At 46.1% G+C, this 54,769-nt stretch overlaps 1 protein-coding gene and 1 long non-coding RNA gene across 2 annotated transcripts; both read left to right on the top strand.

Moving 5' to 3' along the window:
• The first annotated feature begins 11,904 nt into the window (after positions 1–11,904).
• On the top strand, positions 11,905–29,608 carry LOC144137944 (4 kDa defensin). Its single transcript, XM_077669979.1, has 4 exons — positions 11,905–11,981; positions 14,370–14,443; positions 20,737–20,796; positions 29,270–29,608. The coding sequence occupies exons 2-4, from the start codon at positions 14,401–14,403 to the stop codon at positions 29,389–29,391; spliced, it is 225 nt and encodes a 74-aa protein (XP_077526105.1). The 5' UTR covers positions 11,905–11,981; positions 14,370–14,400; the 3' UTR covers positions 29,392–29,608.
• LOC144137952 (uncharacterized) lies at positions 22,745–27,716 on the top strand. Its single transcript, XR_013315770.1, has 2 exons — positions 22,745–24,778; positions 24,845–27,716. It is a non-coding gene; the product is annotated as an uncharacterized LOC144137952 (long non-coding RNA).
• Positions 29,609–54,769: the final 25,161 nt, after the last annotated feature.

Raw genomic sequence — 54,769 nt, 5'->3', positions numbered from 1 at the left:
GCAACCGGAAGCAGCAAGACTACGGTCAAAATGCTCTCATCCTCGTGGTATACCACAATGCAACACCTTGCTTCCACGGGCGTCCACGAGCGGCGCTGCATGTAAAGCAGGCCACGCGCTCGCAGTGTCGCGTTTCAATCCGTGAGCACTGTACATGCATGCTCTTAACTGCACATGCCGACGCACGTCTGTGTCATGTAGCAGTTTCGTTGTTTCCGCGGCAGACGAACCGGAGAATTAATTGCAAGTCGACGCGCTGTTTCCGGGCAATCTCTGAATTACCCATTTCTAAACAAACCATGTAGCATGTTGCAGTTTTGAAGAGAGCCGCCGCCGCCGCCGCCGCCACTCTGACATTGCGCTTCTTCGCGTCGAGTCCGCCCGGCAATTCATGACCCGTCAGCTTTTCATGATCCCACGTACGAGCTCGGACACTGGAGGCGCCCAGGGCGGCACCGCACGGCACTCTCCCCGTGCTTGCTTCTGAGAATTGTGGCTCAAACGGTTCAAACGCCATCCCCGAGAGAAGAGTGGGACGAAGTGGGTCCTAAGGTGCTCCGCACCTAAAAATACCTATTTCGTACTTCAAGCTGCGGGTGCTTGTTGAAGAAATAATACGTCAAAGAGAAGCGTATGCCATAAACCTCGGTGCTCTGGCGCAATCCCCACCGACGCTGCTATGATTATAGCAAGATATCCATACCAAAACAATTCCACTTACCCACAGGGGGTATTGAAAACGCTTTATAAAGAAAACAAATGCCCGCGTATCGGCTCCCATGTGTGCAAATGTCGGCCAAAGACAATGACAATGCCTCTCTTCTTTTTCCCGCCAACCTATTCACATTCCTACCCGGATGAGCACGATGCAGGTTTCTTTAAGTCAATTCCTCATTTCCGCGTTCTACTGCTCACGCTCCTGCCGCGAGAATCTTTCGTTGATGTTGTACTTCTTCGAATGACACCACGATGTGTAGGGTCATGCAGGAGTGTGTTTTTTTATTTGTGGTCACAACATTGTTTTCAACGCGTATTTTTATATGCTATCGCAAAAATCAAGCAGTGATGTTTTTTAATTAAAGGAACACTGTAAATACCACTAGAGTACTCATGCTTTGCCTCAAATATGCCTAATGTTTTCTTTTTTGGAAATACCACTTATGTATTGGTGTTCTGCCCAAATATGGATAGTGATTTCCTTTTGTTGGGTTATGCCGACAGGTGCGAATTGTGTTTTCAAATTTAACCGTTTGAAAAAGTTTTGTCCATTTCTCGTTCGAAAAAAATAGTGAAGTTTTTGGGGGGGGGGGGGGGGGGGGTTGCTGAATTGAGGTGCAGGCAGACAGACAGACAATAGACCAATATTTTTTTTAAGTAGCACGCAAAATAGTACAGCCGTTAATCATGTAACCACAAACGTGTATGGAGTGCGCACGCAGCAAGCAATAAATAAATCAGTTGCTAAATACTAGGATGTAGGACCAGAAGAAATTTATTCTCTAAGACGGAATACTGTATTCGTTCCCCAAAAATTATACGGTTACAAGCACACAGGGAATCACATACCATGAATGGGGCATTTGAAAACGACGAAAAACTCAGGGAAGCTTGTACTCACGTGCAAGACGCGCAAAACACTCATTCGTACGGTTCTTGATTATGCCTCGATCGTTTGGTGTCCGTATAAAAAAGGAGAAATCAAGCAAATTGAATCCGTGCAAAAAAACAAAACAATCCGTTTTATTTGTCGCTGCTATGACCGTAATTTTTTGCCTACATCCGCCCTTACACTTTAAACCTTACCTTACTTCCTACGCGACGCTACATTGATTCTCTAGAATTCTTGCACGGTATTGTTCACTCAGTTTACCGCCTTTCCGATAAAATATATTTGATATGCCAGCCAGAACTCGAAATAATCATGTCCTAAACATCACCCCATCATGCACTCACCGATGCATTCAAATTTAGTTTTATTCCAAGAACGGCAGAACACTGGAACGTACTCCCGGGGGGCAGTAGGACCGCATCGATAAATCAATTTCAGCTGCTTCTTGAAAGTCCTGTTTTATCAATAGGTCTTTGCATGGTTGTGTTAATATTTGCGCCCCGTCCTGCAGTGCTCACTCATTGGCTGTATAACGGTGATTCTACGTAGATTGGCATCTACACGATCGGGCTTTCGTGTTGAATGGAATTGCAATGTGTGTACGGGTGTACATTGTCTTTCTCGTTCCCTGAAGCGATGCACGTCTAATCGCTGCTCTGTATTTCAACCACTCCTGCTGCAGCCCTTAAAGGTTGCCGTATGTACAAACAAGAAAAAAAACGAGCGAGCAAGCAAGCAAACAACCAAACAAACAACAAACAAACAAACAAGGAACCAACAAACCAACCAACGAATGAACTAGCGAGCGAACGAATGAGCAAATGAACAAACGAACGAACAAAAACAAACAAACAAACAAGTAAGAGACAGAGAAATAAATAAATAAATAAATAAATAAATAAATAAATAAATAAATAAATAAATGAATAAATAAATAAATAAATAAATAAATAAATAAATAAATAAATAAATAAATAAATAAACAAATGCACGCAAGAAGACTCAAATGCCCCGATGAAATTTCGCATCGGAAAGACGACAGAATGTTGTAACACCGAGCAGAAATTATATTGAATGCGGCGCGTTTCGTTTACCCACTTTCTTTTTTTTCGGGTCGGCTACAGCCGTGTTATTGCGTAGTCGGGCACGGACAGCAGAATCTGCTCTTAGGACGAAAAATTCCAAACAAAGAGCTCATATTAATGCAAAACAGTGAAATACGGCTTGATAAAATTAATGCGAATAAAGTAAATTAGTTGGATTCACTCGCCCCCTGTAGCCACCAGTGCAACAGTAGAGCGAGAGAACGCACTGAAAATTGGACCATGACCTGGCGACACCTCCTTTGAAGCGTACTGGCCTGGAGCGGTTACATGATCTCAATAATCATAAAATTGCAGGAATCGCATTTTAAAGCATCGCGTGCCTAGAAATATTACCGTAATATAAAGGGCGTGGCGAGATCTCGGTTCATGACGAACTTCTCTCACACCCGGCCCGTCTGGAATAGCACCCCTGAGGAGAATACGAGGGCATCGGTTCACGCCAAGGCCCCGTAACTGTTTGAATCCCACCTGGCGTTTGTCACTAACCTGTCTTTGCATTCTACGGTTTTTTAGTACCTGCACACGTATGTCAAAATGACCCGCTTTGTACGAGCGTCATCGTTAAATGTCAAAACTTTCAGAATTCTTTTTGTACCCGACACCCATCTTGGCAACCGGCCGTCGGTTTCTGCACGCTCATTTTTTGTCTTTTTTTTGCGTCGATTTCTGGGTGCCTGTTGCAGCTCTTTCCCGTATACAGTCCTCCAGAAGCCTTCCGCAACGGGAGGTACTGCGAAAAAAGGATTTATAGGTTCCACCTATTGTCATACTGCAAGCACGAAGAAGGCGGTGCGCAGATGGCAACACATTTCCACGAAGTGATAACGTTTCCACGAAAAGGAATACCTGCCAAACCAGCGTTATAGAATTTAGGAAGGGCGCCGAATAAAAACTGGGGCTTCAATTTCCAGCGCTTTTCAAGCAGTAGAAATTACGAGGGGTCGAGCGGTTACAGAAAAAAGCCGCATATTCATCGTTCTTGTGCTGCTATATATAGTGGGGCGTGAAATGTTCAGTAAGAATGCGAACTTACTTCGCACTTACTACTCTAACAATATGCCGTCCTTTAAAGCTCTAAAGGGATGTTTCTATCATTTTAGCTTGTGAACCTCAACACGATGGGTCGCGGAAGGGTGGATACCACAAAACATTCATAGCACACACGCTCACAAATATGCAACCGGTTGAAACAATAATCTCCCAATTGCGACCACTCTTCTGGGGTTATAAATAATGTTCTTGGCATCTCTTTAACACGTTTCAGAGTTCTCTCTACAGATATTTTCTCGGTTCTCGTTGCAGCATCATCACGCTGTGCCCAAAGTTACTGCGCATAAAGCCCAACGTGGGTGTTATCCTGTCTTTGTCGGGCGGGGACGGAGGGTGGGCGGACGATAACAACAGGACGCAGATCGCCGTGATACTGAACTCTTTATTTTCTTAGCCTGGCCCTGTTATAGCGGAGGCTCAGGGAAAGAAAAAAGCACGTGATGCACTGGCGTCACGATAACAATCTTCGAACTTTGCAATGCCAGGCTACAACAATCCTCTATCCTTAAGGTGAATAACGGTCTATTGGTTTCTTGTTACCGCGACATCGTCGAAGTTGCAGAAGCAGGTTATCTTCACCAGGAAAGGGATGTGCCAGCACCGCTTTTTTTCAGGAGGCACCAACGCTGTTTGTTGCACCGACGCATCTTGTTTCGGAGAAGCCTTCGTCCCTGTCGCTAGGTTCTGACGTGGGCGAACTTGATCCAAATATCGATGCAGCTCACCTTAATTCGTCTGGATTGTGACCATGCGAGAGCCCGTGTTTCCTTTTACAGTTCCTGGAAGCACGTGTTCTCCTTCGCAGAAACTGCGTGCCCAGACACAGTCACGGGGCCAGACGTACTGTCGCTGTCCTCCTGCGTACAGAAAGGAAAAGACACGGGCGGAGGAAAGAAGGGGTCCAGGCGCAACCGAATTTGGTATCCCAAGAGCCACTCGGACGGGGAGTGTCCGTCTTCCTCAGGCGTTCTTCGATATATTTAAAAAAAGCCTCGCCAAACGCGTAGATACCCTCCCCACCTGACGCTTCTTCAACCCACTTTTGATGGTCCGAACGGCCCTTTCTGCTACACCGTTTGATTGCGGGTGGTAAGGTGCCCTACGCAAATGTTTGGCGTTGTTTCCAGCCAGAAACTTGGCAAATGCGTCGCAAGTAAACTGGGTTCCTTCGTCGCTTGCCACCATTCTGGGTATACGTAACCGGCTGAAGGTCTCGCGCAGCGCCGTGATAGCAGCCTCGGCGTGGCGGGGGGCATTGTGATTGCCTCTATCCGGTTAGTGTGCGAGTCCACCCCAACCAAAATCATCACGCCATTCAGTGGCCCTGCAAAATCAATATGCACGCGTGACCAGATCTCCTGAGTCATCGGCGAGTTAACAAGAGGCTTCGCCGGTGGCATAGGCCTAGATTATACGCACTTGGAACAATTACTCGCTATTTATTCGATGTCACCATCCAATCTTGGCCACCAGACACTCGTGCGATCAACCACTTTCATTGCAGACACCCCTTCGTGCGTCTCGTGGAGCAGTTTCAGCATCTCATTACGTTCAGCAGCAGGCACGTCGACTCGATGGCTCCGATAAACAAGACGATGAACAACCGTCAGCTCCAACTTTGACGGATAAGGTTGCAAGCGCGGAAGGGATCCTTTCCGGTCACGTGGCCAGCTGTTGAGTTTATAAAAGTTCGAACTGTCTTGAGTAGCTCGTCCTTTGAAGTCATCTGCCGGAGCACCTGTGACGAAAGATGCGTGTTCCCAAATTGTTGCAACGAATGCACATAGTCTGGAAGCTCCTCGGTGACTGTCTCCATGGTGTTCAATGAAAATCGACTGAGGGCGACCGCGTGTTGGTTGTCAGTCTCGGGCTCGTACTCTATCTTGTACTGATGGGCTCCCAGTAGCAAAGCCCAACGCTGGATATGGGCCACGGCCATGAGTGGCATGGGGCGGTCTTCTCGGAGGAAACCCACGAATGCCTTGTGATCTGTAAGAAGTATAAAAAATAGCACAAGCAGATATTCCCGAAACTTCGTAACCCCAAACACCAACGCCAACGCCCCTCGTTCGAGTTGCGAATAATTGTTTTACACCTTAGACATACTTCGTGAGCGAACCCAATCGGCTTGTCGATGCTTAAAAGCCCATAAGAGAACCCCTCTCCTATGCCACGCGGTGACGCGTCACACTCGAAGCGCGGTGCCTTGGTGGGATAAAAATGCGTGAGCATCTTGGCTTGCTGCAGGGCTAGCTTCAACTTGTCAAACAGGTCTTGCTGTTTCGTGACCCATACCCAGCGGGAATCATTACTTTTCAGGTCGAAGAGCGGATTGACCAGGCTAGCCGTGTTTGGAAGAAACTTATTCTACTAAGGGAGGAGACCAATGTAAGAACGCATTTGGCTTACGTTCTTGGGAGTTGCAGCCTTCATTACAGCTTCCATTTTCTTCTGCAGGGGCTCTAGACCTTCGCTGCTGATCCTGTGACCCAAGTATAAAACCTCAGGCCTGCGGAAGGTGCACTTCCTTTTTCCGGACTTTTCCACCATCCTCACGAAACCGCTGGAGTACAGATTTCAGTGCTTCCCCCATCCAGCTTCCTTTCAGCAACCAGCACGTCATCCAGGTACACTTGTACCCCTGGAATGCCGGTAAGATTGGTCTCCATGGTACGCTGAAAAATAGCCGGAGCCGACGACAATACGACGGCAGGCGGTTATAGCAAAACAGGCCCCGATAGGTGTTGACAGTCAGCTTCTTGGACTCTTCTTCCGATAGTATCTCATTGTACGCGTCGCTCAAGTCAAACGGGCTGTACAAGCCTCCCTCGTTTAGAACAGCGAAGAGGTCATCTATCGAGGGAATTGGGCATTGTTCCGTTTCACAAACTGCATTGATGGTTAACCTGTAATCCACACTGGTCCGGATTTACCCGTCTGCTTTCTCAACAGGATCGATGGGCGTTGCCCACTAAGACTGCGCCAGTACAGCCAGCACACCAGATGTCATAGTATGTCCAACGTGACGTCCACGTTGTCCTTCATATCGTATAGTAGCGGCCCAGCGTTAAAGAACTTTGGCACCCCACCTTTCTTCACGTACAGGTGTGTGGGTGGTACCTTGAAAAGGCCTGATTCCGGCTCAAACACATCGCTGTAGTCTGCCAAAATGGTCTTTGAGTCCAAACTTGCCTCGTGATTGGAAAAGCTGGACAAGCCCAGGACGGGAACCCCCAATTTGTTTAGCTTTTGTACGAGGTCTCCACGCATAAACATGGCGCGGACTGATGAAGCACTGTCAGTGACCATACCCCCTTTAAGAATGTGCTCCGTGTTTATTGTCATTTTTTCCATCAAGAAACTTCCAGCTCCAGATGAAAACACTGGTCTGGAATTACCTATACTAAGAAATTGTCTACAAACCACAGCGTAGCTCATTTTTTAGCCAAACCAACCCGAAGACGCTCCTGACGTCTTTTCTATGTTCGCGCTTTGTTGCAGCGCGCCAGAAAACTGTATGTGTTCGGCTTCACACTCTCGAGATTGCAACATTGAATACTGTTATTTCCTTCAATTATGCTAGCTTCGCATGAGCCAACATATTGAAGTCATTTCCATTAAACCCTGGTCTCAACCACATCAAGTGGGTGAATGAGGTTGACCACAAGCGAAGATACTTTGCGGATAGAGCTGCATGACAGCTGACAAAGGCAAGATAGACGACAGCCTGAAAAGCAAAAAAAAAAAAGACTTCGAAGGCGATTAAGGAGCTCGTGCTTACTAAATAAACGACTCGTGCGGTGTGTGTGGCGAAAAAGTGTTGCTTTTCACGTTTTTCTTATTTTACACGCAATTTTCTCAAATTTGTTTTTTATTACATAGGTACCATTCTTTCCTATGTCTTCCAGAGTAACCAGTTGATTTTTTTCCCGGTCATCTACATAAGTTGGCAGAACTACTGTGCCACAATTGAAAATATGCACTCCACGGTTGTTTTGGTTACACATTTTTTAATATGAAAATAAACCCAAAATTTAGGTACAGCGGAAAAAAGTTAATAAGACTGTTATTTTCGTCGGGTTTTGATAATTCTGTCACAGTTAAAGGGACCCTGCAACACTTACCATCGGCTACTCGGGATGTATTTTGCGGTAAAGTCTATTGTTCCAGCAATCTCCTCCCGCAAGAATTATGAAAATCCGTTCCCTATCACCGAAACTACGCGCGATGAAAATTCCCGCATAAATATTCCCTCTCAACTCAACCGCGGACAACGAGACAAAAGCTGCGCGCTCTCTCCCAGAGAGGGGGGCGGCACGCGGCGTTCTGTTCGGCGGCCTTCGATATGTCACATGCCGGGGAGTTTCGTCCTTTTCCCCGCAACGTGGACGGGTCTATTTCCGGTCTGGTGCCACAAAAAAGCAGGCATGGTGACCTGCTCGCAAGCAAGCACTCAGGCTGGTAGGGCGTTTTTGGAGCAATAAACGTTTGTTGTCGAGTGGGCTCGTTGAAAGTGGAATATTTAGTTCGTCACTCAAACTCCGCGCGCACTCAAACAAAAGAAACACCAAAAGCATGCGGACAGGTTCAGACATAGAAGAGGTTCATACACAGCGCCAACAACGGCTGATCGTCACAGGAAATGCCAGAATTTATCCGCGAAGTTGACCAGCGACAGCCAACAGGAGAGCCAGGACAGCCATGGCCCTATTGACGTCGCAGAGGCCATGCCAGGGGTGCATAATGAGGAGAATTGAAGAGAGCGCGGTTGGTTTTTCCGCGTCTTTCACGGCGATTTGCGCGCTTACCGCTTCACGTGCACGTGTAATATTTGGCTCGAGTGTTCCTGGAAGTCTAATCTAAACGTCGCGCAGGTTTACTTGCACTGCACGAAGAGTGTTGCAGGGTCCCTTTAATTAAAAGACCACAAACTATGAAAGGAAATGGCATATGCATTATGTAAATACCTTTATTAGATGCCTAGGAAATGGCACCTCAAGAATGGTCAAAAATGCATGGGAAGTATCGGGCTTACCCTGCAAACTTAATAGCATTCCCGCAAACAAGGCCCTTGATCGCAGGCGTGCATGTGTTCCAGCCTTCCTATCAGTGGCTTATAAAGGCTGCCTGTAAATCAAAATTGCCAAAGATGCTGAGAAGAATTTGCGACACAAGACGATTTCGCAATGTAATATTTTCCAAATTAATTACCGACAGAAGCCTGACAATATAACTCTTTGGCTTTAGAGGTAAACGCAACGCTAGGATCCTCCAACAAGTGGAAACGCAATGGTAAACTCCGTAACGGGGTCCTAATGTACCGCGAACATTCCTAAGGTATTAAAAGCGACGCGGCAGCTTTCGCGCGGCTTCATTTCACAGACGCGTTGCTGTAATTTGGACATTTTTATAATTATTTAAAATTGTAAATACGAGTGCCACCAGAAATTTGCGCGTTCATGGTACTTAATCGCTACGAGAAACCCTTAACAATTTTTCCAGTTTTGATAAGATAAACGCTATGCATCACCTATTTCTTAATCGGTGGTATTCATAGCACATGGGATTAGAAAAGCCAAAGTTTTGAAGGTAAAGTTCGCTGCTCCCAACGAAAACCAGAATCAGTTTGTTTTATATTTATGTGCGAAATAAAAGAATGACCGCCGATTAAAAGTTGCCTGACCAAACTTCGTCGTATGCTATATAAAGCCACACCACCTACTTGTTCAACCAGGTGCTTCCAAAAGGGTTTTGAATGTAGGAAGGCTGAACCCAATCGCTAATTGTGACGATGACAAAGAAGAAAGAAAAAGAGGTGATTTTAATGACAATGACAATGATAATTATGGTGGTGGTGATTATGAAGGTAATTTCTTTTTAGGTTAAGGACCCCTTCTGCTTCATTCCGATTTTTGTATTGCTTAGAGTTTGTGCAGTCCAACATATCGGGTTTCGTTTTGCACTTTGTGGTTTTATAAAGCAGAGCACGTTTCTTTCCGGCGTCCGAATAATTTTTTCAGACGTACCCAGCTTCTCAAAAGGAACCTACAATATAACAATATTTACTCTGAGTAGCCGATTTTCATCCACTTCAAAAATTCTGCATATGATATAATTAAGGGAATATTTGTCTGTTTAGTGAAGAGCAATCGTACCCTCCACATTGCGCTGAAAATGCACTTGCAAGCGTCCGCAGGCCATATACAACCGACATCGTGAATACGAAATTGGGAAAGAAATCATTTACTTCCCTTACAGGAACCGCATAACTCTATTGATAGTAAAGTGTCAGTAATAAGTTGCAACAAGACAGGAAACTGTGCGAATATGGAATTAATTAACAAATCATCCATTAGCAGACGAGACGTGTGTTCTGAGCAGCTCACTCACATTGAGCCTCGCGCTTTGGGCCACTACAGGTATTTTTTGCGTTTTGCATCAATGGCTCGCCTCATCGTGCCAAAACCAGACAGGCTGTTTGGCCGTTCTATTTAAGAATCTGGGGTTCTCAACCCTTCCTCCTTCTGTGGCCCTTGGGTTACAAGGACAAGGAAATTATCTTGCTGGTAGTCCAAAAGGGTCATGGTTTGGGCCTGTTGGTGATGCATAATGGGAACTGAAAGCGCAATGGAGACACAGACAAAGAAAGCAGACAAGAGGACGAGCGCTAAACTACCAACAAAATATATTTGAAAAAAACCCACAATTTATACATGTCACGCTTTCCACTTGCATTCCACCACACATGCGCAGAGACACTTATAATCGTCTGAGGTAACATAGTTCTTTTTGAGAAAGGGATACGCATTGAGACTGCTACCTATCTATTTTTTCAGCTTCCATAATTTATCTGGCTAACCTATCTTTATTCTTGCCGATTATGATGCATTTGTCAAAGAACAGTTCGCAGCTATACGTGGAACAGTGATGCGCTTACCATCCGCCACTCCTATTCTTGACATTGCCATAGTGCTCGCGAAGCCGGTCATTAATACAACGACCAGTCTGCCCAATGCAACGTTTGCCGCAAGAAAGGGAAATTTCGTATACCACGTTCTCTGTGCATATTGTGGGCTTACATTTATGTTTACCGCAACGGTTAGAACTTTGCCACAGGATTGTTGCAGAGTCCTTGCTAAAAAAGGTGCGAGCCCAAACGCAGCAAGAGCAGCCGGCCTCACTCGAAACTTGTCCAAAGTATGCGGTTATACCTTACCTCCACAATATTTCCCACAACTTGAAGAAAATTTCAGGACGTGCCAATATTAGAGTGGTTTTTTCTGCCGCAAAAAAATTTGGCAAGTTATGCATAGTGAGCAATCCCTGTGGTCAATGTTCTAGCCGCTGCGGTAAAAGAACATAAATTTAAGCCCACAACATGCACAGAAAAGGTGGTATACGAAATTTCCCCTTCTTGCGGCAAACGTTACATTGGGCAGACTGGTCGTTGTAATAATGACCGGCTTCGCGGGCACTCTGGCAATGTCAAGAACGGGAGTGGCGGATGGTTAGCGCATCACTGTTCTACGTGGGGCTGCGAACCACTCTTCGATAAATGCTTCATAATTGGCAAAAATAAAGATAGGTTAACCAGAGAAATAATGGAAGCTAAAAAATAGATAGGTTGCAGTCTCAATGCGTCAGCGCACCATCTGTATCCCTTTCTCAAAAAGGACTATGTTATCTCAGACGATTATAAGTGTCTCTGCGCATGTGAGGTGGAATGCAAGAGGAAAGCGTGACATTATAAGTGTCTCTGCGCATATGTGGTGAAATGCAAGTGGAAAGCGTGACATGTATAAATTGTGGGTTTTTTCCAAATATATTTTGTTGGTAGTTTAGGGCTCGTCCTGTTGTCTCCTTTCTTTGTCTGTGTCGCATGTGCGCTTTCAGTTCCCATCAATTTGCTGGTAGTCCTACTCGCGCCATTACAAACACGTGGAAGACTTTGCCAGAATGCACCGTTGTATTAGCAGTGGCTGAATTGAAGGTCTCCCTCGTACCGGTTGTTTTGAACCCTTTCAGGCGGAAGCCAAGCCCTTCCCGGGATATTTACATAGGAGGATGCTGAGCGTCCCGGAAATGTAGACGACGATATTACGAAGTTTCCGCTCTAAGGACGGTGTGCGGAAATATGACCGGCTATAAATGCTGCTTACCCCACTTCTTCTCGACACAAACTACGCTCGGGGCCTAGAACACCACAATCACTTCAAGTAAGTGTTATAAAAGTGTGAATAAGTTTTTGTGCGTATCTCTCTTACACATATGAGTTTGGTACTAGGCTGTTTACATGTGTGCAAAGACGACAGCGACGCACCTTTTGTCTTGGCCTGGAGAGAAAATATATGCTGTGTATTTCATAGCAGTTAGAACGGTGTAAAATTCTGTACTGCTTCTGATATTGGTGGATTCAGAACAGACTGGCACCAGGCATCTCTTTGCCATCTGGTGTTAACAAAACGCAAAGAGGTACACTCGTCTACCGTATTTTCGGGAGCAATGATTTCCGCACTTAACGTCTTCTCCTTTCATAGGTTAAGGCAGTCTAGGCATAACTTTTGCACTGCCCTGAAGTGAAATGTAGGACTCAAGTCGTCCGCGTTGTTTTGAGCGATTTTACGACAAAATATTGGAGCTATGCCACGCTAAAATAGAATAGATGCTCCATCTAAGCCTGTGGATGACTGTACACGCACCCGTCCCGTGCAATGAGAAATAATTTTAGACGGTTACAGCAAGTTACAATAAATGTCCACATCCGGCTGTTTAATAGCAGTGTGCAATACAACCACAGTAAATGGTGTGTTTAGATGATGCAGTAACGCCAGCCTGAAGGATTTAATTCTTTGTAAGATTGTCCCTTGCCAGTTGTTGCCTTATTCCTTATGCTACGCAAATTGTTTTATCGAATGCTTCATCCAGCCTAATTTTGCTGCTTTCTCATGCTATATTTTTTCTTAGTAAGTTGTAAGAACTAACTCGAGGTCTGTCTTTTTACTATAGCCCCCCTCCCGCCCCCCTTCGAAACTGCTCTGAAGCGTCAGAATAGAAATTGAAGCGGGCACCTAAGTATAATCATTAGATGGTTTGAAAGCGAAATCCCAGGGATTATCGAAGGCCTCTTTAGAGCTACATCGTGTTTGTGTCTCTTATTTCCTTTCAGCAGTTTTATTAGCTTTCGTGTTTTTGCTTTTTGTTCAACAATACTTTGCTTTTGAAAGACAAAGGCGGCACCGAAAAAGTAATGAAAAAAAAAAAAAACAAATGACGTTTCTGCTCCCGCACAGGAGCCTTGTTTAGACTCCCGTGCCATGTCCCGTGCGTGAGCCAAAACATCTTTTAAGTTCTTCTTTTTCATTACTTGGTCGGTGCCCACTTTCACTCCGAAATGTACGCTCCCGACAAGAGGGGCGTCCGTGAAACCCTTGAATTCACCAATACTTTGGTTTGTTTGCTCGTTTTCTGTCAAAGAAATGCAGAAAAAGTCATCCCAGTGGTTAGCGCACTTGCATCCTGCTCTAGTGACTCGAATTGAAATCTCGCACAAACCTAAGTTTTATTCATTTTCTCTCTGTAGCGTAGGCAATTTTCGCACCATTCCTCTTGAAGATATCATTCACTTCTTGTTTTTTATGATGCAGATAAAGCTATCGCCATAATATTCCACATATTATCGGCAAGTTGTAGCAAGTAGTGCAACGGGTAAATGACTGTGGTAAATTCCTTCTGTGCACCGTACGTAATTTTCGGTATATGATATACGCATTTTCTCAAAAACCGGTGACACACATTCACAAAAAAAAAAAAACTGTGTATACTTCTTTGCACAAATAATGCATTTTATGCTTTATGAGCTTCTATATCATGTTAAGATTTTATTGAACCTTCTTAGTGCTGTTTGCATATTATTTCTTTCCTTTTTTTTCTACGCGCTTTTGTACAATTTCCTGCCACGCTCAAGGCTGAATGAAATCCCATTTGAGCAGGAGCGTGTAAGAAAATCACAATCAACCATTCATTAATAAGACATGAGAAAAGCTTTTCAATTGACGAATGCTGATATTGACGAATACTGTACATTATTGGCCGTTACAATTTTGTGAAGACCGAATTTCTTAGAGGACATTCCAATTAAGGCTGGGTTAAAACTATGAAAATGTCGTTGATTTGTTAGGTTTTTTTCTCGCCTCATGCATGCATTCGGTCGAATTCACAATAGACTTCATGTACAATAGACAAAAGTAATGATGCGAGAAACATGAAGACATTTGAAGAAACTTGAAACAAACATAAAACATGAACAAACAAGAAACGTGAACATGAACGATTATTTAGGAAGTAGCTCGAAAAGATGCTTTAAAGTTTATCCATGTCATGATAACATTAATTAATAACGGTGGTTGAAGAATTGCCTTTTGAGGGTGAAAATGCTATTTATGCAAATGTAGGAATTATTTCTAGTTTAAATTTGTATAGAATGGGGCTTTATGTTCGAAACAGCCCCAAAAATACATTTCCTTTCAAGAGATCGTATGTTATATGAAATGCTGTTGTTCAAATTGACTGCTCCTGTATGAAGGAACATTTTTTTTTGGTTCCAGAGAATTTTGAAGCAGCCTAACACTTTGAAGGATGCGGGTGCTTGTGCTTTCCCTCGCTGTCATTCTTCTTTGCGGTAAGTTGAAGAGGGCAAATCTGCAAATAGCGCATGCAGAAACAAAGCCTCCGATAAGAGGTGCTCGGTGGTGTTTTTTTCTGGCTTACCGAGTTGCTGAGAACTCTGCCTGCTTTCGTATACTTCAACTAATGGCATGGTTGCTGCGACGATAATTATTTTTCTTTCTTTCCATTGCTCCTGAACATGAAAACACAAAGGTGACAAGCTCGATTAAACGCTCGCTCCACACATCTTCATTGTGGAGAGTGATGATGTAATAGCTGCAAGCAATAAAAAACTGTTCATTAGTACGCACCTGGGCCAAGTTGTGCCCCTATTCACCGCAACAGCGATGATCTGCAGCATGGTCGCAGATAAATGTTCTGCACGCATCAACGTAATTTCCAAAGGCTAACTGTTGAACATTAGAGTTAGGGTCGGAAGAACAACTGCGACTGCAATTCGTGTAAACTCAAAGGGAGGACGGCGCTTTCAATTTGTTGCGTGTATGTATCTATTATGTATGTATACACACACACACACACACACACACACACACACATATATATATATATATATATATATATATAGTAAGGCAATGAGGGGCTCGTTGAGGAAATACAGAAAGATAGGTCAGCAGTCTACAACGCCAAAGGAGGCATAGGGGTGTGGTTGGGCTCTTTTCTTTATCACTACAGTTAATTAAGTAAAATATTTTTTTATAATGACACAGAAGAAAGAAAGAACGAAAAACACGCGCCCAGAGTGGGGACCGAACCCACGCCTTTCGATTACATGTCGAATGCCTTACCAATTCGGCTATCTGGGCGACTGTGTTCTCCTTCACTTTCTGGGCTATTTATATTTACTAGAAGTGTATCTGACGCTTGAGGGTGGTAGCCAGCGCCACTCTGACTACACGGGGAGAAGGGGACCTTCTTTTCAACCCCCGGGGCGTGACCCGAACGTCTACAGCCTGTCATGAGCGGGTTACTGGCGGGAAGCCCTCTTATGCTACCTAGGCATCAAGGCTGCCGGACACACAGATAGCCGAATAGGGGGCACAAAAGAGCATTTCACAGAAGCTAGCAATTGAACAGGAAATAACCCTACCTATTTCCTGTTCAATTGCTAGCTTCTGTGAAATGCTCTTTTGTGCCCCCTATCTATTCTCTTCATCCGCGGGGGGCACACCCATCTTCGCTTCCCCCCGAACCAGTCTCCCCAGCCACTGATTACCTTACTGTATACTCCTCCCTTTCTTTTCAAACCGCGGTTGTCCAGTTTCCCCCATTGTCTGAACTTGCAGCCCGCGCGGCATACGTTGACCCGTCATGGTGCAACCTTGAACGCTGCAGTGTTAACACGACCCCTTTTTTTCTCTCTCTCGCTCCCCCCCCCTTTTTTTTTTTGTTGCTGTTGTAACACAGGCGTAGCCTGACTGTATGCACGCTCTCCATTTCCGAAACATTTTCCGCTCCTTCTCACAGTTTTATGCAAACCTATTCGCCGCGAGCTCGACATGTAGGTGGCGACAGTGTCGCGCTGCTAGTGTGGATGCTCCGCTGAGCGGCCCGTAAGAATGCACACTGTGGGCGCGTTTCGTGCCTTTTTCCCCCGTATGTGCGCACGAAAGGTGCAAACAAGAGTGGTATAATGTAGTTCGGTTCCTCAACGTTCAATGTATAGCATGGAAGCGGCAGTCAGTTATCATTACTACGCCAAAAAAAGCGACGACTCATCGGGAATCTCAGAATGGCCGTGATTGTGACAATGAACTTGTACGCTGTGGCTCGTAGCAAGCTCGATCTTTCCAGACTATGGATTTGAGCCTTCAATAACAGCATAAAGAAACAAATCAGGAAGCCGCGATCTCTGAAATTCAGTTTACAACGGCAATCTCAATCGCTTTCACTGGTAGCATGACGCATTCTTGCATTTGTGGGATGCCCTGAAACGGTAACACTACTTAACTGCCCCGAAATTCTTTCTACGAGCTTACGATATTTTTTGTGTGTTCAAAAGGCAACATAAAATTACTGAATTTTGATCAGCGCAGAGATATAAATGTAACCGCTCTAACGGGTCTTTTAAATGAAATTTTAACGACTCTGAAGGAAGGTTTGATGAATAACGGTTTCGGATCACTTATTTACGGCTTTCGTCGCAAGTGAACTTGCGAATTGAATTGTCAACGCACGCAGTACAATCAACATCTCATGTTTAGCTAGGTTTTCGCAAAGTGACAAGCAGGTTTACAGTGTGCAAACCAAGCTTCTGGGACCTCACAGTGAGCACAAATTTTCTGTTACGGCTGCTATGTTGACAATTTGCGTTGCTTTTAAAATCTAACAGGTGCCTGCAACAGCGAGATGTGTTTGCATTCTTGCGTATAAGGTTGCTTACGAACCCTAAAGATGGCAATAAATGAAGTTGCGCTGTTGCAGATGTAGTAAACCATTTCCTTTTTTATTTCTCGTTGCGAATCAGCGCAACGGGTTCCCGGTAACTACTTTGTTTTGTAAACTGAATATCGCTTTTGTCATGGCATTTAATTCTTGAGGATTGGTTAAAAAATGAAATTCTGTGCATTTAGTTTTTTTTCGCGAAAGGGGGGGGGCTCCTGCCAACGTTGCAAGAGCAGCGAGAAGAGAAGGCATGTAACGCGAAAAGCCAAACTATGGTTATCAGTATTACTTACAATCGAAACTACACATAGGCGTCATGTTCTGTAGCGGTGAAAAAGCAGTACGTATTTTCAAAACTGATTAACCCCCCTTTGGTCCGGGATTGTCCAGGAATTGTGGCTCGCCTTTTTCAAAATTGTATTGAAAGCAAGCATTGTGGGAAAAAATTAAAAAAAAAACAGCGAGTCATGGCACACACCCCTCACACATGTGGGCAATAACGTGCATTATATTACGCGTTTTCTCCTCTTTCTTTAAACTTACGTCCACCTTAAAAGGTTAAGACGGGACCATATTAGGCATTTGGTTATGCTGAGTGAGACATTTCTGGACAAGGTGATTCATGTCGGATTTGAAAATGATCTATATAGAAAATGACACACGAAATGCCACATAACACTCGCAAACTCACAACTGCTTAATGTTACCGAGAAATCTCCCCTAAATACTCTTGCGCATCCATAGAAACGTATTTTAAATACTACTTAAAATTAGCAACTCGATACAGTTGAATAAATGTTTATTCCTCCTCCTCAGTATAAACGACTGTCCAAAAATGGTATTTATTTTAGGAAAGGTACGGGAAGGACACGATCACACATGGGCGATAGCGCACGGGTCGTGGGCAGCGTAAATATTTTTCTTTGTTTCTTCTTTCTGTAAGGACACAGCGCAATTTTACAAGGGTGTGGAATTTGCACGCGTATGCGTCTTGTCGCTGCTTACCCGTTTCGCGTACTAAACTTTTATCCTTTAAATAATCACCACGTCACCTTCAAAAAGCACCCTTAGACGTTCCCGAAACGGCAGACGACTGCACTCAACAATAAGAAAAGTGCAATGTGTGGAAGCAATGTTTATAACAAGTTTCACACTTAAGCTGTGACCAGGGCGAAGATGTTTCGTGGAATTAAACCAGCGCATTAACCCGCAACGGCCGCTGATTATTGCGTTTCTAGAGAAAATGCGCAAGCAGAGGTAACTAAGTCATTGCTTACTGCCAAACGAGCACACATATTGGCTGTTTTGTCGTGTGCAGCACGCGTCTTGCGCCGCACGCAATGGGAAAAAGCAGACGACGCGAGAGCGCCATCCACACTAGGAGCGGTTCGTCCCGCCGCCGCCAGGGGCCGACTGTGTTCGCGCTCGGGGCGAATATAAGAAACGTGTTCGAAATGTTTGCGACAGCAAAATCATGTAACTTTACTCTGATGAAGGCAAGTCCCGTTGCCGCTACGTAAGTAAACACTGTTTGTTATTGTTCTTGCTGTGTATCCGACTCTTTACTTACACTATATATATATATATATATATATATATATATATATATATATATATATATATATATATATATATATATATATATATATATATATATATATATATATGGAGAGAGAGAGAGAGAGAGAGAGAGAGACAACACGAAAGCTGTTTAAGTCAAAAAAATATCGTATTGTCTGAATGTCGAACTATCCAATAATCGACAAAAGCAGCACATTTGCAATTCCTTTATGTGTATATTTAATTTGCGAAGAGGTCGGTGATGCTAGTTTTTAATTTGGCGAATACTTGTGGCTCAGTGGCTAAGGCGCTGTGCTGCGCAACTGAAAGAACAGGGTTCCATACCCGGCCGTAGTGGCTGCTTTGCTGAGCAAGGGGAAAAGCGAAAACGCCCGTGTGTTTGAGATTTCGGTGCACGTTAAAGAGCCCCAGGTGGTCAAATTTAATCCGGAGCTGTCCACTACGACGCGCACCATCGCCTGTGTAGCGTCGGCGCGTTTACCTACTGCAAAAAATTCTCAGATGATTGGGCGGAAAGAACAAGTTTTCGGACGTCGGACAATCCGTGCAGATTAAGAGTGCTGCATGGAGCATCATAGCAGAATTCTTCCGGAAGAGATAAAGTATCCGAAGCTTCTTTTGCATTGCGACCCGTCGCGGCTGTTTACTGCACGGTTGTTTACTGGTCCCAGTGTACGTTCGCACACTCCATACAGCAAGGGAAACAGAGCTTGTGAGCGAAGGAGCGTACTGCGCATGCGCCACCACCCGGATCTCTGGGGCATGCTCACGTCTGTAGCGTACGACCAACAAAAACTCTGTCATCTACATTCGTCGCCGAAAAGCGTGAATACAGCCCAGGTCAATGCATTTTTTAACGTTTCAAAATCGCGCTGAGAACCCCAGAAAAAAAAAATCAGTGACCCTCCGTCTAAAGACGACCATGGTTGAACGCGAAGCTGTTGCGTAACGGGTCACTGCCGTCTGTACAAGGTTATAAGGTGCAGGATTCGTTCTCTGTAATTTCGCACGCTAATGCACGCCTCTCCACATCCAAACCACTTCGAGCATGTCAAAATGGAAGCCATCGCATAGACGCCTGCTTCATAACGCGATGGACTGTGGTTCACTTCCTGCCGCCGGAAGCATTTTTTTTTTTCGTCCGCTTCACCCGTTCACGCGTTAAAGACGAAATCAGTGAGAACACTAAAGCTTAGGTTTAAAAAGTCTCTCGGAACAATCATGAGTTTGTCTGCGGAAGCAACGCTACGCTCCTGTGTATTCTTGGCGGCTACGTTTGATAAGAATAGCCTGAACGAGCGTCAAACCGCGATGGTCCAAATTAAAAGTCTCCCCCACGAAACGATGGTATTTCCTACAACGGTTGGAGGCGAACTGTGGTAACTTATTCGCACTGCGCAAATGTGGCCGTCACCACGGTGCTCAGAAAGTACTGAAATCGACGTTTCTTGGTATTTGAATGTACTCTGATGGCCTACTTTCCTGTAACGGGTCCGTCGGCCAGAGGCAGTGGTGCGAGCGCACTGCCACCACAGCAAAAGCGGCCAACGGTTAGGGACCAGTAATGTTCCGTGCGGAGAATTTCCCCTTTTTCAGAGAATTTCGTCTGTAATTTTAGCCAAAAGGGAAAAAGAAATCGTTCAAACATGCAGGAAATTTGAGGAGTCGTGAAGCAAACGGGAAAAATAATTTCACTAAAGCGGACCTCGCATGATTTATTACTTTGTTTTCGGTAAAAAGTTCCTTAACGCTTTATCAAAGTTTTGTTTAAATATCCATAGTCCTTTTTCCGCAAGCCACAAACATCAAAGACCGCTAGCAATCCAGTTCATAAACCAGGAGCCCGCATAGATGAAATAGTATTCCATCTGAATGTGCTACTAGAGCGTAAATATGCGCTGGCTGAAGGGCTGAAGCCTGTTCGCATGTCAGCGTGCGCAATGTACAAAAATATTTCGGGAGCGCCTTCGTCTTCGTGCTGGCATCAAGAGATGGCGCTAGCAGTCCCGGCGCTGAAAAATTGTCTTGATTAGCCAACGATTAGCAAACAATGTCTGGTTCTGCTTCATCGAACCAGTTTTACCTTAGTTCTTCAGCATGCTTTTTAAGCACGTTGTTTCGTGCAAAGCGTGACATGCATAGCCGAATGCTGCTGAGCGTTATAGGTTGTGAAACACGCTGTTTGAATTCCTGCAACAGCGAAAGAAGTTGTTTCGGCTAAACCCAACGCATTCTTGTTTTCCCTTATCGTTTATACCGCGCAAACTGTGTGGTTTCCAATTGACTCATTCGTTCCTCGCTGCCGGCGTGCTTCCTTCACAGGGCTCATGGCTGGCTCGGCAACCGCAGAGGAGGAGAGCGAAGTGGCACACCTCAGAGTTCGTGAGTGACGCACAGAAACGCTCTCACGAAACGCTCCAAAGCTCTCACTGTAGATGAAGGTTGCTAATATAAGTCGCATGCTGACCAATATATTTCACAATGCCACACGTTGTAGTCTCCTGCGGGTTTTGTGGTAGTAATTTAAATGTACTTTAAATTGTTTTAGCAACGGTTGTGACTCACCGAGGTACACAGTAGAGCATCCACCGCTACCAAGAAAACGCAGTCGTTTCGGCGTCGGCTTAATAAGCGGGTAAAAAAGACAAGGCCTCTCTTTTCTTTGGACAAACTGAGCCATATACTTTGTAACAGACTTGTCTATTTCTATGGGGCACAAATGGCTATAAGGGAATTCAACCGCACCATAGGTATATACTAGAGCGCCATTTATACAATCATTTCTCATTGCAACGCTCAACGCACCCCGCCCGCTGGAAGACACTGGGGACCTCCGATTACCAGAACCGGACGCACTGGGGACAGTTGGAGACGAAACCGCCTGCTCGCTTTCAGCATGCATTTTACGGCGCGGACCAACCCGGGGGTATCTCTTGATTCTCCGGGGTGGTTGTGTGGCCGAATTTCGATGAGCCTCATTCTTGAATTTATTTTTTTTTTTTCAAACAAATTTTATGTTTCTTCCTTCACCGAAACAAAGTACTAAAGCCCAGCTGGCCATTCTGCAATCCGCCCCGTGTGCGCTAGGAAACCTTCCCCGAAACACTGAAGTTCCGCATTGTGCCGGAACTGGTGCTTTCCTAAATCGCAAACAGATTCGTTTTCACGTTAGCTTGATTTTAATGCCTAAGCGTTCTTAGACCACTTCCCAGAGACTTTTCTCGCCCGTCTAATGCGCTAAACGATGGCATGGGATCTTTAACAAAGACCCCAGGGCCTCCGCATTTCGATGCAAGACTGCATACATTGCCCGTGTGACCATACCGACCATGCATTGCATTTGCTTTGATTGGTGAAGCCGACTGCAGAGGGCCTCCATAGATACATGGAGCTTTAGGAAGGTGTTTGCTTGGTTAAAAGGGCCCATGGGGTTTCATATTTCTTTCCAAAATGTGTGTAGCCAGCAATGAATTATAGCCCACTACAACGTAATGTTTGCTTTCCCACACTGATTTTGTATATGGGAGTGTCGCTCCAGGGCAATTGAGCAACCTAAGCCTAGCAGTGCTCTGCGTAAGATGACGAATACAGGCAGAATGCTGACGCATTATCGCGGAATTATTGGTATGACTTAGGCTTTTCCTTGTTGAGTTTAAATTTATCCGCATTGTCCAGCGAGTGTTAGGTACTCGGCGTTGTAGCGAGATTTTTTTTGTATAGACTCTCCATAAAAAGGCCCCTGGAATGACATTACAAACCATAAAGCTCAGGCGTGAGTGAAGGCGTGTCGCATTAATTGTTAGGTGAGTAACAGGTACAGGCAGCCTGAATATGCAAACATTATCACAAACGCGACCCACCTTTAACGCCTTTAAGGTACCGTCTGCAAAATTTCGTCAAGTTGCATTTGTCGCTCCATTTTTTTTCTAAAACTGCTTCGGTTTGTTTTTGTCAGCGCACGGAATAAAAATAGATAGTGAAAATCGTCAAAGCAGAATGATTCAGCGTAACTCTTGTGTGTGACATCAACGCATACTGTCCGATGATCACAAGATACTGTAGCAGCAGCCACGCCGCGGGAGTGCCACACCGGCAAGTGCCACATTCACCTATATTTTATACTAATAATTTTATAATATTATAATCAATCAATCAATCAATCACTCAATCATGTTTATTTACGTGCCCAGGAACAGCCAGAGGCCTGAGTGCTGGCGCACGGGTAGTTACATGAAAACAAAATACAAGAAACATATAGCAAGAAACAAACAAGCGACAAGACACACACAAATTGAAGTAGTGAAAATGACAGAAATAAAGCACAGGCGGAGCCTGGGTACGGGTAAAAAAATAAAAAAAGAAGATGCCTATGTTGCTCTGCCCGTCGTAAAGGCCACACGACAGGCAGAGCAACAAAGTTTGACAGTAATACAACAAAAACAACGGCAAGAGTGTAGAGACAAATGAAAAAAACGAACAAATGACAGTAAACAGTTTCAAAAATAGGCAACTATCAGTTGGATAGACACAACCGCAGAGAAATCAAATTCCAGAAAAAAAAGAACGACAGACATATCATACGTGTTTAACACACTGTATTCAACAGCGTTGTACGGTAAACTGTAAAGGATTTCTGAAAGATGTCAAGGCGTTCAAAGAAGCGGTTGTAACAATTCTGTATTCTGCGCACAGGAGAATGATTGGAGTTGCGCGCAGCGGTCAAGAACGGGCGATGCGACCTGGTGGGCCTTTGTGGTACACTAAACTCTAAACAGTTAAGCAGGTCTGCGCAAGAAAGGTCACCATGAACAATTTTGTGAAGAAATGTAAGGTCTGCACGCATACGTCTGCAGTTCAAGGAAGGGATGGAAGGGACTATGGATAAGTCAGAATCAGGATGAAAACTGTGATTGTGATGACGGTGCTTAAATATGGATAAAAACTTCTTCTGCACACGTTCTATTAATTCACTACTAGATTTGGAGATGCCGTTCCAGGCAACAGAAGCATATTCTAACTTCGTTATACATATTGCATTGTATAGCATTAGAAATGGGTCTGAAGAAGAGAATTCCTTTGTAATCCGACACACATTTCCAAGGCTTCGGAGTGCTCGCCGGGTGATGAGCCTAATATGAGGAGAAAAAGAGAGGGTACTGTCGAAAAGCACCCCTAGGTCCCTAATCTCCTCAACCCTTTGCAGAGGAGCTCCCTCAATACTGTAGGAAAACAGCAGACTGTGGGTTTTCCGGCTGTAGGTGACAACCTTTGTTTTAGTGGGGTTTAAAATTAGGCAGTTTTTCCTGCACCAGACCGATAATTCCGACACATCCCTCTGCAAGGCACAGCAGTCCTGAACACCGCTAATGTGCCTAAATAGTTTGACATCATCAGCATAGAGAAGAAAAGAAGAATTTGTTAACACTGTTGAAACATCATTGATAAAGACAGAAAACAATAATGGACCCAGCACGGAACCCTGGGGTACACCACTTGTTGCAGGGTAAACACTAGACTTTTTGTAGTTAACATCTACATAAAAGGCCCGGTCAAGGAGATAGTTGGACAACAAGGCAACAAGGCTTGCGTCTACACCGGACTTAGCAAGCTTGTTAATTAATAACTGATGGTTCACCACATCAGACGCCTTACTGAGGTCGAAATAAATAACGTCCAACTGGCCGTTTTCACAAACTGCAGCCGAAGCCTGTGTCATAAAGCTTGCAAGATTTGTGACCGTCGATCGACCCGAGAAAAAGCCGTGCTGATTTGGTAGCACAACGTTCTTGACGCAGGCAGCAAGAACTTTGTGCAGAGCTGACTCAAAGAGTTTTGAGGCGACACAAAGGAGTGAGATCGGGCGATAGTTAGAAACGGCTGACTTATCACCAGACTTAATATAATATAATATTGTTTTATAATAAAAATTTTCTGCCGGAAATATCGCCGTTTTTAAGAAATCGACGGCTTCAGCTTACGCTGAAATGAAACGTTTGTTAGTTGACAGGATTTCGCGTCCCTAGGGACAGTTGAATTTTCGTAGAAAATGGTTAGGAATGTCGTACTTACTAGCGCACTTCAAGGATGTATTCAGTGTAATTGCTTTTCGCTGAGAAGCGCAAGTGGTGGGTCCCCGATGATAATTATTGTTGATCTGCAAGATAGCCACACATGGTAACAAGGTTCTTGTGCAAACACTTTGAATTTCGGACATATCTCTTTTCATGACAGTTCGCCCCTTTTCAAACTGGAAACTGTGCAAAATTGAAATGTTCTACATTGCTACTACACGAACGAAACACGAGAGAATCAGGGTTTTTGACTAAGCGATTCTCAAACATTTTGCACAATTTCTTCGCCTCAGGTGCATACACCGTCGAACTGTTCAAAAAGCGATTCTCAAACATTTTGCACAATTTCTTCGCCTCAGGTGCATACACCGTCGAACTGTTCAAACATTTTGCACCGTGTGTGGTGCTCTGCGTGTATAGCTGTTATTCTCTGGTTGGGAAGTGCGTGGAATCTGCTCGTTTTTACGGTGTGAACAACACTGTTGCGAATGCTTTTTAGGCCATGATTGCGGTGTAATGACGCTATTGTGCGGGTTGTGTCAGTGCATGCATAGAAAGCATTTTTGCAGTTATTGCGAAACAACTATTTATTTTCAAAGACGCCGTTCGGATCTACCGTCGCAAGGTAGCGTGTGTCAAGAAGCAAACATGGCTCGCCGCGGTGGCTCAGCGGCGAAGGCATTGTGCTGCTGAGGAACGCGGGTTCTATCCCAGCCACGGTGGTTGCTTTTCAGATGGAGGAGAAACGTTGGTTTGTCGAGATTTAGGCTAACATTAAAGATCCCCAGATGTTTCAAATAATTCCCGAGCCCCCCACTACGGCGCGCCTCGTAGCCTAGGTGGAGATTCGGCGCGTTAACCCCAACAATCAAATCAAAAACCGAAAATGGGCGAATGAAATAGACAAAAACAAGTGATGGATATTTTGAAGGGGATCCATAAAAACTACTACGGACAACAGATATCCTCGTTTTAAAAAAGAAAATTTGGGTCTTGGCATGGAACATCAGTTGCGATAAAAAATGGATTACTTGTGTGCAGAACGAGGCATGCGGTGCTAACAATGCCATGCCGTCTTAACTTTGCTTTTCTCCTCCGTGGTGCCTTGGCTGGAGGTATTGTTTTACACCTGAAGGTGACTTGTTACTGATTATTATGATTTTTTTCTCCGTACGTAGCGCTCCCATACTCTCTAGAACTGCTTCCTGTCGTGGCCTTCACTATGATCGCGTGAATTAAAAGGTCGCAATGCTTTGTTCAGTAAGCGCACCCAGTCTTATGACTAGGTGGCCACGAAATACGCAAGTCACATTTTATGACCCCCCTTAAATAGACAGCTTCGACACTTGCTGTAGTACACATTCGTCTTTATGTCCGTTAGTTCTTCGACTCTTGGCATTGTTTTCGCGCATATGTTACGTCACGCAACTAAAACTGACGCTGTTAGCCCTCTACTTCACTTGCAGTTATGAACGGTCAACAGCCCCTTCGAAGAAAACTGCAACAAAATGACGCAGAGGCTATAAGGGTTTCTTTGCTAAAGCGGCAAAGAAACTCTGGTGTGGACCTGTGTGCTGGCACTCTACTGTATACTATACTGTAGTACTATAGCGTGGTATATTATACTGTACTATAGTATACTATAGTACTATTATAGTAGCATAGCAAAACGTATTCTAGGTTATACTATACTACAGTGTACTGTACTCTATTATAGTGTACTATACTATACTGCACTATAATACACTATACTATACTATACTATACTATACTATACTATACTATACTATACTATACTATACTATACGATACTATGTTATACTATGCGATACTATACTGCGGTACTATACTGTGCACTACTGTTCTGGCACTGTTCTGGCGCAAAATCTATTGTTTTTGAAATGCTTTCAGGCACCAAAAAAATAGTTAAAGTGCTTATTGGCTCCAGCGCAGGGTCATTCTGAGTCTTCTGGTAATTAGACTTTTGAACAAACGCTACAACCGCGAGCCCCGCGCACTGTTAACTTTCTTCCGGGCAGTATAAACTTTACCCCAAATACTTGCATGGTTTCCTCGTCCAATACGGCCTTTAGAAGGGCGGCAGGCCCACTTTGCCACAGTGTACATGAACGCCCAATCGTTGCTTCTAAGGAAAGTACCCATGCGTGCTAGCATGCTGAGAAGGAAGCCAGAGGAGGGTAGGTGGCTTGGCTTCCGGCGCGCTCAGTAATAACTGGCGAAGAAGTGCAGGGAAAGATGCGCTAGGCGGCGTTTGAATTTCGCGAAGCTCAGTTTAAAATACGTTACGAGGAGCAACACGTAAGTGAACGGCGAAAGTTCTGTGTACATATACATTAAAAGCGGGCAATGCCGACGGTAAGAGAGACTACAACACTAACGAATAAATATGTAGCAAATAGATAGCGAAAGACCGAATATGTAGCGAAAGACCGCCACGGTAACCAAAAAAGAAGCAAGACTAAAGAAACGAAAAAAGGGAACAAGAAATGGAATCGCAAGAGTCTTTAGATATCTGCACGGTAGAGAAGTTTGACATACGGAACACAAATACTTGCGATAATTCTAAGCGCTGTGATTCATCGTTAACTAGCGCTTGAAACAGGACGAAAACAGAGAAGATACGCCCCTGTTATGCAGCGACCTGTTTCAAGCGCTACTTAACGATGTATCAACACCAACTAGCCCAACTACCACTTTTGCTAAGGGCTGTGCTTTGCTTTTCGAGGCTAGGCCGTGTTGCTTGCAGACGAAGAGCTTTGTAGGGAAGTATACACAAAATAATGAACATGCCGGGTCGGCAGAGAGAAAACAGAAACGATTCGCCTCATTGTATTCGAATGCGATTGTATCCCTCCAAGTATGTTGGGGATACTCCCTTACCCGAAGTCCTATGTGTTAAAGGCAGCAAAGAGCCTTGAAGGTACAGAGGTGTCCAAAAGAAAAATAGATTGGCGGTGCACGAAGAGCATGGAAGGTAATATTTTCTGGTACAGCAATTACCTGTAACAGAGAACTTTACTTCGGGCCTGCCTTTAATAGCAGCGCTTGAAATAAACATACATGTGTTCCACTACAAACGACATACCAATATCAATCAATCAATCAATCAATCAATCAATCAATCAATCAATCAATCAATCAATCAATCAATCAATCAATCAATCAATCAATCAATCAATCAATCAATCAATCAATCAATCAATCAATCAATCATTCATTCATTCAATCAATCAATAAATCAACCAATCAACCAATCAATCAATTAATAACTTAATCAATCAATCAATCAATGAGTCAATTAATCACTCAATTAATAAACAAATAACTTCAACGTATAATGAGGCTTACATATGGCTTTACTCATTAGGGGGTGTGAGCTTTGAAATCCTGAATTGCAAAATTTATGCTTGCACTGCACAGCGGAGATCCCGTTTTCGGATCTAGTCACACGGTGTTCCTTGTCATGGTGACTTTCCTAGCTGTCATCGCTGTGACTGCTGGTTCATATGAGCGGTGGAAAATACGCCCCCCCCCCCCCCCCACCACCCTCACCGGTGTTCTTAAATGCATAGACCAGAAAGGTGTGGGTAAGACTGTGGCTGTTCATATAATTCAGCTTTTCTCCATACAGATAGCATTCGGAGATCGTCAAAATACGCCTTTAAGTTGGCAGGTAGTCCTGAGCTCCATTTTGAACCATGGACACAAAATCCTTTATTTTAGTTCATAGTGAGTTCAATCATAACTTCAAAAGTACCGAAAACAAGTACGGTGTCAGCGCGCCGAAAGTGTTAGTCGGCGCATAGATAAGAGAACGCTACCAATAAGCCGAATTGGGGTCACAGCGTCAAGGTTTGGTGGCGTACGAAAACAATAAAATCGCCCAAATGGGCTCTCAAGCATCAATTCTTGCACATAAATGCATCATTACGAATTTTAAAGGTAGCGAATACTCTAGGCACTCTACGTTAAAATGAGAAAACATTTCTTTTGGTATTGGCTGCATAAAACAAGATAGTGGGTATTGGGCTTGGTATAATAGAGATTTAGCTTAACTAGCAATCTTCATGCAGGCACAGTAGCATTTTATTGGCCTTTCCTTCTGCAATGTTAGGTATAGTGCCCATTCAACTGAGGGGCAGTATAGCATAGCCTGCCGAAGCATCACCACAGATGCCTCAGAGGGCAGCACTGTTGATATGACGAGTTATGGAACGGACGCACAATATCTCCTGCCGAAAGGGGCAAGATCAGTCCCAGAGACTGTTATGAATCCTGACGTTCATCAAACTGGAAAATTGACCGTCGTCATGATCAAACATAATTATACCCAAATAGCCACCGCTGTAGAGGTAAAATGAATACAACCACATACAGGTTTCTACGACATTTCAACCCGGTACTGCATTGCAGCAGCCAAATGTTTTGCCGCAGGGCCAAATTCCCACCCTGCTAGTGGGGTGGTGCCTGCCGCATTTCCGGTGAACGTGATTGCATGTGAGTAAAACAGGTGCAGCTCTGACTGTCAGGTAGCTGCTGCCTGAGTTGCGTCCATTCAAATAATTCCCGTCTTTATGAAAGCGAAGACGATGAGCAGTATGAAAATACTTCATAAGCGAAGCCCTAGCCTTTGGCCTTGAAAGGAAGTGGGCGGGAATTTCAACTTTCTTGCTGCATACATAACTGCCCCGAGCATTACACGTGGCACAAGTATATAAGGGCGCCTCGCACGTGTTTCTGAGCGTACACTCGTCTCTCCGCAGGTCGTGGTTTCGGCTGCCCTTTAAACCAAGGTGCCTGTCATCGCCACTGTAGGAGCATCCGACGTCGTGGCGGATACTGCAGCGGCATCATCAAGCAGACCTGCACCTGCTATAGACACTGATTAATCAGCAACGGCGCTTTCACTGCCCAAAATTCCAGGTGTCTATGTCACACCACGATTTGCTATTGGGCCACTGTCTCGCATAATTTCTTGCTCGAGGCAAAGTCAATATTGCTTTTGCGTTTTAGTGTGCTCGCATGACCGTGTAAACGTAAGGAGTTACAATTGCGCCCATGTCTCGGGATAATAAATGCGCTCACTGGCTAGTTCCTCAGCACTTTTTAGTTTGTGCTTCGTCGTGGACACCTCACTTATATTCCAGCTTATTATAGAATACTGCACATATTGGAACGGCACATGCACAACCAAGGGCCTTATTAAAAGCGGTCCCAACGTTTCGTAACCTATTCTGCTCCTTAATTGGGGGTGCTTGCGTTCGACCAGAAGCAGCAGTTATGAGGTAGTTTTTTTTTTCGAGTCGTTTCTTGTCGCTGCGTGTCGGAGGCCGTGGCCGTAGAGGGGAGAAGGGCACCTAGGGATCTACTGGGCCTTCCCCAAGTCCCTTGTATGTACCAGGACCCGAGGAGGATAATTTGTGAACATTTGTTTCAGTGTCAATCACCAGCGCGCCCTCGATGTCAATCTTTTTCGCTGCCGTGGTGTTCAGCCAATGCGCTGTGCTGCATGTAAGACTTGCGTTGGTCGTTTTTGTACTGTCGGAGGTGTTCTGGAATTTTCCGCGTTTTCCCGATATCGGTGGTGGGACATTGTTCCCAATCAATTTTTTAAACTTTCCCTTGCACTTTTGCGGTCAGGGCATCAGCCGCCTGAGGGTTGAGACCGGTTTCTGGGTGGCGAAAACGCCTTCCTTCATGAAAATGCGTGATATTGTCTCACTCGCCCAATCAAGATAGAGAAGACAAAGGCGGGAGGGTCGTCAGAAGAACGAAGGGGGGGGGGGGGTGCGACGGAGTCAGGGGAAGGGTTCTTGACTGGCTGCTTTGGAGGAGTATAATTATCTTGGTTGCTGCCTGATCGGTGGGTACGGCATTTGGGGCGCCGAATAAAGTTACTGATGTAACCATTTTTCCTCACGTTCGCGATTACGCTATTTCCTTAGGTTTTTTGCTCATCTTCTGTTGAGCAGACAGCTCTTGCTTAAGGAAGAGGGCCAGAGCAACAAGTGACTTGTAGAAATTTGTGTGGTAAGAAGCGAACTGTAGTTTGCGTATGCTATTTATAGACTTCCTGACACTTCGAAGATGATTCAATCTGTTTGTATTTTTATCAAAACGTCCAGGAATGGTAAGATGTTGTCCGTCTGTGTTTCTATGATGAATGGATTTGCTGGCTCGGTCCCATTTAGGTTTGACAGGATGTTATCAGCTGTTGTTTCTTGAAGGATACAAAAAAATTGGCTCCAATCCACACTGTGAAGGTGGTTAGAAAGCAAAGCTGTTAACTACACCCACAGCAATTATACGCATGCGACGTCACTTGAATTCACACACTCGTGGCTCTAAAAAGGGTGAAACGAGAGGTTCTGCCAGCCGTTACCGGGGATTCGCGCGGGCGCCGCCTGTTACGAATGGGCCAGCGCCGCAGTACTTCCCCGCATCACTCCTCGGCTGTGCGGCGAAGCCACTCGTGCGCCTTCGCAAACAGGCGCAATCATGTCGGTGGCAAGTTGCGACAAAGCCGCGTCAGACGCTTTGCTCTCGGCAGAACTTCGGCGGCTGGCGGCGTGGCTCGTCTGCACGCTCTTCAAGGACACAGAGGCCCCGTAGATCGCAACGGAGTCCTCCTCTCTCCCCTCTCTCGGACTCAACGTGCCCGAGGCTATGAACAGCTTACGAACTCTGGAAAGAGTGTAGTGCGTGTTCCAGCTTGTTGGCGTTTTGACCGTTACCGCTTTTGGGTATAAATAGAGCTGCCCAAGCGTTGTAAACCATTCCTGTTAGAGCAGCGAATCGATGTTGTCGCTCTGCTCGAGTCCTGTATTGTAACCTCGCCCGTCGGGGCATTGTTCTTTGGCTTCGGCTCACCTCTCGCTATGAAGTAAACAGTTTACGTTGGCCTATCAGCTCTGGACCTCTTCCCGGCTGCGGCTCGGCCCACCCGGTCGCAACACGCCCAACCGCAGCAGCGTCTGCCACGATCGAGCTCGAGATGCGGACGCCGCCGCTGTAGCACGGCCGTGCGTCGGAATATACAGATTTAAACTAAATAGTATCCCAACTTTGATAATTGAGAGAAAGGTAAGGGAACTATTATAATAGCTATTTATCAGAACCAGTTGTCCATTCGTCTTTTGTAATATCGGTTAAAACAACCAAATTGATATTTGGAGCCCCATTCATGACAAGCAGTGCGCAAAAGGTGACGTTTCTCTAGCGGCCAGATGTCTGTACGGGGTCTCTACATTTTGTTTTCCCCCTACAAACCGATCCTTAACGTATATTTGCCAAACGACCACTTAATTCCGTCGGGTCCGGGTTACCAAGAGGCGCTGTCTAAGAAATTTATCAAGCCGCGCGAAGTAAGCGAGCAATGGACGCGAAGCTGCGCCAAAACAGGCCCAACACCGTCGCTAAAGCAGACGACAATGCTGATGGAAGGGTCCCGCCCTCGTGGCCGCCGGGGTGAGCGCGGGGAACACTGGGTAATAGCGCCATATCGCCACGCCATCTACACGCTGCTCCGTGAGTGAAAAGCGCCCTCCACCTCCCGAGCCGCGTTGGGAGTTTCTTGTCCCCCACTCCACGAAAGAACCATTGGCTGGTAAAGGTAGAAATCTTTGCTTTAAAAGCAGCCGACGATTTATGTACTCCCTAATGCGAAATTCGTGCACCGCCCGAACTGCTGTCTTCTCGGTCACGGCGCACAACTGCTGCGTCTCAGGAAGTTATAGCGTGATCTGGGAACGCTTGACGGCGCGCTCTACTCTGCTGCGCTTTCGCAGCGCGTCGCCGCCACCGGCCATGTTATTGCAAATCGTGTTTAAAACTGTCGTGCAAATGACACGTAGTTCGGATGAGCCATGAGCGGAGGAGGAGCTTCTGGTGAAAATGCGATGGGGGGAAGGCGCCCCTCGGCGGTGACGCATTGAGAAAGTATGAGAGAGAAGCAGGGAGAGATATGACGCCATCCCAGTGCGTCCGCCCTCCCCCTTACACTTTCGCCAGCGCTCCTCTTAAGTTTTCTTTCTGCTTTCGGTGTTGTCCTTCGCTAGCTCGGATAAGCGGACATCGCTGTCGTCGCCGCCAAAGGGGTGCAAACTAACACAGTCCTCAACGTAGCGCAGAAACATCTTGGGTTGTTTCGAGAAATTTTTCCACGCGATTCTTTCAACGTCCTGTATTACCAGGTTCACTGTAGTTAGAGAAAAAGCACCCCCCATCGCAGTTTCACAAAGTCGATTAAACTATTTTTGTTCGTAGCAGAAATATGGGCTCTGGTGCAAAACTTCAAAAATTTCACCGCCGCTGAGGCAGGTCTTACTGTTCTGGTTGTCCTCGTTCTCCAGGGCACCTGTGGTGGTTGAGACGGCCAGGGAAATCGAAACGCTTATGAAAACGAGGTGACGTCGAAGGAGACGGGTATGTCGTCCGGGTCGAACGGAACTTAAGAGATAAGTCCGATGAACTGGCCAACGTTTCTGGCGTGTGTAGATGTTTTGTCGACGCGAAGGATTAGCATCTTGTGATAGAGGTTGGATAGCGCTTGAAGTGGTGAAGTCCAAAGTCCACGATATCTATTCCTTTAAAAATTGGAAGTGCCGGGGCATAGCTTCGATGTGTGAACTTCAACGTGATGTCCTGCTGACTTGTGCGTGTCGGGATTCGAAAAAAAAAAATTTACTTCGTATTCGGCTGTGTTTTAAAATACAAGAGCATGAACTCTCAAGTAGCCCCTATAGAAGTTGGAGGTTCGGATTACTGAAAAATAGTATGCTTTCAATAACATTGATTGGAATGATTATGGGGTTTCACGCGCCGACGCAATTCAGGCGATGAGGCGCGCCATAGTGGAGGGCTCCGGATTAATTTTTGAACACCTGGGGATCTTTAACGTGCGCCGAAATCTGGTACACACTGGCATTTTTGCTTTTTGTCTTCATCAGAGAAGCGGCCGCCGCGGGCTCTCCAAAGCAATCATTCTGAAAAATCAACACACAGCGCCTAAAAAGCCTGCGAAAACACCCGCATCTACTATTTATTTTTCGAAAGTGCCACGATCGAGCTTAAAAAATAAAACCACGCAAACTTTGCTGTGAGTAGCCTTTTCGAAGACGCTCACATTTAGAGAAGGATAGAAATTTGTTTTGAAACAAGAACAAAAGCGAAGCAAAACGTGGAAAACAAAACAAGCACAGAAAGGGGCTTGTTGCGTGCAGGACCCTGGGGCACCTCTGCGGCCATTACGAATTCTGGCGCGCCTGCCCAACCCTGTCGCTTCTGAAAGACATTAGGAGGGCAGCCAAGGCCGAACAGAGACAAGTGATATAGACCGCCCGCTTGCCGCTGTATGTCCGGTAGGTGAAATAGGAACACGTTTGCGCCCGGCGAATTCGGGGGGACGGAAGGTTTGGCTTCAACGGAGGCGACCGAAGGCCGGCTTCTCGCAACCGCGCGGCCGGAGAGGTGCGGGCGACTCGGGACCTCTGGAGGCGAGAAAACGACAGACTCGTCTTTGGGCAGCGGTAGAGAACGGCTGACCACGGAACGCTTGTCCGGATGACGAAAGGCCTGGGGCCTCGTTCGTTATAATGTAGCCAAGAATAAACGTCCATTTTAAAGACACCGGTCCGCATTCTGACCTCCCTCATAACAGGCTTTAAACTGACACAACCGTGCATGGCTACGCAAAGCTACCTTCCACACATGATCACAGTTTATTGGACGCAGCATTGTTCTGGAGGGAGTGTTATAGCTAAGAGAGGTCACGCTCCAAGAAATGCGATTCATGGTTCAGCTAGAAACGCCTCCGGTGATTAAGCCCTCAGTTAAAACAAATGATGAAGTTGAAGATGGCCCGTTGATCGTAGGCACGTAGCTGAAGGCGGCCTACGCCACGGTTTTATACTTTATTGCAATATTTATAAATAAGTTAAAACAAGCTGACGGAGGTCTACTCCACAGTATTTACACTTTATTACAATATTTACAAATCCGTTGCAACAAACATCGCGGGACTATTCCTCGAGAAGTGTTCGACACGAACCAGCATCAAGCGGGGCTCTTTGCTCCTACCTTTCTTACACAAACCACTTTGGTTTTATTTAACAAAAACCGAGCATTCAGGGAAGGCGGAATCGAAGAGACAGATGAGGGCACATACTGAAGATCACTGGCGGTTCATAGTCCAAACGGCAGTCAAAAGGCGGCACTCATAATTGGACACGTGGTCCGTACTTTTTTCCAGGCTTCCCTCCTGCTTCCGCGCAAACCAAACGTCAATACAAAGAAAAGATTAGCACCGGTAGCCGCGAGAAGAACAAAAAAAAACTAACAAGTCTTGACGCGTTGTTATACCAAATCGCCAGGGACCTCAAAGGGCATGGGAAGCCATACATATTCTTAACCAGACATGTACAGGTTACCAAAAAAGGTAACGAAATAACGTTACTCGTTACTCGCTCAAAAAAGTAACTAAATACGTTAATCGTTACCGATTCTCGGAAAGAACCCCTGTGTTAACCTAAATATAACCAGTACTATTCACGTTACTTTGACGACCAAACGCACAGCTCTTTTGTTCCATGGTTCATTGTTTTCTTCTTGTAGTCGTTGCACTTAAACAGTAGCAGCCTCTCGAACTTTACATCGGTTATGTTTCCCCGCTTCCTCGCAAATACATCTCCGGCTACGCTGAAGAGTCGTTCTACCGAAGCGCTCGAAGGAATGGCAGTGCTGTACTTAAAGAAGAGCTGGTGAATATTCGGTAACAGCGCCTCCACTGAGGTCAGCGGGTGCCCATCCGGCACAAAGCCCTCCGGCCTTTTTTTATGTGGGCGCCCGTACTTCACTCGTGATCAGTGATGTTCCGTACTCGTTAGAAGAATTCTCTCTTCCAAAGGGCTTACCCAGAGGGGCTCAATTTTTGACCTACAAGGCCCGAACAGGGGCCACCCTTACCGAGGACGTGCTGCACAATTGGCGCTCCTACGTGAAAGTGGCGGCACGTAGTAATCCAGACAGACGCAACGGCTCCGCCGCTCTCATTGACCCACCGTACCCCTGCCCGTACTGCAAGGACTCCACAGTCAAGAAGCACATTCGACACCTCCTGTGGGGCTGTGGGGGCCTCCGTGAACTCCAAGCCCGACACGCCCAACAGGTGCCATCATACGAAGAGTGGACTACGCCCATGAATCCTAGTCATGCCAAGGAGAGATTGCTTTCCCTTTGGGAGTTCGCCAAAAAGTCAGGCGTAGCCCGAAGAATTTAGGGCCTACAGGAGCCCTTCACATCCTTCCAAACCCCCCCCCCCCCCTTCTTAGGCTACTGGCCACCCCTTTTCTTAATAAAGATTTATACATACATACACTTCTAGGTACAGGAAAGTCGCTATTTTTAGCAATTTTTCCCTGCAGGTTTCTCAAGAATTCCCTCTACAATTCCCTGAATTCTTTTTTTTCAGCTCATAGACCTCTACGTGGTTTTGGGGGTTAGCCGGCACCACTTATGTACTTGACATAGCCTTCCCGGCGCAGACGCTGTTCCGAGAATCAGAGTTTTAGCGGAAAATAAATTTTACTACGTCTACTGCTCCGCAGCATTTGAATATACATTTCTTGTTTGGTTACAAACAGCATGCTTATTTTGCATTTTAAAAGCTCTAATTTAAAACTTCCCGTACGAAGAACAATGAGACATTGTTCAGTAATTGAGGTAATTTTAGCTTAGCTCAAGACTTCTGGTGCCATCTCTTGTTGACAGTAGGCGGGCTGAGTGGCACCAGAAATACTTTTTTGTATATTGCACAGGAATACATGCGAACAGGCTGCAGCCCTTTAGAGTGCGCGGCTTCACGCTTTACTAGCTCTTTCTCATTGAATACTATTTTCTTTATTCTTGTTGCTTCATTAACCGGATTGGAAGCGGTCCTGGATGCTTTTGGCTTGATGGAACACGACTTCGGACCTTAAAAAAAAGTAATAAATGATGCGACCTTTGGTGCACTCACATTATTTTTCCTTTTCATTCCACGCTCCTAAAATTCCCTCCATGTAATAAAGATCCCCTTTTTCCATACTGGCTAAAAGTACAGCCGAAAATTCCCCGAAAAAAGGAAACTTTACCGCACGGAACATCACTGCTCGTGATGATCCCGGCTGTTGGTATCTCGGGTAGTGCGCTGTCACCTGGGTAGATTCAATGCTACCACAAGAGGCCGTGATGAGCGCGGCATGATTCACAATGGAAATAAGGCCCCAAACCACCAGACTGAAGAAAACGGAGTTCCTACTTTCAAAGCAAACATCAGATCAATGTGCCTATGTACGCATGCACAAGCTAGAATAAACTAGAGCCGTTTAAGCGGTGTTGTACACGTTACTCCTCAGAAGTATCGAGATACCGTTGCTCTTTACTTGGCCTTCAAAGAAAATAAATATGTTACCCGTTCCCTTTTCAAAAAAGTAACTAAATTCGTTACGCGTTACCTAAAATATTAACCAGGTAGAAGTAACTCGTTCCATGTAACGCGCTACGTACATGCATGCTCTTAACTGCACATGCCGACACAGGTCTGTGGCATGTTGCAGTTTCCCCGTTTCCGCGGCAGACGAACCGGAGACTTTATTGCCAGTCTACACGCTGTTTCCAGTCAAACCCCGAATTAACCATTTCAATACAAGCTAGAGCGTGTTACAAGTTCGAAGAAAGCCGCCGCCATCGCCGCCGCCGCCGCCACTGCTTTGACATTTCGCTTCTTCGCGTCGAGTCCACCCGCCAATTTATAATCCGGCCGCTATTCTGCTTCCGATCTCACGACCGAGCTGGGACACTCGAGCCTCCCGGTGCGAGACCGCACGGCACTCTCCCCGCCCAAGCTTCCGAAAACTAAGGCACGTTCCCACTGGCGATTCGCCTCGTCGCGCGACGTTCCGCGCGTCGCAGAGCGATGATCCGCCCGTCGCTTTTCGTCGCTTTGCGACGGCGGAGCAGATCGCTCTCGGACCGAATTCCCTCGTCGCGCGACGGCACCTCAAAACCGGATAGCCAATCATGGGCGCGGAGTGGGCTGACGTAGCCGGAAACGAAACGTTTGTTTACATCCAACAATGCAAACGGCGGCGGGCGAGCCGCCGCCGCTGGGCTCGCTTGGCCCGCTATCGCTGGACCCGTCGGGTCGGGCCGGCAAGCAACTTCCCGTCCGCTTCCGTTCTTTGGTCAGTGGCTTCAGCGTACGCGTGCACTAATCAACGAATAGCGTGGAACTCATCAGTGTGGAGAAACGTGTATGGATTGTAAAAGCAAGTAATCATCGTACATAGCTAGGTGGATAGCGAGACGGTAGGTTGACTTGCAGCCTCTTTGTACTTCTATCGGCGACTGGTAAAAACGCGCAGAGTTCGGAGGCGTCAGAACTTTGCGCCAGTGAAAAGAAGCAAAATTTGTGGGCCGTGATGCGAGTGTTGTGGCGTGAAAGCAAGCGTGTGCATTTCTTCGTGCAATAATATGTTAAAAAGAGCCTTATTGAGTTTTTTATTTTGTGTTCCTTCTGGAACCCGCAATGCTTTCGACATTGTTCCAGGTTAGTGGCGAGTGTTTTAGTTTGAATTCGACCTGCTTTTGTCGCGCTCGTGTAACATAATTTTCTCTGACTGCGAATGGTTGACGCACCAAGGATGTCGTACAAGTCGGGTAGCAGCTGCGCTGAACGCAGTCGCATCATCGCTCATCGCAAGTGCTAACACCGCCTCATGGCCTCATCGCGCGATGCGCAACGTTGCGCGACGACGCAACTCGCCAGTGGGAATGAGCCTTTAGGGCCCGAACGGTTCCCTGTTACTGCCGAAGCGTTAAGTGGTGTACGCCGACCCGAGAGGAGACACGAACAATGCACTCCAGGAAAGTGCTTCCATCTCTCTCGCGCCGCACCCTTCCGCCCCTTTATTCCGACTAGTAGACACTCAGTGCGAGCCTCTACGTAAATGAAAGAAAAAAACATTGCAGGCCAGTCTCAGCAATTGTAAGATGCAACCCCAAAGCTTAAAGGAGCCATGAAGAGAAAATGCAAGTTGGTTTTATTCGAAAGATTTCGTGTTTTATAGTGCCCCCAGCGCTTGTCCGGATACAAACGGTGCTTTATTCACTGAGAAATTAAACAATTTAGGTTAAAATTTTCATTTTCCCGCTCAATCGTGCGTTTTCGTGGTCCCAAGTGACATCACTGAAACCGACCGCTCTGCAGCCTAGAGTACCTTCATTCACGCATCCGCCGTACAGGGTAGAGACACGTATACGCTGGCGCCGCCATTTTTGGTTGCTCGCTCGCCGCCGAAGCCAGTCATTGTGTCAAAACCGCGCTAAAATTATCGCCGCAACGCGGTTTACTGAAGAAGTTTGAATCATATTGTCTGTTTCGCGTTGCTAGGTCTCGTGGGAAACGAAAAGAATAACGCGCTGAGCCCGTTGGCCCAATTGCGGCGGCACGGGACCGTTCGAAGGTTGTCTCCACCCTGTACAGCGGTGTTGGTTTGTTCCCGCGTTTCTTTACGTTCCGTAGCCTAGATGGCGCCACCATACCGTGGCAAGCGTTGGGTTTGTTTTTTCCCGCATTTAAACCTGGCTTGTTTTTGTTCTGGGAGAAAATATTTGTTCCCTGAAACAGTGCTCGCTCGACAAATGGGGTCACGTAAGACACCGTTGCTTGCGTCAATCGGCCAGTGTCGTCTGAGACAACCCCAAGCCCCGTAGTGCTGTGCAGCGAAACCAGGCATGCTGTGCGCAGTACGAACAGCAGAACGCATCAGTACTTCTATGTTTACATGTGCTTTCGTAACTTCCACGGTTTGTCCCATCATTCTTATTGCTTTGTAAAGAATGTGCCCTAAATTTAAGCGCAAATCGCTCGTTCGTCTAGTTTGTAAGTTCTACCTAATTGGCGTCTGCTTCTGCCAGCCTCCGCCAATCGCAGAGCTTAGCCCATGTGACGACATAGGTTCTGTTGCGGGAAATGAGCTGGTGGGTCGCATGACCATTCCCGTTTTTCCTAATTATGTAGCTTATTTGAGCGAAGTTTACGTTAAAAGTGGTGTCAGTATGATTCTAACGAGACAATCTTTTGAATGAACCAAACTTGTGTTTTCTCTTCATGGCTCCTTTAACACCCGCCCACCACTCTTGGTGTCGGCAAAGGTCGCCGAACTAGCACGCGTCAGCATCCACCCTATACCTAAACCTTTTATTCCCCCTAACACAGCGTAATCATTCACGGAGACCAGCGAGGATTAACCGAACGTACCCATCCGCGTACTTATCCTCCCTGATCCCTTTTTCTTACATTTTTAGAATTCCATCAGGACTAGGGAAGAGAATTCAATTAGCCTAACTAAGCAAAGCCACTAAAATTGATGCAGGGTAGCCTCCGAGTATCGTCAAAACAACACAGCAAAAAGGGGAAGATCGGGAGAATACGGACATTATCTGGAGAGACAATACCACGGCACATAAACCGAGGTTCAGTCCTGGTGCGACGCCGTAAACTGAAAGATGGCCTTCCACACCGTCCTCTAGCTAGCAAAACACTTTTCGTGCAACCATGTAAAACAGCCCACTAACACACAGTGGGAAACAAATGTGCATACCAAGACTTCGCGGGTGCAGCCCTAAAACGCGCCGGCACCGGAGCGTGGGGAAGCGAGGGATTCTGGTTTATACGTTCACAGGCAGAGAAAGAGAGAGAGAGAGAGAGAGAGAGAGAGAGAGAGAGAGAGAACTTTATTTACCAAGAAGTAGAGAGCTTGGGCTCTCTTTGCCGCGTTAGTCAGCCAGGAGATCTTGGTCCCTGGAGGCTTCTTCGGCCATCTGGACAAGGAGTAGCTGCGTTAGAGGATGGGAGCTGCGCAGCAGGGTTTCCCAGTGCTCTAGGTGTATGAAATCTATGGGGGATAGAGGGGTCGTGCTCCGTGGTTTTCTTGGGCATTTCCACATAATGTGCGTCAGGTCTGCGTGCTGGCCGCAGTGTTTCCACAGTGTTTGCTCTTCCATCCAGAAGATTTCTGGATGGAAGTGACTATAGGCCAGTGGGTTCGGGTAGGTATTTGTTTGAAGTTTCCTCCATGCCTTGGCCTGCGCAGCGTTGAGTGTGCGGTGGGCGGCTGGGAATTTGCACCTGCTGTGTTTGTGGTAATTTGTTATCTCTTTGTACGAGTTGACGCTGTCGAACTTCACGGAGTGCTCTGTTGCCACTGCGGGGGGTTAATTGCTGCTCGGGTGACGATCTCGCAAGCAGCTGTGTGGCCCTGTTCGTTTCCCTGTAACCCTTCGTGTGCAGAAGTCCAGATAAGTTTAGTTGTCCGGTAATTTGATACTCGCAGCTGTTGAAGCATTCTTGCGGCGACTTGGGATATCCGTCTTTTGCTGTAGCTACGTATGGCTGCCTTGGAGTCGCTGATTATGTATCTGACTCGAGTTGCGGTGATCGCAAGAGCGATTGCTGCCTGTTCTGAAGATGTAGTATTTTTTGTGAGAACTGTCGCCGAGAAGAGCGTTTGTCCTTTGTGGTCCACTACCACCACGACCATGGTGTTGTTGTCGGGATAGTTTGCTGCGTCTGCAAAAACTGTTTACGGGTTGTTGCCTTATTGTTTTGTGAGGGCTTGTGCTCTTGCCGTTCTCCTGGCCCTGTCATATGTCGGATCCATGTTTAAGGGTAGTGGAGTTGTGCGTAAAAGCAATTGTACCGCGGCGGGTACGTTAACTTCTTCGGCGTGTGTCGATCCGTAGGGAGTGCAAAGTTCTCTTAGGATGTGTCGCCCCGTAGGAGTTTTGGAGAGTCTTTGAAATTGGGCGATTTGCTGCGCCTCTGTGAGCTCGTTGATGCGGTTGTGAATGCCCAAGGCCTCGAACCTGTCGTTTAGGGTTGACATTGGCAGTCCAATACTTCGTTTATATGCCCTTTTAATCATATTGTTGATTTTTTCTTTTCCCCCTTCTTGAGATTAAGGTAAGGGGTGACGTAGATGACCCGGCTAATGATGAAAGCCTGGACGAGTTTCATGGTGCTTTCTTCTTTCATCCCCCTTTTCGGTTAGTTATGCAAGAGATAAGGCGTATGGTCTGTCAACCAGTCGCGATGGGCAGCTTAAGCGGCACCATTTCCACGAGTGCCTTGCTTACATCTGAATGTCGGTCGCAGTGATGATGGTATAATGAGATTCGGGATATAACGTCAACCTGGCTTGTATTCGGCGGCTGCTGCCAAAGCCCTCCGTCATCGTACCACCAATTTCCAGCAATTCGAAACGTGTGAATTGGCGGCTCTCGCGTACGATGCTATTTAGGGAAGCGCGTTGTGCATTCTCAGACAAAAAAACCGTCATTGCAAGGGCGGTCGAAACAGGCGCCAGGGGCGGAATTCTGATTTGTGTCTCTTTCGAAAATGTCTAATACGCGTCCGGTTTAGTCATGTCGTAATTGCACTGGCGAGACCTCTGACCAATGATATCGCCTTGATTCCGCTGCGTCACATCCAGTCATCTGCTGTGAGTCAATCAAGGCTCGCTCAAAGTGGACAGTTTGAAACTGACAATTAATGGGCCAAGCTCAAAATTCCGCCCCATTTGATCACGTTGTGTGTGGGGACGGTAGCGAAGACTGAAGACAAACCTGGCAGAGGTTTCCCGCGCGCGTGTATCGCGACAACAAACTGACGCTGAAGAATAAATCCCTACTAAGCTGCATAGGGCACCACTGTCACAGAGGTTGAATACTCTCCCTTGATAAGGTAGCGATCACAACGGCCGCTCTTCCATCTCGCGGCGGTGTTCTCCTATTCCAGCCATAAGGCTACACACATATCTTCAGTGTAATTCCCCGGAAACGTATCAAAGAAGATATCGTTGTCTGTAGCACAGTTTATATTCGCCCCGCAGATAAGTAGCGTTAAGCTTGCGCCGAAAAGTACATTTTAAGTGTGATGCATTAGGTTCCACAGTCCTGCACGCCTCCATGTGCTCCATAAGAAACAGTAGCGCACCACAATATGTGCTGGTGTCATTGTAGCCAAGGCAACCGAGCTCTGTAAGATTCTGTTGCAACAACATGAAATCAGCTTATGCTTTATTGCTCCCATACATCGATTCGCTTCCGACATTGCTACTTTCTTCCTTTCCACCTAACAATGTCTAGGGGGCATTGAAGAGTAACTAACTACTGCCACGCATAGTGTGCGCTCGCCGTGCAGAGGCCGTCGCAGGGCCTCTGGTGAACTCTTTTCCAACTGGCAGCGCATAGCACGGGCCGCTGCGCAAGCTCGTTATGATGCAGTTAATTCGAAGACGCGAAAACGCACGTTGCCTGCTCCAATGCTATTTTGCGGATTTCATTTATTACGTGCTCACGTCATTTGCTGTCTATCCGCTCGTCTCCGGACAATGATGCCAGTTCACCTGCAGTTCCACTTCCTGTTCGCATTAAGGTTGGCGACCAGCAGTCAGGAAGAGGTCCAACTGCTGGTTGGTTCTGTAGCTTTCTCCCACCTAGGCATGAGTCATCCGAAGATCGTCCGAAGATCGTTGGGTGGTCCAGTTCCGGCAACCAATGCAACGACTTTGTACTGAAAGACCGATGCGGGAAACTCGCAAAACACACGCGAGTCTGGGTTGTCGGCGTAACCATCCGGGCCTTCCGCATCGAGCTTTTCTGGTGGCCTTTTTTCCATCCGCCAATTGGATGAACAGTTCCAGCTCTTGAAGGCAGCGCGTCAGTGGTGCCGTTGCATTCATCGGCCTTGTTGTGAGAGCTGTTCTCTTCCTGCGTGACGATGTCCTTGCAACCGACTACCTCAGCGTTGTTGGAGATCCGGTTCTCTTGACGGCTTGGTCGCTGGTCCTTTGACCTGGAGACCTTGGGCTGTGAGAAGGCCGTTTGGCGGCTGTATCCTGCCGCGCCCCGGGAGTACTGTTTAGCGCCAGTGTTCTTGAACCCCGTAGGGGTGTACATGCGGGGACGGTTTGGAAAGGGCTGCGCTTAGGAAGTGCGTGCAAGATAACCCGCTCGATCGGTAGGCGATTTCTGTTTTCGGGACGGTGGTCACCAGCGTCGCCAGAAGTTGTGGCTTCGACGTTCCCTTCGTCGGTTCGGTGAAAGTGGGTTTAGGCGAGGCGTCCCGAGTCGTTGTTGTGCTTCTTTCTCTCCTGCCACTTGTGCTTCTGTCTGGTGCTGATGCTATTGCTGGGTGAACATTCCGTGCGCAATCTGTAAATACCCCAGCCTGGCGCCCAAGATTCTGCCAGGCAGCGCCGTTTCCTGCAAAAGACTTGGATGCTTGTTTGCGTCGTGATCCTTGCGTGTGATATTTCTACCGATGGCGTCCAACCACAATATCTCGGAGGTGTCTCCAAGTCGAAACTCAGGGCTCGAGTCACTGGAATGAACCATACACAAGGCACATTGACTTGTTTTTTGAGGTGACAGTGGATAGCAAATGTGAGCGTACGTTTCTTGAATCATCTAGCCAAATACAGTCTACACATTGCATACGTAATCGTTGAAACGCTCCACGCACCTAGTCACCGCCTTCCAATAATTATCGCAGCCAGTCTTGGGGCACACATAACCTACTCATCATTAACGTGTAGTATTATTGCTAAAAAGAGCTCTATAAGGATTATTTCGTACTCTAAATAACGCAGAGCACGATGCCCCTTTTAATTGGCTTTCACTTTCGCCGCAATTATTGGTAGCCATTGATAAAGGGGTTTCTGAACGCAATCGTGGTACGGCGGAGTTCATGCGGTGTTCGAGGGGGGGCTTGATGATTTTCGATGACGACGGCGGGGCATTCAAAGATGTGTTGCCAGCCGGGAGCACCTGTAGAAAATGCACGCGCCTTCGCTAAACCCAATTATAGCCTGTCTCGTGTCAAACCAATTGCGCTAATATAATGAGATGTTTCCATTGCCTATTGCGTTTATATGCGCTAGTGGTAAGTTTGTATGATAGGCCCTCGCGTTTACTCGAATGTTGAATGCCCACCCCTTTTGATTGCGCTTGTATGCAAGGCAAAACATTTCAACGAAATCGAAACTCAAAGAAAGCGTACCGTCTGGGCTGAGACATTTTTTTTATATGTTTGTTAGCTGAGGTTGTCGCGGTAAAAAATGTGGATGAGGGGCAAATATCCCGCATACGTTTATTTTCCGTTTACGTGAGTCGGACTCAATGTAACTATTGAGGAAAATACTTCGGCAAGCCACGTGATGGTAGCCAACCTGTACCCATTTTTTTACGTATTTTTTTACGTATTTGACATTGACGTATTATACCCAAGGAATAATACGCCAAAGCGAAACGTATGTTCTATACCTCGGTGCTCTGGATAATTCCCAAACGATTTTGCTATTATTCTACCAAGAAATCTATACCCAAACAACTGCATTGACCTACACGGGGTAGGTGAGTGTGAGAGGGAAAGAGGTTCCCAGCCTGCACCACATATGTATCGCACGGAACCTACAGGGGGTATTGACGACGCTTTATAAAGAAAAAAATTACCGCACATCTTCTCCCTTGAGTGGGAATGTCGTAGAAAGACGATGATCTTCTGCCGCCGCTGCCACGTTAATGCCGCTATGCTTTTTTCCGCCCACCTCTCACGGTCTTCTCCTACCGCCTCACTCCTCCCCGGATAAGCCGGGTGGAGGTTTGCTCCAGTCAATTCAATAATCCCACATTCCACTGCTCACACTCGATTCACTAGAATGATTCGTTGCTGTTGGACTTCTTTGAATGCCATTACGAGGTGTAGGATCGGGCGGGGGGGTGTTCTTATATTTTTGGTCTGAACATTGTTTTCAACGGGTATTTCTTTTTTCTATGGAAAATATCAAAGAGTTATGTATTTTTAATTAAAGAACTGTAAATAGCACTCATGGGGTGATGCTTTGCCTCAAATAGGCTTAATGTTTTCTTTTTTGGAGATACCACTTACGTATTGATGTTCTACCAAAAATGCCTAATGATTTCCTTTTGCTGGGTAATGTCGACGGGTGGAAAGTGTTTTCAGATTTAACAGTTTGTAAAGGTTTTGCCTAATTCTCATTCAAAATTTTGTTAAGTTTTGGTCGGGGAACTATATTGAGGTGCGACATACATACATACATACATACATACATACATACATACATACATACATACATACATACATACATACATACATACATACATACATACATACAGAAATAAGAGTTGGCAGTCAAGAAAACCTCGGAAAGCAAAGGGGAGGATGAGGTAGGTCATTGAAACAGATAAAGAATTTGAAAAGAAAAAAAGAAAGTGGAGAAAAAATGCCCGGCAGGTGGGATCCGAACCCACGACCTCCAGAATACCGATCTGGTGCGATAACCACTACGCTACATGCGGGGCGATTTTCCCCTCCACTTTCTGGGATATTTATGTTAAGGTATTTTTGTTTCCTGTGCTTGGGGGTGGTAGCCAGCGCCACTCGGACTACTCGGGGTGAAGGGGACCTTCTTTTTAACCCCCGGGCCGTGACTCGAGTGTCTACGACATGTCAACTGTGGTCGACCAGCGTTGAACCCTCTTAAGCTTCCTATGGCACCAAGACTGCCAGAACAGAGGCCCTCCCTATGCATCTAGCGAGTCAGAATGGAAAATGAGGGGCTCGTTGAAAATAAGACAGAAATAAGAGTTGGCAGTCAAGAAAACCTCGGAAAGCAAAGGGGAGGCTGTGGTAAGTCATTGAAACAGATAAAGAATTTGGAAAGAAAAAAAGAAAGTAGAGAAAAAATGCCTACCAGGTGGGATCCGAACCCACGACCTCCAGAATACCGGTCTGGTGCCATAACCACTACGCTATCGGCGGGGCGATTTTCCCCTCCACTTTCTGGGGTATTTATGTTAGGGTATTTTTGTTTCCTCTGCTTGGAGGTGGTAGCCAGCGCCACTCGGACTACTCGGGGTGAAGGGGACCTTCTTTTTAACCCCTGGGCCGTGACTCGAGTGTCTACGACATGTCAAGAGTGGTCGACCAGCGTTGAACCCTGTTAAGCCCCCTATGGCAGCAAGACTGCCAGAACAGAGGCCCTCGCTATGCATGTAGCGAATCAGAATGGGAAATGAGGGGCTCGTTGAAAATAAGACAGAAAAACGAGTTGGCAGTCAAGAAAACCTCTGAAACATACATACATACATGCATACATACATGAATGCATGTATGCATGCATGCATGCATGCATACATGTATACATACATACATACATGCATACATACATACATACATACATACATACATACATACATACATACATACATACATACATACATACATACATACATACATACATACATACATACATACATACATGCAGACAGGCCAATATTTTATTATGTAGCCCAAGAAATAGTATCCTCGTTAATAATATAACTACAAACGCTGCTGGAGTGTGCCCGCCACCAGCAATAAATAAATCAATTGCTTAATACGCTACCATTAGGAGGTCAGACCAGAAGAAATTCGTTGTCGAAGTCGGAACTGTACTCCAAAAACTCTAGTGTAGAATAGTTCCCCTATTTTTATTGTATCGTCTATGTTGTCCTATCTCCTGCGTTTCCTTTATCACTGCCGTGTTTTACGCACGAATGTCGTTCGTTTTACTTCTTTTTATAAAACTCGACAGCTCCTACAATTTCATTTGATGCACTCTATCCGAAAATTCGATGTTTTTACGTTTGACAGCAAGTTTCTTCGCTTTCTGAGTTAGTTGCCAGTTTCTTAACTAATGATGATTCTCCTACCGCTTTTATTTATTCTGTTATTACCAGTGTCAAGTTGTCGTTCAACATGTCCTCACTGTTCTCGTTCACACCAGTTACAAGCGCGAATCGGTTCTGAAGGGGCATTTTAGACTCCTGCGTCCTGTCTCTTACAAACTCCGCGTAAGCGTTTCTACTTCTTATGAGTTTTCTTCTTTCTTTTTTGCGCTCCACTTTTTTTTTTCACCTGGCCATCCTATGATTGCTCCTCCGAATCTTGCCTAGAACCCCTACGTCCTGCACACAAGTAGGCAATCGGAGCAGTTCACAAGATACACTGGTTGAGTTGCAACGAAAAATACCCTGAGGCTAATGAACACATTCTTCGGCAAACGGAAGTATAGGAAATGTGCTTGAAAAGGGCCTAGAAAAAGCGAAATTGATTCGTTTCTAAGTGACAAAATGAAACAAACCGAAAAAAAAATATCCTGCACAGGGGCCATGCACCACGCCCATAAATTTACGGAGGTGTATCTTACGCATGTATGTCAAGCTTCCTGTGTTCACGGATGTCTCCATATTCCTCTTAAAAAATAAATACTTATGTACAGGTGCCGTCGGAAGTAATTGGAACACGGGAGCTGCGGCCGAACCAGCAAGGAGGGCTGTGTAGATTCACGGGTGGTAAACGAAAGGAGCAGAACACACATGCTCGCCTGCCCAGGGTGATAGCCCATCAATACCTCTCAAAGCACTTCTTTAAAAACGTGGCGCTTCCAGCCGTGTTTATAGCCTACTAATGTCAGTTATGGTGGTGATAGCAGACGCGCGAAAAATATTTGAAAAAAAAAAATTGGGACTTCAGATTCCTGTGATTGAAAACGGATGCAAACTCAGAATTCCGAACCGGGTGGTACGAGCCATAGAGTTTCATACCAATATGCACTAGAGGGAAATTTGGTGCCACTGTCTATTGGAGCCGCACTTCAGCGAGCGTTGTGTCATGCACCCGGCCGGCACGTTCCAATTGACCCTGGCATATCTCACGAATAGGCTGGAAAGTTGCCCCTGGCTGCAAAAAAGCCACAATATTACTGCAGAAGATTAATGACATTTGTTTTGTTATTATACAACTAAAGCTCCAGAAAGATTTATTTGTCAGGCATTATTTAGAAGCTTCATGCAATATGACCATGAAAACAATGTTAACCGTTTTTGTTGATTTTGGCTTCCAGACAAAAAAGAAGCTATGCGCCTAACCAAGCCAAATAGGCGAGGAACGTCGCTAGCTGCAATGGCGCCACCCGCGGTGGCCCGGGAATGCAGCGCCAGATTTTCCTCTAGTATATATTAGTATAAAACTCTATAGTACGAGCATTATGTTCCATCATAGTCCCGTTCATGATGGCACTTGCGTTGACGTACGAGCGAGGTAGCGCCGAAGCCAAATAAAACTTCTCTATCAGGAGTACGTATGTGTGTACAGCCGGTTATTTTTTTAATATTGCGGTAGCGTCCATCAGCGGGTGGGTCATAGTAGTGGGTCATACCTTATCATAGTAGAAAGCGGCGAAACAAGTCAGGAAATGTCACATGCACAGGAAGATCCCGCCAGTGCAACCGCCGTCTGCTAGGCTGTTCCCGCAAGCACAACACAGCTCTTTTCTCTTGCTAATAAGCTGCGTGTATTCATTGGCTTGAACATGGCGCACGCAAAATCGCTGTGACCACCGGTAACCATGCAAACTTGTGGAATACTTTCAGTGTCTGAGGCATGGTGTTTGAAGCTGAAGGTAAAAATAGTAGTTATCCGTCTTTCATAATAATCGGTAAAAAAACAAAAGTGAAAGGTGCTTCACAGGAGCAGTTCAATGTTGAAGGAACCACCTTCATGTGTGAAGGGTTCGCGAGCCTGGCCCCGGCAGACGAAGTGACACCGACACGCAAGAAATGGAAAATACAAGGGGCCATTGCAAGCGAAGCAGTAAGCACTGGAGTCTGCCTCAATTTAACCGCGTCCCCCGTAAATGAAGGTGCTGGAATGGCATCGAGGCGCCAACTGTGGGCGCTCATTAGCGTTATGAAGCGCTACTTCGCTCTGCTTCTCCTGGACGGCCGCACCATCTGAATGAGTGATATGGAAGGACATAAGGAGCGTTCATAGAGCGGTTTACGTCTGAGTTCGTAGCCAATTGGCAGAGCGCCTCGTGCCTCCCGTTCCGTTGAGAGATTTCTTTGGCTCGAAACCGGGTGCCCCCGCGTCAATGGCACTTTTTCTGGCAACGTCATTTCGGTAACGGATATGATGTCAGTGAGATCTTGGTGTACCCCGGCATAAAACACATTCGGGCTAAAACAATGCTGTGTAATGAATACTTTGTCATATACTGCAGTAGGATATCGTTAATGCGTACCAGGCAGGGAGGGACAAATGTACATATTAAGCGGTATAATGGCTTTACGTGTTGAAACAGAACGTGGTATTGATTGCTTGGGGACCAACCAGTACTTCTGGGCCATAAACTGTGCCTTACATAGCTATGTACAGGCTTACAGATATGTACAGGCATAGGTATGTACATGCATAGCTTACAGGCAAATGAAGCAATTTCCTGTAAGAGGCGATCACCTCCATTCTTGCTATTCATTGGAGGCGCTGTGAGCCTGCATTGGTCAGAGTGTTGTCCTATCAAGTGAAAGATGTTGCTGTAGCATCTGTTTGCCTGTCTCCATGGCTCAGCAGCTGGAGACAGGCATACTGGACAGACACAGACAGAGGTGGGGAGTGTAAAGAGGGAATTTATTGTGCCAACAGCAAAGTGCAGAATTCAGTTTCACTCATTTATAAGAAAGCACTAGCCACAGTCATACGCTGTAACACTAATAACATAAATATAGCATTACCCAATACAACAAAAGCAAGAATGCGAACATACCTTGAGGGCGACGTTTGGAAAGTTTTAAGACGGGTTACCAGCAAAAATGCACGCTATGCAATTATAATCAGTGCGGGCATCAGGAGCCGCATCAATGTATTTATCGTTCCATGCAAGAGCGACTGTCTATATATATATACCAAGATTTAGTTTGTAGCCACCTACCTCCATGGCCATTTTAGCAAACAGCATACTGATTGACGCTGGGTGCTTTAGGCAGGAACCAATCAAATAATTACTGTAAGTGGTGAACGCATGCGTATACCATGCTACGATAGAAAGATTAGACGAAATGAATCGTGGAACAGCTTATAGCTATAGAGCAGGAGTGTTTCAATCAGCATCTGCCAGCACAATAGAAATATGGCAACAATATCTGATCAACGAACAAACAAAGGTTCTCAAAATATCGTACTTTGGGCACGAGAATATACAGTCGCAGTGAAGAGCACTGCGTGAATATAATCTGCAACTTAAAAACAGCCAGAAGTAGGCGAAGCAGCCTTCTAGCCTATTGATCAGAATATTTTGAGCCGTACAACCGAGGCAAAACAAGAGAATAATTTATTGTTTGCACAGATATCACAGGTTCAGAAAAAAGCACTGCAGCTAAAACGCATAATGCCAATTTTAAGTGACATTCACGTGGTGAAAGCCGATCCCCTATGCCCCGCCTTCATGCATATGTTGTTGGAGGAGGCGGCTGAGTCACAAAAGCAGTCTGTAAAAGCTACACGCTAGAACCTGGCTTAAATTCGGATTTAAGTGGGCATCGAGGACGTGGGAGCTCTCTCTTACAGCCGTTGGCACCATGCACATTCCTCCTACGCAGGGTCTGTCAAGTGAATACCACTTTGGGAACACAGTGGGCTAAAGTACCACGCAGAATATTTCCTCTTCGTTCATTCCGTTAAATACGCACGTCTTTAAGTCTTCAAATGGCTGGTCATGCTACTAGTAGATAAATGAGGTTGATATCTGCCGCGCCAGGTGGTACGCTAAGTGAAGCCACTGTGTAAAAGTCCCATTTATACATACAATAAATGGTCGCGAACACTAATTTTCTAGCACCCTAAAACAAAAGTTTAAATCTTGAGTGCCTAATACTCAAGATTCAAAGAACATCTGGTAGAGCTCTGCAAGGCACACTCTTCACCACGTGTTTTTCTCGTTATTGTGCGGCGCAATGTTCGGGAGTGCTTTTACCTTTAAGATATCGTAGGCTGCAGTCAATCTCTCCACACACCTTTTTGCTTTTTGGAGGATGGTCCTTGCTAGAATTGGGCTGTTTTCACAGGCTGGCGGCATGCCTGCTTCGTCTTGAGCTGCTAATCATCCGTCCAATGATCATGACTTAGAAACTGGATGCATGCCGTGTGCAGCTTCGTGTGTTGCCTGCTGGTCTGCTCTTTGCACTGTTGACACAGCTGGTACCTGTAGCGAAATGGATGCCAGTGTTTTAGGCTTTGCAAGGCTTTTGTACAGATGTTTAAAGCACAATTGTGTTTTCTTAAAATCCAGCACACCAACATGCCTATCTCTACAAAGGGCATAACATATTCCCTGGCACTGGCTTTCTCGTCAAAAGCCACAGATATCATCAGCTGCTTGTTGCTGTGTTGACGTTGAAGTCGTTATTTAAACCAAAGAGAAGACGCATACACTGAACTCACATAGACCCACTAATGACCTCGAAGGGTCGTATTTTAACAAGGCATGATTTTAGGAGTTGTATTTCTAAAGACTGAACAAGGACTACAGAAAAAGTGTAAAAGTTCTGACTTAAGGCGGAACACCTTGAGAACAACGAATGCATGAAGGCAACTAGTTCATCATCGTCTGAACAGTGACACAGCTGTTTTACACCTTCGCACCTAATTTAAAACTGTTCCTTTGCTTCGGCACGTTTGAATGGGTAGCACTGGGAAAAATAGTGAATAATCTCACACGTGTGCCTGGCTACATCTGGGCGTTAGAGCTCGTTGGAACTTTGTCTTTAAGGAGGGGATGATCAGTTATCGCAGGAGAGCAGCGTTTAGGGCGCGTAATGTACAGTGCGCGGCGATTGAAACGGGATACTCGAAGCACGTGGCTGCCAACGCTTGTTGCGCCACAGCTGATCGCCTGCAACAGTCAGCCGAAGCATTGCGATATACGGTGGGAATGAGAGCGCTTGTGACGCATGGTGACTGCATCCGGTAAATGGCCCTTCAGTGTGTGGTTCTTGGCGGCGCCATAGGGGGGCTGCTTGCGATGCCTTCAAGAGTCTGCTCTTTCCTGTCATTGCCTATCCCCTTCATTGCCTATTCTTACGATTGAGCGCGCCGCTACCCTGTGCGCGCTAGCTACAAATGCGGTGTAGTGCGGAAAAGCTTCGTGTGCTTGGTGCCAAAGCCACCCTCATCAAACAAGTTATGACACGAAAGAGTGCCTCCGCCGCAGGGCGCTTGCTTCCGTGACTCATGACCACGACAGTTGCAAAATACAAAACTGACTGTTCTGCGGGTAGACACTTGAATCTGCGGCAACGCCACTCGCCGATATGTCCTCTCCCCTCTCTCACAGACTCAACGTGCCGCGCTGTCGCTGGCTCTCACGAACCCACAAAAGAGTGTTCGCGTGTGTCTCTAGTTTTCAGAGCCGTGTGCAAAGCTGTTGAACCGTTCGCGCTTCGAATAATAACCACGCGTTCGCTCCGAACGGAGATTATTCGATCGAGAGGATCGAATCCGGCTGTTACTCTGCTATGGTCATGATGTAAGCTCGCCCGGAAGGGTGGTGTTTCAGTATCATCGCTGTTCATGTCTCGCCATGCAGCAAAAGAGCTGGGTTTTGCCTCCGGCTCTTTGTTGTCAACACCAAGGCAGCTGCTTCTGCTCGCCGCTTGTTCACAACGCTACCACAGCATGACGGAGGCGACGGAACCCGGTTCGAGGACACCTTTGCGAATGTAACTGGTGCCAGCGCTGGGAGATCCAACATCACAGGCATAAAGGTGTCTTCGGACTTCGCAAAATTAATGGTGGTCAACGGTGAGGGCGGAACCTTTCTTCAGTGAGTTTTACCACGCTTCAGAGGATAGCTGATAGGGCGAATCTTTGTCGTGTTGGTTATTCGGACAAGACTGGTTTGGTGCAGTGGGAAAATAGTACATGAAACAGCCATAAATTCTAAAGCATTGAAATAAAACCGCAGTTGTCGCACCCTGCAAAAGAGTTGCGCTTAGAGGTTTCGGATGCGCTGAGAAAGCCATAGCTGATAGAGGCTATACTCGCTGTTAAGGCTGGCGCTGGCCAGCTGTCGGAATGCATTGAGGTGATCAATGAACGCGAGAATGTCAGAGTTGAAGTTACAGAGACAGAACTTCAGGACAGAAGGCAAGAGAGGGAACGTGAATTCGAGAGAGAAAAGCGACACAGATAAACCCCGCTGGAGCACGAAAAGGTTCAGTTTGAACAACAAAAGTGAGAACAGGAGCCCCAGAGGCGGAAACAAGAGCAGGAACACGAGCGAGAGAGACTCCTACTCCAGGAGGGGAAAAAAACGACAGCACGAAGCATAGATGGAGCGTCTCGAGGTCTAAATGTCTCGGCCTAGGCGTCAGAGAGGCAGTAGCGTGTAGTCTGCGGCGACTGAGTGACCTGCGTTTTGAATGAGTGACCTAATGCGCCCGTACAAGGTAGGAGAAGACGTCTAAAACGCTGAGTACGATGAATTCACGAGTGAGAAAACATTGTTTTTTGTCAGTTTCCAGCGTACGTGCGAGAAGACCCGGTCAAGTTCCGACTCATGGCCTCAGAAGTTGTTTACGCTTTTGCCGGTGGAGGCATCAGACGTGATGGCCCGTTGGGTAAAATAGGAGGCGGAGGACTACGAGAAAATTTATTCCCAAACGATTATCCCCAAAGTGTGCGGTCTGTCCGAAAAAAGCTTTGGGATGCTTCTGCTATTTTGTAACAGCGGATCTGAAGTACATTTTCGCTTCGATAAACTTTTGATTGATAACATTCAGTATACCCTAGACGCCACATCAAACACGCTTGGTAAACTACCCTCCCGTCAATCTTTACGTCACCCTGCACCCCCTCCGGGATCTTCGTCCCCTCCCTGAGTACCCCTCCTTCCATGTAATGACCTAATAATTTTGAATGTCAATGCATGAATCCGACTCCATAAATTTCCTAGCCTTGTTTCCCTAGTATCCACGTTTTCCCCACACATAGTAGGTGAATCTTGGCTGCATGAAGGCGTTTATGACTCTGAGATAACCCCACCCGAGACGTCCTAGTTCGCAATGATCGACAGATCGGCCAAGGCGGGGGTGTGGCTTTACTGTTTCGGTCAGACTTGAACTTCTCTGTTTTGCCTGAGGCTTTAGATGTTGAAGCGGTGTGGTGCAAGCTCTACTTAAACAAGCATCGTCTCATGGTTGGTGTCTGCTACCGCCAACCTGGCACCTCCGTCGATCCTATACGCAATCTTAACAGTTATATTTATATACACAATATCGATTCTTCTAATATTATCTGTATGGGAGATTTCAATGCACCCGGA

The sequence above is a fragment of the Haemaphysalis longicornis genome, unplaced genomic scaffold (assembly GCF_048455015.1).
Source record: "Haemaphysalis longicornis isolate Haplotype H1 unplaced genomic scaffold, Haemaphysalis longicornis Haplotype H1 scaffold_1, whole genome shotgun sequence".
In the NCBI taxonomy this organism is placed as follows: Eukaryota; Metazoa; Arthropoda; class Arachnida; order Ixodida; family Ixodidae; genus Haemaphysalis; species Haemaphysalis longicornis.
Note: the sequence above shows the minus strand (reverse complement) of the source record. Positions and strands in the feature narration are given on the sequence as shown.

What these genes read in the sequence shown, in the direction of transcription:
- LOC144137944 (XM_077669979.1), top strand. Translation starts at nt 14,401, where the DNA reads ATGCGGGTGCTTGTGCTTTCCCTCGCTGTCATTCTTCTTTGCG. An exon ending in CGCTGTCATTCTTCTTTGCG is followed by an intron (nt 14,444 to 20,736) that starts GTAAGTTGAAGA and finishes CTTCCTTCACAG; the next exon opens with GGCTCATGGCTGGCTCGGCA. An exon ending in AGTGGCACACCTCAGAGTTC is followed by an intron (nt 20,797 to 29,269) that starts GTGAGTGACGCA and finishes GTCTCTCCGCAG; the next exon opens with GTCGTGGTTTCGGCTGCCCT.